General features: G+C 37.7%; 5 protein-coding genes across 5 annotated transcripts; 4 read left to right on the top strand and 1 right to left on the bottom strand.

Annotated features, from left to right (window-relative positions):
- Nucleotides 1-6662: 6662 nt before the first annotated feature.
- On the bottom strand, nucleotides 6663-16270 carry LOC117669070 (vomeronasal type-2 receptor 26-like). Its single transcript, XM_034423191.3, has 6 exons — nucleotides 16116-16270; nucleotides 11465-11756; nucleotides 10441-11301; nucleotides 9977-10204; nucleotides 8363-8489; nucleotides 6663-7586 (listed from the first exon to the last, which is right to left on the bottom strand). The coding sequence occupies exons 1-6, from the start codon at nucleotides 16268-16270 to the stop codon at nucleotides 6682-6684; spliced, it is 2568 nt and encodes an 855-aa protein (XP_034279082.2). The 3' UTR covers nucleotides 6663-6681.
- Nucleotides 16271-18855: 2585 nt separating this feature from the next.
- Nucleotides 18856-26342, top strand: LOC148113966 (extracellular calcium-sensing receptor-like). Its single transcript, XM_087893567.1, has 6 exons — nucleotides 18856-18947; nucleotides 19896-20051; nucleotides 20743-21034; nucleotides 23208-24062; nucleotides 24718-24867; nucleotides 26250-26342. Exons 1-6 carry the CDS (start codon nucleotides 18856-18858, stop codon nucleotides 26340-26342), a joined length of 1638 nt encoding a protein of 545 aa, XP_087749693.1.
- Nucleotides 26343-29377: 3035 nt separating this feature from the next.
- Nucleotides 29378-30794, top strand: LOC148113965 (vomeronasal type-2 receptor 26-like). The gene is made up of 2 exons (XM_087893566.1): nucleotides 29378-29450; nucleotides 29893-30794. The coding sequence occupies exons 1-2, from the start codon at nucleotides 29378-29380 to the stop codon at nucleotides 30792-30794; spliced, it is 975 nt and encodes a 324-aa protein (XP_087749692.1).
- A 5126-nt stretch (nucleotides 30795-35920) lies between these two features.
- LOC132712176 (vomeronasal type-2 receptor 26-like) lies at nucleotides 35921-40180 on the top strand. Its single transcript, XM_087893565.1, has 3 exons — nucleotides 35921-35928; nucleotides 37025-37316; nucleotides 39218-40180. The coding sequence occupies exons 1-3, from the start codon at nucleotides 35921-35923 to the stop codon at nucleotides 40178-40180; spliced, it is 1263 nt and encodes a 420-aa protein (XP_087749691.1).
- An 824-nt stretch (nucleotides 40181-41004) lies between these two features.
- On the top strand, nucleotides 41005-69623 carry LOC117657469 (vomeronasal type-2 receptor 26-like). The gene is made up of 5 exons (XM_087894501.1): nucleotides 41005-41203; nucleotides 42944-43133; nucleotides 45168-45294; nucleotides 68300-68426; nucleotides 68544-69623. Exons 2-5 carry the CDS (start codon nucleotides 43096-43098, stop codon nucleotides 69443-69445), a joined length of 1194 nt encoding a protein of 397 aa, XP_087750627.1. The 5' UTR covers nucleotides 41005-41203; nucleotides 42944-43095; the 3' UTR covers nucleotides 69446-69623.
- Nucleotides 69624-72089: the final 2466 nt, after the last annotated feature.

The following is a 72089-nucleotide window of genomic DNA, read 5'->3' as shown; positions in this document are numbered from 1 at the left end:
GCTGGTGATACATCATGCAGAAAGAGTACTTCTGGTTATGTTTTTCTATTGAATGATTGTCCAGTTTACTGGTATACTGGTAAACAAGAACTAGTAGCCACTTCTACTACAGAAGCGGAATATGTTTGTTTGTCCAAGGCTGCAAATAACCTTGTATGGTTCAACGATCTGATCACTGATGTTTGGAAGAAACCCACTTTACCATTTATTATGCATGAAGACAATAAAGCGGCCATTGAAATATCCAGATCCGATGCAATTGGACAAAGGTCCAGGCATATTGATATAAAGTTTAAGCATGTGAGACAACTGTCTCAAGACGGATTCATTAAAGCAATACATTGCGATACTTCTGAACAATTAGCTGACATATTAACAAAACCCTTACCTTCTAAACAACACAAATATTTAACTTCTAAATTATATGTATTATATTGTCCTGAATCAGAATGTAATTGGTGTTGTGTAACGAACCGGCATTTAGAGGGGGATTTGTCAGATGTAAATGCCTTATTCTCCAATGTGTAAATAATGTATATATGGAACATCAGAGGTTAACTTATTCTTTGGACTTTAATGTATTCATAACTTACCACTCCCATTCCTAGCTCCACCCCTTGTATATATAAGGAGCCACCCTCACCATTCTCGTCGCTTCTACCTTGAATATTCAGTGAATATAGAATGCCTATCATAATTAAAAAGAAATATATTTAAAGCTCTAACTCCTATTATCTTTATTGAGTCTGATCCTGAAAATATTGCAACAGTTTTATTTTGTTTTTCTCTTTAATGAAGTTATGTTCTGTGCCAAAATTCACATACTATTTTTTTGACTTAGTTGGCCTACTTGTCTAATATATTTCCTCACCCACACCTCTCCCAGAGCAAGCCAAATTAGCTATTATATCACTAGCATGGCAATTCTCTTTTCCAGCATATTTTCAGCTAAAAGAACAATCACTCCCTTGTCTTTTGAAACTATGTAGGAAAGAAATTTAGCATAAAAGAAAACATTCAGGGAAGCTAAATAGCAGTTTTGGTTCAACTTCTGGTATTCTCTTCTCTCCTCTCCTCTCCTCTCCTCTCCTTTCCTCTCCTCTTTTCTCTCTCCGTTCCTCCTTCCCCAACTTTTAAAATAAAGAACCTATAGATAACTATGAATACTTCCGCTAGAAAGTATAATTGGACAATTATTCCCAGATAAGATAGACAACACTAGATGGCAAATAAGTTTATCCAATTTAATTCCTATATGTAGACCATGAACACAGAGTATTCTTTCAGAACAGGCCTTTATTATAACCATGACCTTATTTTCATCTGTGAACACTTGAAAAGTAATTTCTGCCTTTTAATTTAAAAATGCTTAAATACTTGGGAAATGGAAATCAGTAATAGAAGTTCAGGCCCTGGAAAAAAGGCTGAAAACCCAGAGACCTGGATAGGTACCTATCCCTCCATCCGCCCCATCATCCAGGCACAACTAATGAAACTTCTTGGATGAGAAGCAAAACATCATCTTCTTTCTCCTTAAAAAACAGTCCAGTTGCCTTTTGAAGAAAAAAAAGTACCTTTGAGACAACTTTGACCGGGATTACTGAAGATCTCCATAAACAGTAGACTGGGAATTCTAATCCTGCCTTGGACATGAAAGCTGATTGGATGGCCTTGGGCCTATTACTCTTTCTTAGCCCAACCCAACCCACCTCACAGAATTGTTATTGTGGAACATAAGAAAAAGAGGAAGTATTATGTATATTTGCCACCTTGAGTTACTTACAAAGTAATAGAGATGGGATAATAAAAATAAAAAAAAATATCTGTTTTGTTATTCAGAGAGAAAATAGCAACTGAGGAGGGGATGTTTGAATACAAAATGGGAGGGAAATAAAAATGGAAGTATGGGAACAGATGTCACTTACATATATCCTCTGTTGCTTCCAGAGGAACTATAGATATATGCAAAGTTTTATCTAACTAACAAGTATCTATGCGGAGGGTACTTTGAAAGTGATCAATTCAGAATATTGATATGAAACATGAACCTATGTGAAATGTCTCTTCCCTAAAATTCACTACCTGATTAATCCACTATGGATCCAGTCCTCAAAATATATTTTGTTTTATGTATAAGTAGTTCTTGACTGACAACAGTTCATTTAGTGAACATTTGAAGTTACAACAGCACTGAAAAAAGTGACTTATTTTTCACATTTATGGCCATTGTAGCATCCCCATGGTCACATGATGAAAATTCAGATGCTTGTCAACTGACTCATATTTATGGCAGTTGCAGTAACCTGGAATCATATGATCACCTTCTAACATGCAAAGCTAATTGGGACGCAAAGATTCACTTAACAGCTATGTTACTAATTTAACAACTGCAGTGAGTCACTTAATAACTGTGGCAAGAAAGGTTGTAAAATGGAGCAAAATTCATTTAGCAAAAGTCTCGCATAGCAACAAAATTTTGGGCTCAATTGAAGTCGTAAGTCAAAGGCTACCTGTATGCTACACTTTGATATATCTATAGTATAACTTCAGGGTTCCAAGTAACACCCCCAACAAAAGAAGTGGTTAGGAAATTAAAATTTTTTGGAATGTTTAATATAATTGTATGATTTATATTGTTAAAATATATCCATCTAAGCCTCTTGCGCGAGCTGCACTGGCTCCTGGTGGTCTTCTGGGTGCGCTTCAAGGTGTTGGTTACCACCTTTAAAGCGCTCCATGGCTTAGGACCTGGTTACTTACAGGACCGCATTCTGCCACCGTTTTCCTCCCACCGACCGACACGCTCCCACAGAGAGGGCCTCTTCAGGGTGCCGTCAGCCGAACAATGTCGACTGGCGACCCCCAGGAGAGAGCCTTCTCTGTGGGGGCTCCTGCCCTATGGAATGAATTGCCCTCAGACATATGAAGGATCCCCAACCTCCGCGCCTTCCGTCATGCTCTGAAGACCCTATTATTTCAGCAAGCCGGTCTGACGGGATAAATGATTTTAAATTGGGTTTTAAAAGTGGTTTAAAATGGTTTTAATTGGAAGTTTTAATTTTGGCCAAAGATTGAATTGGTTTAATATGTTTTTTAAATTTTGTCTTGTATGTTGTTTTACCATGGCTGTTCACTGCCCTGAGTCCTTCGGGAGAAGGGCGGTATACAAATATAATAAAAACTAAAACTAAATGAAAGAGAAAATGGATTGATAATTGGTTAGGATATAAGATTTAAGTAACGGTTTTTGGGGATAATGGCATAGTTATATAGATAGATTTGACAAAAATACTTGTTTTAAAATATTTAGTTGTATTAATTGAAAAATAAGATTTGTTAATGATTTGCTTTAATATGTGACCAGAGCAAAAGCTTCCTTTTGAAAAGATGTGTTTTATGTTTTTGTTTTAAAAATAAAAAAAAATTATATATATAAAAAGAAGTGGTTAGGATTCGGTGCTCTCACTGTCATGGCCAGGGTTCATTTCCTGGTCAGAATGCTTTCAGATGCTTTAGCGATGTGAGCAAAAGTATCTATGAGTTTCACTTTCATTTCCTAAGACGTTATCTCCTGATTTCTTTGTTCTAGCCTTCCTTTCTATGGGCATTGGGAGTCCAGCTGATGGACAGGATGCTGAGAACTGCTTTTATTTATGCTTTTGTTTATTTATTTGCTGAAACTTCAATGCTGCTCAGTTTCCATAAGTTTCTGGCAACTTATACCCCACCACCTAAAATTGGGTAAAGAAACCAACAAAAACCAAATCATGTCCTAAGATACCAAAAGTGGACCAATCAAGAGGTTGCTGGGAAAGGCAAACCAACTGCTTTATTGTCCTACCTAGTCAACGTGTTTTCCCATTGCTAACAGCAAGAGGGAGAATGACCAACTTAAACTGAATCCCTGAAGTGGAGGGCAACATTTTCTTGCCCCCACCTGCATCCTTAAGACAAGTTATGTAGATTTATGCATCCTTTAACTGTAAAACAAGAGTGATCTGAGGTCAGATTGTTGGGAAGACGGTTGAAGGAGACCTCTTCCTTCCCAGTGATTATATAAGGAATGGGAAACAAACAAGAATGCCAGGAGGTAAGGCTGGGGTGATTGATCTCTGAAAATAGATTGGTAAAGTATCCACTGAATATGCACCCTCCTCAAAAATGTATCATTTCCTGAAGCTCTTTCCTCTGTAGGTTTCTCTGAGTTTTAGATCAATTCCTGGCAAATAGATGGGGAAGGAATAGTGCAGAATTTATTTTCCTGACTCTAAAATCACCACAGATGGGGATTGCTGCCAAGAAATTAAAAGACGCTTGCTCCTGGGGAGGAAAACTATGGCAAATTTAGACAGCATACTAAAAAGCAGAGACATCACCCTGTCAACAAAAGTGTGTATAGTCAAGGCTATGGTTTTCCCAGTTGCAATGTATGGCTATGAAAGTTGGACCATAAGAAAGGCTGAATGCCAAAGAATTGAGGCCTTTGAACTATGGTGCTGGAGAAGCCTCCTGCGAGTTCCTTGGACTGCAAGGTGATCAAACTGGTCAGTCAACCCTGACTGCTCTTTAGAAGGCCAGATCCTGAAAATGAAATTCAAATACTTTGGCCACCTAATGAGAAGAAAAGACTCACTGGATAAGAGCCTAATGCTGGGAAAGATTGAGGGCAAAAGAAGAAGGGGATGACAGAGAATGAGGTGGCTGGATGAAGTCACCAAAGCAGTAGGCATGAGCTTAAATGGACTCCAGAGGATGGTAGAGGACAGGAAGGCCTAGAAGAACATTGTCCATGGAGTCGTGATGGGTCGGACACGACTTCGCAACTAACAACAAAAAAGTTATAGGAGCCGCAATGGCATAGTGGTTAGAATGTAGTATTTCAGGCTAACTCTGCCCACAGACAGCAGTTCGATCCTGACTGACTCAAGGTTAACTTAAGCCTTCCATTCTTTCAAGATTAGTAAAATGAGGACCCAGATTGTTAGAGGGGGCAATATGCTGACTCTGTAAACCTCTTAGAGAGGGCTGTAAAGCCCCCCTTTTTTCTATGAACCTGTAATCCCTTTTTTATCAAGGTGGGTCAGGGTGACTGAATGGAGCTGAGCATTTACTGGGCAGATACCCTTCCTGATGCCTATATGGAGTTCACAGCATATATTTTCTCTTTGCACCCTGTTAGAGAAACAGCTGTCTCTGTCCAGGATTGAAGTTTCAACCTCCCGAATGTGAGGAAAGCATCTTCACCTCTAGGCCACTGCACCAGTCATAATGTAAAGCACTATGAAGCAGTATATAAATCTAAGTACTATTGCTAGTACTAAATAGATTTAAGAATGAATGTTCACTATTTATGTTCCAAGGAACAATAGATTTGGGATTACATGTAAAAGTAGAAGTAGATGAAGATGAAGAAAGAAATAGAGATATATACATTAAGAATTAAGAATAGACAAATTGCATGCAAAAGATATGGAATTGGATCCCCTATATGCTATTTGCTCTATGATTTTAAGGAATACATTTAAAGACATAATGTTGTAGGTTTATTTTTAAAAAGGATTTCAATCTTACTTGCTTAGGAGTTCCAAAGTTGAATAATGCATGGTTATATTCAGTGTATGGGGGAAGGACAGAGATCAATAGGAAATCATATCCCAATATAAAACTTGTCTTATTTTTCAGGTTCTGCATCCCAAACTTGTTCAAACAGGAAATCTGAAGTCTCTTGTGAAGACATGTCTTCACTCTGTCTGTGTCCCTTTGGTCAATTTGAAAGAGAAGAGGTGTTGCCTGTGGCATGATCAAAACAGTAATCTCAGGTTTCAAAACAAACAATTGTAATGTAGAAAAGAGCTTGTGAGACAGATGAAGAGATGCTGCCTAAGTAATGATCAGATAAGAAACAACATAGCTAGCAGCTGGATAGTTGGAAGGACAAGAGGCTCAGAACTCTCTAGTTTTTGGGGGGATAGCAGGGAGATGGCAGGAGAAATTGATACTTGAAAATACTTATTTATCTTCCCTGTATATGCCTCAATCCTGTACTAACATATCTTTATCCAAGACCTATCATGTTAAAGAATGCTTTTGTACATGAAATTTCCTTTGACTGTTATATTCAAACAACATGCTTATACCAATTACAAAATTAAAAGGAAATGTGTAATTATCCGTGAGGATAATGTGTAATTATCCGTGAGGTTTCCTTGCTTATTCTTTTTAGTGGGATCCATTGTTTTGATCACCAGATCTTTCTTTTATAAATGTGTACTTAATGTTCTATTACTGGGGGCTATCAAATAATTCTATAACTGACATTCTGTCTCCAAACCCTTTTGATTTCAATATAAAATAAAAATTATACAGTGTTTGAGCCATTGATCCCTTAATTATTGCATATTTGATCTTGATCTCAGATAGCTAGTAACTAGTTATTAATAAGAGTGAAAGAGATCAAAGAGATAAAGCTACCATCAGCAATAAAATCTCAAGATTGGATGACTTAAAATTACATTTTATCAGCCGTACATATTTTGTAGAAAGAGATATTGCTGGAAGGAAGATGATTGAAATCACCATCCACAGTGGAAAGCAAAAACAAAAATTAAACTTTTTATTATTACATTAACAACACACAATTGCTTCATTTTAAATAATAGCAAAGGGCACTCTCATTTAAACTCATTCCTTTTTTCTATTCATTAGTTGTTCCCTGTTGTTAAGGTTGGGCTTGAACACAATAATGTAACATTTGGGGAAAAAGATGCAGCCCAGCAAACCAGCACTAGAGGTTAAGATGGAGAAGATCTCCACAGCCACCATGTACTTTCCTTTAGTGCTCAGATAAGTTGGAACAAAGGATATCCAAACACTGCAGAAGACCAACATGCTGAAAGTAATGAACTTGGCTTCATTGAAAGTATCAGGTAACTTCCTAGCCAAGAAAGCAACAATGAAACTAATAAAGGCCAAGAAGCCCATATAAATTAGGACAGAATAGAACATAATCTCAGATCCCTGATTACATTGCAGAATACTTTCTTCAACCATCGAGTGCATGTCTAAATCTGGGAATGGGGGAGATATTGCCAGCCACAACACACAAATGACTGTTTCAATAAGAGAGCAGGAAATGACCATGGAGTTGGCAAGTTTCTTTCCCACAAACATTCTCATTCTGGAACCTGGTTTGGTGGCCAAGAAAGCCAGAACCACTGTGACAGTTTTTGCCAACACTGAAGAAACAGCCATGGAGAAGGAGATGCCAAAAGCAGCTTGTTGGAGAAGACATATCACTTTCTTGGGCCGACCAATAAATAAGAATGTAGAAAGGAAGCAGAGCAGAAGGGAGATGAGGAGAATGTAGGTCAGGTCTCGGTTATTGGCTATAATAATGGGAGTGTTGTGGTTTTTCATAAAGATTACAAGCACCATCACTGATATGAAGGAAAAGAAAAATGCAAAGAAAGCTAAACTGATCCCCAAAGGTTCTCCATAAGACAAAAATATGATAATTTTAGGATTGCAAGTATTCCGATTTCTGCTTGGATAGCTTCCATCTTTACAAGCATGGCATTCATTACTATCTGAAAAAAATGAAGAGGCAGACAATGAGGTCTTCATCATAGGAACCTTTCCAAAACACACTGTACATTTCAGCAATACACAACTAGATACTGTATGTGGCGTGGGATGTAGGGCAACCATCATATATAGTGTATATTCCTTATGCATTTACATATATAATAAATAATATGTAGTAATTATTCACATTTGTATATATAGAACAGTTATATAGATATATTCATAATAATAATATAGCTTATCAGAGAGATTTAACTGAAGAGTCAGTCTAAATCTATTCTCAAACCCTCATTCAATATGGTCACAATACGTGATTCAGATTTCACATATCAAACTGAATGTTGCCCAGATTGACAAGAATCACATTGGATATGATGTTTTCTGGGCATTCACTGAAAAATGTGCTACAGGGCTCAGTTCCTTCTGTAAGGCAACCAGGGAAAGGAACTAACATGGAGCATGGAGGCTATTGGAAGACAATCGAAAGAATAAATTTGGTCAAAGAAAGAAAAATATTTAATTTTGGAGTCCTTTCCATTTCCACCACTCAAAACCACTGAACTGAGGATTTTAAAATTAAATGTACCAGCTTTGGAAAGAAAGACATCTGGATTTAAAATTAATGAATAGATACTGAAGTCCAAGGTGTGCAATTTTGAAATAGATTCCATTGCTGAATTGAAGCAATTGAAAAACAAAATTCAGGTTTATTTAGAATTCTCCTTAAGATTAGATTGCCAGCAGTTTCCTTGATGAATCCAACCAGCACATTTCTTACCTTCCTTGTCTGAAATCTTCCCCTCAGGGCAAGGGGCACAATCATAACAGCAAAAAGGTTCCCCTTCCTTCACCTTCTTGCTAGAACCAGGACGACAACTGTCACTGCATGCTGAAAGAGGCTGGGTCTAATTTATAAATGAGAAAAAACAATGGCAATCTTGAGTGTTTTAATATATCTTTTGAGATATTTTTTATTAATGTTCTCAATTGCAAGCACTTTAATAGGTGCTAGTATTTTTATTTATTGAAAAATTAATAATGTTCACAGAATTTTAGAAACCTTTTTTTCATTTAGGAAGTGCAATGGTCAATTCATTGGTGAAGACTGAAAAACTACATTTTTATTCTGCTATCAGTAAATAGAATAAAAATAAGTTTTACAACACGGTTTTAAAGTTATATGTTTGTATTTACAGGAAGTGAGGAAGAAACTTGAGAAGCCTTTTCTTACTTGAACTATTATAATTACTATTTGTTCACAACAGTGTGAATTCACAATTACCAATTCTTTAGGTGGTGTTGGCCTTAAAATACTTGTTTTATGTCATCAACTTGAATGATGTTTAGGTATTTGTAGTAATCGTCTTTGTCCAGATTCTTGATGTCATTTCCACAGGGCATCTTTATTCCTTTAGTTTTCAATATTTACCCTCTTGAGGATGAGGGTAGCACACTTGCCCAGTACAACCCATATTGCAATATCTTGGGTGAATATATGGAAGTTTTCAGCAGGAATTACATTTCAAATGGTGTTTCTTCATAAGGTTCGGATGATTGCTGTAAAGGAGATGGGCTAGCCTGGGAAAGGTTTTCCATGTTTGATGACCATGGTTTGATTAGTTCAATGTCATTGATGGAAGTTCAGTGACAAACAATAGTGCTGATTGTTAATCTCCTTGAAAGCCTCTTCTCTTAATATTAACCCATATAAACTCAATCTATCACCATTGATCTATAATTCAGAATAGAATAGAATAGAATAGAATAGAATAGAATAGAATAGAATAGAATAGAATAGAATAGAATAGAATAGAATAGAATAGAATAGAATTCTTTATTTGTCCAAGTGTGATTGGATACATAAGCAATTTGTTTTCGGTGCATAAGGTCTCAGTGTACATGTAAGTAACACATGATAAATCATGATCATAATCATAAAATATAAACATCATAAAAGTTTTGTCACATAGTCAGGTAAATATTGAAACATTATTATTATTAAGGTTTATTGCACAGTTAATCAGATGTTCAGATTGGATATGGCATTTTTGTCCACCTATCAAGTCCTTCCCAAGGATCTAGGAAAGGAAGATGTGGATATTTTATGGTGTTACCGATATTGTCACAAGTAAGGTTGTTCCAAGTAAAGTTATCTTTTACAACTGACTAATGTAATTTTGTCAATGCCGATGGTGTTCAAGAGGAAGTCCAGGTGCTTTGGGATTGCACCAAGGTGCCTCTCACTATTGGTACTATCACTGCTTTCCTTTGCTTTGATCATGTGCAGGTCTCTGTATTTTATTGTTTTTTAGGGTTATTGGCATGTGATCAAAGATTTCATGTCTGGTGAAGAAATAGAAGCTTTTCAAAATGCTTTGACTTTGAATCTTACCTGGTTAAACCAGCTGTGCCATGTTATGATATCATCATTAATGGTGAAACTTTGACCGGTGGGAACTCCAGAATCTACCTTCCCAACTTTCACTCTGACAAAGGATTGGTTAGAAAAAACAATCCAGTTCACTACATCCAGACTAGTTAGTAGTTCTCCATTGGAATCAAGAGAAATTGTATCTTCAGCACTGTTATTAAATGAAAGACTTTTCAAGAAGTGATACACCTAGAATAAAAATGGAAAGGCAGAGTTTTAAAAAGATACATTTGAATGTTTGTGGAAAATGTCTAGTAGGCCAAGGAGGAATATGGAACCTATAGCTCAATTGAAATAAAATTTCCTGTTGACAGGAAAAAGGAATGAAAGATGGTTTAGAATATGTTACCAAAGGATGCTCTTGCTATTTACAAGAGCGTTCATTGTAAATTAACTGATTACCTGAGGATATTCTTGCCATTTACCTGCCAGCCAACTTGATTGAGAAGGTGCAAACGCCCTTCATCTATTGTTTTTCTATGTCTGAATCTAGATATCAACATGGCATGTAAAGCATAGGCCACTGCATAGACAGAATTATAGATGCTGTAACTGTGACCAATCATGCTCGTTTCAAAAACAATTTTAGGAAGTTTTTCAATATTCTCTCCCCCATTGCAGAAATTTCCAACCACCTCGTCAAGTAGTGAAGTTTGAAATATACAATTGAAGGCCTGTTGCCAGAAGTCTATGATAAAGCCATCTGCTTTTGGACTAAGAGGATTTCGGCTTTCAAGAAAAGGTTTGAATCCTGGGAGGTTGTTGCTGTGAATTGTGAAAGACAGAGCACCATGGATTATTTGTGTATCCCAGTCTTTTTGATACACAGTTGATGCAAGTTCTGCTTGAGAATTCAATATCCATACTTTTCCTTTTGCTGCATCTCTATCATGTTCTTTGTTTGAAAGATATGGTAACCATCTCAGGAATACCAAGGCATTGGACTCACCATAGATAATCATAACATTGCTTTTAGTTGTCACGATTTTATCATGTAATTTTGCACCTTGTTTAAATACAGAAATAAGTCCATTAACTGAGTGTAGATAAGCAATTCTTTCTATGAATGTAAAGCAAATACAATGCTTAGAAAATAATGGAATGATCCTATCTAGAACTCGTTCTCCATTATCATTGTCCATCACAGTAATGCCAATCCATGTCCAGTTGAAATGGAGGAGTAAAGATAGAATTCCATCACACTGAAGTCTTTCTGTTGGGCTCATTTGGAAGAAGGAAAGACCTGGAGTTTTGTAATTCATGACTGGAGCGGAGCCATAGATGAGCTGAAGCAGATTTAAGGGGAAAAGAGACAGACAGAGAAAAAGACAGAAGGGAGAAAAAAAATCTGTTTTACAGATTTTTTAAAAAAATATTGAAGATCCAGAGAAGTAAAAAATGACGTTGTGCTCCAATACATATACATAGTCTGAAGCTGATATACTCTACCTGTGGAATCTTGTAAATATCCAAGAGATTTGCAATGTCAATGGAGGTTTTGGAGTCTAGTCCCCCAATCACTGCTTTCAGATTATTCTGGATGACACAGATGTAATTAGGAACAAAACCCTTCAAGTTGTAAAGCAGTAACATTGTGGCATGGTAAGTCTTCTGTGCACTGAAGTGACTGTCATAAATGTGGAAACCCAAGGTGACATTTGGTAAGAGATAAGGATTTTCATTAATCTCTTTCACTGCAAATACCAAGGCCAGGATGTGTTGGTAATTCTTCAGCACTAAACTACAATATAAAATAGACTCTGTGAAAATATGCATAGCTTCCCTGAAAGGAACTCAAAGGCACCAAAACAAGCACAGTTCTTCCTCTTCCTTATAATTGCATTTTTATATTCTTCATTTCTCCTTTATGATTATTGGTTTACTTACTCAGAAAATTATATCAATATAAAAATCTGTATTTAGGGTTGCCAGGTCTGCTTCCAAAAAATAGCGGACAAGCGGGGGGGGGGGGTTAGTAGTAAAAAAAAATAATACAATTAAATTATATATTTTCTTACATTTTAACACGTATTAAAATAATCACTTCAAAACTTTACTTAAAATTCAAAACATCAAATATATTATAATAATATGTAAAATATTAAATTACATTTTACTTTGCTGTCATGTGTATTTTTTATTTGACTGCGCAGCTTTGATCAATTCTTTGTGTTTAAGGAATAATTCTTTAATTTCAGTACAACATTGAGAAATATTAAAAAATATACAAAGTTCACTTCGAACTGATGGTACAAGCAGTTGGTTACATTGGTCAGTCCACAAATTTCCCATGACGCTGAAAATTCGTTCAATGTTTGCATTTGATACCAGAATTGATGCACAATACTGGAACAGTTTCAGTAAACTCGGAGCTGGCTCTTTCTTGAAAAAGTACGTCCACTTATCAAGGGATTAATCGCCCTGCAGATGAACATAAACTTCTTCTAAGGCAGAAATTTCATCGAAGAGAGTGTTGGGTGGAAGTTCTTCTTGCCAAGGTGATAATAACCAGATGTTCGTCATTTCTTTTAAAGTTGGAGGATTATTGCGATCAATTAGATTGAAACAATTTAGCATCTCATATACTGAATCGGTGAAATTATACCACTTTTCTAGGTACGCAATGGCTCTTTGATACACGTTGATGGCTTCTTTCTTGAACTTTTGCACAACATTCTCAGGCAAATGTTTTTTACGTAAGGCAAATAAAACTTTCATTCCAAAAAACTGCTCATTGTATTTTTTTTGCAAAGAATCACGCAGCTTACACATGATAATGTGAAGATCACATGCAAGAATTTTCTTGTTTTCCAGCTTCAGTAGGGTGTCTTGCATTATTGACATGAAGAAGTGCGTGAAATATAAATACAATTCTGAAATTGTATTCGTCCTTTGCAAGTTCATTTTCCTGATCCGAAATAAGGTTCCAGATAACCTTATGGCACTCATCAGATCCAAGAGAAATAAAATATGATTTTAGAGGTATCCAGTTTAAAAGAAGTCTTTCGACCGCTTTAAACAAACTTAACCAACATATTGGAACATGGCACAAAACTTCATGGAATTCTGACTCGCAAAACTCAAAAAATGATTTCAACTCTTCTCGTTTCTTCGCAGAATTCGAAAATTCGGCAAAAACCTTCATCACTACATTTTTGATATCAAAAGATAACTGCTTTAATGTATTTTTTGCACTGTTGTGTAAAATGTGATTATTGCAATGAGCAGCTACAATATTGTCATTTTCCAGCAATAATTTTTGGTAAACAGATTTGTTCACTCCATAATTGACCGATGCATTATCTGCTGAGTAAGCTGAAACATTATTTATTTCCAATTCGTTATCATTAAGAACTCGACACAGCTGATTTTTTATTGATGTAGAATCTTCGAAAGAATCCTCATAAAAGTCTAAAATTTTCACACACAGTCCTTCTTCACGAGTAAAATATTGTGCAACAACAGGATACATTTTGCGATTTCCCTTGTTTGATGTGTCAGTGGAGAGAGAAAATGGAATTCCAGTTTTAAGATCATTGAGAACCAACTCAATAGAAAAAGGATACAAAACCTCATTGACAATAGCTGATGATTTGGTTCTTCCACAAGACATCTTTTTTACAATTTCTGAATCATCAAAAATTTGCTTCATTAACTTAATACCGCAGTCTTGAGCCAGGAAAGAAATATGGTGTTTGATCCCATGGTAAGTTTCAGCCATTTCAGCTACAGTCACTTTCTCACTGAAAGAGGAGTCTTTAACAATGAAAAACGAATTGATTCGCTTGTTGCTGGAAGCTGTTTTCTCCTTATCTAAATGATTTTTTGTGCTTGCATGCTGTGTGATAGCTTTTATACCATTATATTCAATTGTGAACGATTTCTGACACAATTTACAGTAGGCCATCATATTTGTTCTGTCGATTTCGTTGTTGGTAATCCATGCAAAAGTAGCTTCCTAGTCTTTGGTGTATTTGCACACTCCTCTCTTTCATTTTAAAGAATTCAAAATCTTGCCGCTGTCACTCTCATCACTCGACGCCATTTTAGGTCAGTCGACACAAGCTACAATACATTTTAAAAATGTGAACTGTACATAATTTTATAATATATTTTTATTTTAATCTCATCATTAATTTTTTCAGAGAATCGAGTTCAATGGATATTCGATCTTTGTCTCATTCTAACTTATGAAAAAAAAAGACAAAACGCAATTCTCCTATCCTTATTCTCTTAGACTGTACAGCTTTAGATTACGTACCATTTCATCATAAAGCTTTTGAATAAAAAAAATGTCCACTATTTTGTGAAAAAAAATAGTGAACTTAATGTGAAAAAAGCGGACTGTCCGCTCAAATAGTGGACACCTGGCAAGGGTATCTGTATTAATTCTCTTTCAATATAATAAAGAAGTAGTCTTATACATAATTTTTTATTAAATAATATATAAAACATAGGATTATATATAAATATATTTATTTATTTTATATATATTTATAATATAAAAAACATAGGATTTTAGGAGGTAAAATGGTATCTCTGAAGAAATAAATATAAGTTTAGAAGAAAAGAATCTGTAAAGAAGAGAAGCAAGTTTTGTCCCACCTAAAAATCTAGAATTCAGGAATGCATGCTAATACTCTGTCTGAATATGCAGAAATCCTTCAGGAGAAAACAACCATATGCTGAATTGGAAAAGTTGATTTTCCAATTCGTAGACTTTATAGACACAATAAATTTTTATCAATCTTCAGTATTCTCTTTTTTGATGATCTATTTACCTGGTAAATTTGCAAGCTTTACAATAATATATGGTTGTACAAGTCAAGGGGCTGACTTTACATCGCTTTGGTCTTTCACAAAGCATTTTCTATAATATGAGTTTACTGAAGTAAGTTTTTTATTTTCTTAACTTTTGATTTTCCCACAGTATTTCTTTTAGTATTTTAAGAAATCAGCAAGCAGTTTCTAAGAAACAAACATGAATGTACAACAAAATTAATTTTCAAAACAAAGAATCAAAACATGGTTTGTCTTAGATTCAAAATAAACATTTTTCTACTTTTTCTTATCAATATGTAAAAAAAAAACCCTATAAGTAACATTACAAAAAGACCTTAATTCTAAATAACCAGTCTAAGATTTAAAATTTTATTGTACAACAAATGCTTTCATGTATGTGTACTGAGTTTTTTTATTAACATTCACTAAAATTAATTTATTCTTTCTTTTAATGTTATATTTTAATTGAGTTATAAATTTAAGAATCCTGTTTATTGTTTTAAATGTATATTAACAGTATGTCTGTAAGATGCCTAGAGTTACCTCTGGTGAGATGGGTCACGTGCATATTTATTAATAAATAAATATATAATAAAATAAATAAATATTCATTCTATATGAAAAAACTAAAATATTTCAGTTAACTTTGATGTTCTAAAGTTTAATTAATACTTATATACATTTTTGTTAATTTTATTATACATATTCTAAATATTAGATAATAATTCTCAATCAATATTAAAAATATTACTACATCAAAATAATATAATGTACAGGCAGTCCTTGACTTATGATCACAATTGAACCCAAAATTTTGTTGTTAAGTGAAATATTTGTTAAGTGAGTTTTGCCCCATTTTATGACCTTTCTTGCCACATGTTAAGTGAATCACTGCATTTGATAAATTACTAACCAGGTTGTTAAGAGAATTTGGTTACCCCATTGTCTTTGCTTGTCAAAAAGTCTCAAAAAATGATCACATAACTTTGGGACGCTGCAATGGTCATAAATACGAACCAGTTGCCAAGCATCTGAATTTTGATCACATGATCATGGGGATGCTACAAGGTCATAATTCTGAAAAATTGTCATAAGTCACTTTTTTTCAGTGCCATTGTAACTTTGAATGATCATAGATGAACTGTTGTAAGTTGAGGACTATCTGTGTTAAGATTTACAGCACATAATAAATTCTTTAAGAAGGATTCAATATATGATTCCATGAGAATTTTCTATAATAAGCTAATTAAACTTATTACATTGCTGGTTTAGGACTTCCAAATCTTCCCAGAAAATATATGAAAGTAAAAGTTCTTACATAAGATCTTCAAGCAATGATGGTGGTGGCTCTTCCGTGAAACTTAAACCATTGTTCAAGAAAATGGCTAGAGTTGCTATGCCACCAATTATAACATCTCCTGATTCACAATATGTATGCTGAGGTTTATTAGGAGTATAAATTTTACATTTCATATTATAAGCGTTGCATGCTTTAAAAGAGAATAGTGCTATGAACAAAAGTATTACCAACTCCATTTTCAATCCAGGTCAAATCTTTCACTGAGATTCTTATTCATCTGACAGAATTTTAATTTACAGATTTTAATCCCAATTGGACCTCTTGTGATTTAAAGAAAATCCCTGCTCTTAGGAATGAGCATTCAAAAAAAGAAAGACCTATTCCAGATCAAGCTAAAAAAATCTAAATCTGTGTTTATTCTTTCTTCACTTCAAATAGATGCATGTATTTTCTCCTTCTTTTGTACTTGGAAACTGAAAATCCAAGGGAGATGGAACCAAAAGGGATATTAATTACAAGTCTTGGAATAATTAAAGAGTATGCTATTGAGCACTTCAATCTCCACAGTATGTGAGGAAAACATGTTGTTTTCAACTTTTAATGAACTCCAACTTTGTAAAAAAAAGAATTGTATATTAGAAATATCCAACAGCAAAAAAAAAAAAAAAAAAAAAGATGCTGGAAATATCTAGGCCATCCTTAACCAGCATGGCATCTTCCAAGTACATAGACTCCAAGCTTGCAAAATTTCCAGTCATTTACAAATAATCGGAGAAAATTATTCTAATATTACTTGTCTGCATGTGGTCAAATCCAATACTGCATTTTTGGCTTCCATGCACAGTATGTGCCAAAAGGAGGCTTGGGAAGGTAAGTAGAACAGTGAGGGGGAGAACAGTTGTGGCGCACAGTTTAGCTTCTCTAGAAAGCAGGAAATCCTGCTTTCTAGCAAAGCTAAACTGCGCGGCACAGGTGATTGTTGGATCGTAGCTTTTTTAAACTACTGCTTCGACCAAACCGGTACCTAACTACCGGTGCTCCTGAAGCGGTAGCTTTTTAAATGCACAGTGCATGTTTGGTGCATATTGTGCATCCGCATGCAGCCTGCATTTGGTGTACACGGCGCATGCAGCATGGATTATGCATGCAGCGTGCATGGGCAGCCAGCAAACCAGTAGCAAACCGATTCAAATTTCACCCTGATCAGAACTCCCTCACTCTGTGTTTTGGCCTATTGTACAATTTACTGTTCCAACTACTAAATTCAATATCCTAACAGATATATTTGCCACTTTGAACAGATATGTTTGTCATCTCTTCTAACAATTACTGGGGAGGACTGTGACTAGAGCAGGTCTGTAGCTGATATATGAAAAAGTGTTGCCTTATACACCAGGAATTTATGGTTGTTTAGTTGTTTGGGTTTTTTTAAAAAAAAATATATTTTGTGAACCAACCAGGGTTGTGGTTCATAATATTTTCTACAGCTGTCATGTGTTATTAAGAACAGGGACTGAAATTAATTCTCCCATAAAGCAGAAATACATGGTGGCAGCCTTTAGGTTTGGTTGTATTTTTTTCGCCAATTGTTCTGTCCTTTTGTTGAAGCCCAACATGAACAATAGGGAACAACTAATGAAGGGAAAGAAATTGTTATATTAACAAATTATTTTCTTGTACATTATGATGAGGCAGTTGAGAACCTTCAGGAGGGTTCTTTCAACACTTAGCAGCACATATGAAAGTTTTCTATCAGTAAGGTCGCATAGTTGCTTTGGAAAACATATGCACATTGCTTTCTGTTTGCTTGTGCATGATTAGGACCTTCATCTTGCTTTGCAAAATGCAGAGAAAAGTGAGTGTTCTTGCACAAAGATAATGTGAAAGTCTTCAGAAGCTTGGGAACTCTCAGTAGTTTATGGATCTACATATACTGAAAATAATAACAAGCTCTATCAAAACAAAGTTAATGGGAAAAATAATATTGGGTAAAAAAAAACATTTACTATCCCCCTATCCAGATTTATCTGCAATCTTGAATTTGATATTATCTGTTGATATCAGATTTTTATGGCTGAAATAGTTACCTATTACATATGTATGTCTGTAGCCCAATATCAATCATATTCACTTTGTGCCATTAAAGAAACTGAATCTTAAAAACCTAGATTACATTTATTTCCCCAGAATTTAGTGGGTTAATAGATCAATTGACAAGGTGAACAAAAGTGTGTGGCTGATGCAACCTGGAATTCCTTTCTCAAAGGGATGTGATAGTTAAGTAAATGTTGAATGATAAAACTGAAATTCTAATTTTTCTAAATACGTTTTATGCTGTGATAATCTCAAAGGATATTTCTGTCAATGAAAATTGAAATATATTAATATACTTGAAATAATTTAATAAAGTACTGTTTTACTTCCTTCTTTTATTTGAGCTGAGTTTTTCTGTCCTTTTGTACGTAATTTGTTTTATCTTATTATATGTGTATGTAAATATGTATAACTCAGCTCTCAGCAAAGCAGTCTTATAGCTATCTGTGTTGATAAATTGGCCTGTTTTTGTTTTCTACTTAACTAATTATAAATAATTTACATGGTATTGTCATCAATCTACAATCCTGAAACAACCGATTCATGTGAGAGACAAAGAGTAGTTGAAAGTAGAGCCTGATCTTGTAACTAAGATCTTTGTTCACCTCACAAGAAAACATGCATCGTTCCTTCAAAATACTTTAATGCCCATTCCAAGACTGACATGACGGATTCTAAAAATATTTTTAAAAATGATCTTCTGACAGGATCATTGGTAACTATGCAGAAGTTGCTCACTTATGCCTTTCAGATGCTGTAACTTTAATTTTAATATTAAATAGTCCTATCTTTTATCAATAATTTCATGTCTCCACTTGTTTTAATAAAACCCATATGTTCCTTATTGATATTATAGAGTTCCTTATTGAACTCTAAGAATACATGAAAGAAAAGAAATTGTTTATATTAATAAATATCAAACAATGCTCTGTACAATGACAAAGCTGGCCAGTATTGAAAGCAGCACAACATCTCATTCAAAGATGACCAGAAGACTTGAATTTTAGGGAACAGGGACTTTGGGTCTGTGTGAAAGCAGAGACCATCAGATCTGTAGTTCATTCATATGATATATATGCTATGATACTATCTAAATATTAGAATCACATTCATGATCATGCAGGATAGCAATATTACAGTAACATCCTCCTAGAACAACATGTTGTTCAACAGAACAACAAATTCTGCATCCAACCTCTCTAGAGAGCACAAACTTGAGGGAAGATTGCCTTTGGTATTTTTTAAAAAAATAATCTCATTCATTTTCAGTGTTTTCTTTTCAAAAGAGATAGAAACATTTTTTTTTCTATCAATCAAAACATCTTTCCTCCAATTCTATTGGGATCCATAAAGTAATTGCATACCTATCTAATTTTGAAAGAATGGTAGTTAGTTCGTTTATGTTCAACCCGATACAAAATTTCAGTGTCCAAAAATAAAACATGAATAATATTATAAATATTGCAACTTTTTTCATGTTAGGGAGAATAAAAACCACTACAATTATACAACATAGTTTGTGGAGGCTTCTTACTCTTTTCCAAGGTTTGTTCTATAATCACCTTTTGTTACTAGAATACTAATATCATCAAAGAAGCAAGAATAATTTAGATGTAAGGGAAAGATTTGGCTTTCTCCAACAATGTTAGCTTTAATAGTTGTCTCACTAGCATTATTTAATCCCCTACTTTCTAATTCACATAGTATCAAATGTAGAGTTCAAAGTCCTCATGGTCCATATCATACGTACTATCAGTCAGGAGATGTCATTGTGGGTGGCATTGTCACTCTAGCTGCTTTCCTGCATGCTACTCTAGAGTTTAGCAAAGTCCCACCACCACCATTGCCTGAAGAGCTTATGTAAGGATTTTATGCTTAGTTCTATGTATTCTAACTATATAAGCTGCTATTAGATCATAACTCAATTAGTCTACTCTGTTTAGTTGTATCAAAGCATTGGATATTTTTAAATTTTTACTATTTCTATTTACTATTTACCAGTTAACCAAAGTTTAATTATAAGTCTGGGCCAGAATATTAAGGAAAAAACTCCATTGAAATCTTTATTTTTCTATATAGATATGCCTGGCAAAGTTTAATAGTCTGCATTTTTTCTGAGAATTTTACACATTCTTCCTTGTGGTTTTCTTAATTTTGATTTATATACCATTGAGATAATTGTAATAAAATGTGGAATTTGTTCATACTTTAATGATGTTTATAGCTGTTCCTAAGATACATTATAAATATATTATTCTACATCTAAGAACCGCAGAGTGATTTCTAAAAATAAAGGAAGAACACAAATACATGGATGACGTAGATATTTTAAAAGTTGATGTTTTGCATAAATAAGTAGACATGTACAAAGTACTATTTCTAAGTTTCCATATATATGAAATAATTACTTTATGAAAGCTTCACTGCTTTAGTTTCACATACATATTAATAACAATAAATATTCTAAGACATGAATTGCAATAATTAGTACTTTTATATTTTAAAAAATCTTTTAAATATTTATTCAACATTGAACTTTTTTCTATTTCAGATTAGTACCTAAATATTACCAAAATATTGTGGCCCTGGCATTTGCAGTCCAGGAGATGAATCAAAACTCAGAGATCTTATCCAATGTCACTCTTGGTTTCAACATCTATGACAGTCACTGCAGTGCACGGAAAACATACCATGCCACAATGTTACTGATTTACAACCTGAAGAGCTTTTTTCTTAATTACATCTGTGTTATCCAGAGTCATCTGACTTCAATCATTGGAGGACTAGATGCCAAAACTTCCACTGACATTGCAAATCTCTTGGATATCTATAAGATCCCACAGGTAAAATTCAAAGTTATCAGAAGATACCTGACTTTTTAGAACTTCTAGATTTCATTTGGTAGATTAGAGGTAGAAATTGGGATTCTTCTAAATAACAGCATACCTTGTGTACTTCTTCTCTGTTAAAATCTTTTTACCTAACTTTTGTAAAAAGAAGGACAATGACAAGCTAGAGAATCTTAACCGTAGAAAAGAAACTATAGTATGAATGAAAAATATGCAATCTGATTAAATGACCTGGAGGTATTTCCACAGTCATGTTAAAACTCTATATCTTAAATACCAAAAAGTCTTCTAGCATAGTCTAGTCTCTCAAAGATATTGTCACATTAAATTTGGTTAAGTACATTACATTATTTTAGAGATGAGTAAACAAATTAGATACAGAAGAGGTTACAGAAAAGGTGAATAGGGAAAAAGTCCAGTATACATCAACTACAGTTCCTGCAGAAAATAAATATTTTATTGATTAAATGTATTTTTATGCAACCATAATCAAAACTAATCTTGGAGGCATATGTAGAAAGTGTTCAATACAAACCATGCACTATATAAGTAGTAAAAGTACAAGTAATGCACCAATGGAAAGAAGAAACGATAAAGGAAAATGGAAATATGAAATCAAGCAATGGAAAGGCTCCAATAAAGGACAATATTTGTAGCTAATGGTTGAAATGATGAGTCCTTGGTGCTCTCTGAGCTTGCTTGTTTTCTTGCAGATATTTCATTACCCTAACTAGGTAACAAAATGCTTGCAACAAAATACCTTATGCCACCAGACTCGAAATTTTGGGCTTAGACAATTTAGAACTGCATTGTCTTCAGTCTGACCTAAGTATAGTACATAAAATCATCTGCTACAATGTTCTATCAGCCAATAAGTACTTCAGCTTCAACCAAAACAATACAAGAGCACACAATAGATACAAACTCATGGTAAACCGATCCAAACTAGACTGCAGAAAATGCGACTTCAGTAACAGAGTTGTCAACGCCTGGAATGCACTACCTGACTCTGTGGTTTCTTCCTCAAATCCCCAAATCCCCAAAACTTTAACCTTAGACTGTCTACTGTAAACCTCATCCCATTCCTAAGAGATCTGTAAGGGGTGTGCATAAGCACACCAGCATGCTTATCGTCCCTGTCCTAATGTTTTCTTTTATTTGTATCCTTTTCATGTATTTATAATTATATTTACACTTATATCTGTCATAAAATACATGTTTGATGAAAATAAATAAATAAAAAAAATAAAAATAAAACTTATCAGTGCTAGTAAGGAATGCTGTTTGCTAGTTTATAATCTGATGACTTGCCGGTCTGTATGGGTGGGGGAGGTCTTAGAGATTCTTTGATTGGGCTGTTTACTGATAGCTCTTGACTGGGGTATTGCTTACTTGATTGTTGATCTGAAGTTAACCTTGGAGTTAACAGATTAGCTCCTTACTAGCACTACTAATGTTAGGCTATCGAAAACAATTCAAAGTCTAAGAGCTTTTGAGAAACCTGCAAAGATTTCTGCAGGAACAAGGGCCACTTTAAGATTCAATTCAACTCACTATTCACCCTATTTAGAGTCCTTCATGGATGCAAATGTGCAAATCAAATTCACAATAACAAAAAGGGAAGGGATCTTTTCTGGACAACGGTAATTCTTACAACTACCCTTAGTTGCACACACACACACACAAAATTCCCTCACATATTTCTGGCATACGAACAATATAACAGTCAGAATATCATCTAACTCACATTTCCTGAAGTACTTCTCTTAAAGCCTAAATCTAATAAACATAGGTACCTATAATAAAATATCATTCATTCAATCAATCAATCAATCAATTCATAGCACTACACTGCATTTAAAATTGCTCAGAATATGTTTATTTGTGAATTGGGTGTATCTAGTCTCTTCAAAGAGGCAATCAGAATTTTCTCTTAATTTTCTCCATTTTTTTCTATTAATAAGGATTGCCTCCTCCTCCTATCTCTCTTTGCTTTATCTCTCTTTTCTATCCTTTCATTCTAACTAAAGCAATGCTATGTTTTGCTCATTTACATAAGCAATTCTATTGCTATATGAATATATGACATGTTTTTAAAAAACTTGACAATAACAATTAAATGTGACTCTCTCTCCATCTCTTTTCTTTGTTCTTAATCTTAATGTAGATCGTCTATGGCTCTAGTCCCATCATGAATTATAAGACACCAAGTCTTTTTTTCTTCCAGATGAGCCCACTGGAAAGACTTCAATATGAAGGGATTCTATCTCTGCTTCTCCATTTCAGGTGGACATGGATTGGGATAGTTGTGATGGCCAATGATAATGGAGAAAGGGTTATAGAAAAGATTGTTCCATTATTGTCCCAACACAACATCTGTTTTTCATATATAGAGAGACTCAGTGAATTAACAACTCCTAATGAAATTTATGACTTGTTAAATGAAGGTGCAGAAGTACATGATAAAATTATGGATAGTAATGCTAATGTTCTGATATTTTATGGAGAATCTGATATTATGGTAAGAGTTAGATGGCTAGCATATTTATCAAGAAAAAAAATAACAGATATTGTCAAAGGTAAAGTGTGGATATTAACAGCACAAATGGAGCTCAACTCACACGTATATCAGAGAAATTGGGATACTGACATGATGAATGATGCTCTGTCCTTCACAATCCATGTCAGTGACCCACCAGGATTCCAGTCATTTACTGAAAGTAGAAATCCTTCCATGACGGAAGATGGATTTATCAAAGATTATTGGCAGCAATCCTTTGTTTGTTCATTTAAAACTTCAAATGTAGTTGAGGTAGCTGGTGATATTTGCACAGGAGAAGAGAAATTAGAAGATCTTCCTGTAACTTTTTTTGAAAAGAGAATGACTGGTCACAGCTACAGTATTTATAATTCTGTCTATGCAGTAGCCCATGCATTGCATGCCCTGATTTCATCCAGATCTGCCCAGTGGTCAGGGGCAAATAATGGACGGTTGATGATTCAGAATCAAGATTCATGGCAGGTAATGGACTGAGCATTATCTTTATTTGAATATAAGAATATAAGCCCCATAACATCAATTATAGGAACTCATTTTGATCTCCTTTCCCATTTCTGGAAAGGACATACGAGTCTCTGATTTGATTAGTCACATATCATCCTTCTTGATTAACCTGTCACATCCTAGACATAAACTGTTTCAACTCCTGTCCTCAGGATGCTTCAGTTCAAAACAACTAGACATAGATACATTTTCCCCTCATCCCATCACTCTGCTGAACACCTAATTCACACAGTACTGTCTTGTCTATGTATATTTATCTATATGGTATGACAACATTATTGTTACCTTTTTCATCTTTCCTACTACCCTCTCTTATTAATATCATTATTGTGATAATTGTTACTCTGTTGTTTTGCATGTATACTGAGAGTTTCTGCAACAGACAACTTCCTTATGTGTCTAATCACATTTAACCAAATAAAGTATTCTATTCTGTTCTGTTCTGTTCTGTTCTATTCTATTCTATTCTATTCTATTCTATTCTATTCTATTCTATTCTATTCTATTCTATTCTATTCCATGACTTCCACTGCACCAAATTCTTCTTAGATCCCCCCCCCCAAAAAATTAAACCCCACTTTCTAATTGTTTTAATCTTTTCTTTTCCATCTAGCTGCACTCCTTTTTAAAAGGCCTCTCATTTAATAACAGTGCCGGGGATCTGGTTTCTATTGACTACAATGGAGAATTGCTAGCTGGATATGATATACTGAACTGGATTGTTTCTTCCAATGAAACCTTCATTAGAGTTAAAGTCGGGAGGGTAAACCCTGCAGTTTTTTCAGACCAAATATTCACCATAAATGAAGATGTCATAACCTGGCACAGTTGGTTTAACCAGGTGGAATTCTACTTCTGTGAAATTTATACCAAGCCTACTTTGTAGCTAGATGCATAAAATGAATAATTCAGACCTGATGAAATAAGATCTTATACTATAATACAACTAATAATGTCTACAATGCAGGGGTGAAATGCTCCCTTTTCGGACTGGATCGCCCGACCAATAGCAATGGAGGCGGGTGGTTCAGAGAACCGGTAGCAAAAATCCCTGCCCACCCCGCATGCCCAGCTGAGCTGCACAATCATTGGAGGCTTTTTTTCTTTTAAAAGCCTCTGCCGATCAGGCAACTCAGCTGGGATCATCAGAGCCTTTTGAAAGAATTTTTTTACAACCTCTTCGCTGAAGAGGTTGTAGAAAAAATGGTTTTAAAAGGGAAAAAAAATTGGCCACGTCCACCCAGTCACATTAACTCCCCCACCAAGCCATGCCCATAGAACTGGTAATAACAAATTTTAAATTTCACCACAATGTTGCTGCTTCATCTGGGCTTTTTATGAATTCATTAGTTAGAATGATGAAAGAAAATATTTGATAAGATATATGTGAAACTGCCTTTGCCTAATCAGATTGGCCTACCTCATTTGTGCTGGCAGAATGGGCCCACTGCTGATCCCATCAGCCAAGGAATCTCAGCTAGTGGGACTCATCAGAAGAGTTTTTTTCTGCCACAGCTCCTGATCTTTAGAACATCTTGCCATAGGATATAAGATCTGCCCTCTCTCTTTTAGCCTTTAGGAAAAGCCTTAAAATCTGATTGTGCTGGCTGGCATGGACTCCTGAAGGAGAAGCTATTGGCTGTAGGTGGTTGTTGCACTAACAGAGAAGGTACCCCCACCTCCCACTTCCAATCCCTTGTGGTGTTTTTTTTCTGTAATTTTTTGTTTTAATTTCTGTAATTTTAATCTGTTTTTATATTTATAATTGTAACTTGTTTGTGTTTTGTTGTTGTTGTTGTTGTTGTTGTTTTTGCTGCTGCTGCTGCTGTTGTAAGCCATTCAGAGTCTAATGGATAGACAAACAGATTGATATTTCATATTCTTAAAAAAAAACCCTACAACTCAATTTTCTTTAGTTATAAATTTCAATTGTGTTGTTCATGCTGACTTACAACAATTCATCATTATTATGATAGTTGATTTAAGAGGAAAGCCATACAGTTTAAGTTTTGCTTTTTAAATATTGTATTGCATAATTGTGGGTCTGTTGTACCTCCTCTTCTTCAAATTTTAAATTATAGAATGAATGAACATAGTGATTTGATTAATCTTATTTTAATCTGGGTGTTTGTTTTTCTATTTCAGTATCTTACTTTACAAAAAATTCTTTTTGGATCAACTCTTACGATTAAATTTCAACTGTACAAAGTTTATGATGATCTTACCCCAAATTTCTGAACTAAATTGTTAGACAGAAATTGAGCAATGAGTCCTGCTTTAATTATTTTTGGATGGATATTAGTTAATTCAAAAGGGAATTTGATGGCTCATTTTTTTCCTACAACCTAGAAGGCTGAAACAAGCAGCCTATCTCTATTTGAGATTATACAATTCAGATCTAAGAAAAGTCTAAAAGAAAAATGCTGTACATTTTCAACATTCTGCCTGGAGACAAATCTGCCCAAACTTAAAAATGTAATGTATGAGATTGTTTAATGTGTATAAACTTGAATTTCATTCATCAGTGCTTGGCCCCACTGATTCTGATTGATTCCTTTCTTGCAGCCAGGAAATTAGGTCTCAGCAAAATATGGTACAACATGGTCTGATCCCAAGAAGGCTTTGAATATGGGATATGATCACATAAAAGATATCCTGAAATGGAGATTCATTTATATACTTAAGTAGGTAGATCAATGCAGAATTTCTGCAGGTGTCCTAGCTAGTTTCATGTGCTTCCATTAGCAATCCATAAAGTAGATATGAAATCTCCCATAGTTAAAAACACATCAAATCACAAAAATAGCACTCCATCACTGGTTTTTGCAAAAAGCCAAAACCACATCAACCAATACCAAAACTATTAGTTCAATACTTAGAGAGAATCATGGTTAGGATTATTAAAGTCATGAGGCTAGGATACATACAGTACCAAAATAAGACATTAAAAAAAATGAAACCTAAATGAAGATTTCAGGAAAAAAACAATTACTGCTCCTGGACAACTCTACAATAACTCTTAAATAAATGCTACATGGAAAGAATCAGATAAATGCTTGAAAATTGTAAAACTAGTTAGTAGCAATGAATCAAGATATGATGTAATAACCCTTCAACAAAGTGCTTCCTCAAACATTCAAAGAACTACAAACTGGCATTATTGGATCCCCATATCACTCTAAAAGAAAGAATGCATACGAGAAAAAAGATGGGCATTAACTGTAGAGAAAAAACAAATTAGCAATAAATGAGAAGTTTGGTAAAGTTAACATGAAAAGCTGTGAAAGCATCAAGTCACAGTCCGTGAAGCCAGTCATGACCAAGTAGCTCTCTGAGAATATTGAATAACAGAGCTGGAAGTGACCTTGGAGGTCTTATAGTCCAACCCCCTGCTCAACACCATGGCAGAGAAATGGTCTAATCGCTTCTTAAAAACCTCCAGTGATGGAGCACCCACAACTTCTGGAAGCAAGATGTTCCTTTTATTAATTGCACTCATTATCAGGAAATTTCTCCTTAATTCTAGGTAATTAAGAAATCTATCAATCTATCTCTTGGTTCTTGTCCTGCCCTCAGGTGCTTTGAAGAATAGGTCAAAGTTTAATTGGAATGATGTGACACTGTAAGTGCAAGGATTGGCCATAAGTCACTTTAAAAAAATGAAAGCAAATATAAGTGTCACTATCTCAGGATAATGTTGCAGGATTCAGTCTGGATTTTGTCTTTGTAGCTTTCAAACTGATGCTGGAGCCCATCTTCAGGGAACGTTTTTTTTAGCAGACTGTGTGAGAGAGAGAACTTCTCTCTAGCAGAGTTATTTTGTCAGCATCATCATAACTTCAAACAGTAAAACAAATGCTTATAGGTCAAGGACGCTAATAGTGCTTATATTTTTCTTACTGTAACAGTAGGTATAAGGCTGAAGTTTTCTACAATGAGTTAAACATTATTTTTATGTAACCAAAAATGGTTAATGAAGCAAATTCAAGAATGAATGCTGCAATTCCTCTTTAAAAAATAGTTGCAAAATGGAATACTATAGATTGTCACAATACCAGTTCTGTATATCAAAAGCTGGAAAGCTGATGCATGTTTCCATAGAGAATACTGTGGTAGTAGGCCAGTGTCTTCATATGTAGAATATAGCATTTAAACAATTTTATAGAAAGCAATTATACTTGGAAGAATTAGCGGTAAAAGGAAACCAGGCTGCCAAACAGCATGGTGACTAGTCGCCAATATAACTGACATCTGCCAGAACATAGAACAACTCAAAGAAATAGTACAACATCAGAAGATGTGGAGAGATCTAGCCCATAGAATCAATTAGATTCAGACACAACTATGCTGCCCTACTCTCTCACACAATCACGTAATTGTAGTTTAGTGAGTTTATTAATATTCTGCAGCAATTCTCTTCACCAAAAACCCAGAACTGTTCCAATTAAGTCCAGCCACAAGCAGTCCACAGAACACTGAATAGTCCATAAAGCACTTGAAATTTGGTCAAACAAAATGACTTCACCAGACAAACTTAAATCCATCAGGCAAAACTTAAATCCACACACAAGAGAGCTCACAAGGCAAGAAAAGTCCAGTGTCTCTAAGACACGAATCAATTCCACACATGGTGTCAATCCAGAGTGAAACAGGAAACATGATGACCAAAACAAAACAAGATATGTTGTTCCCAGCCTTTGTCTGTCTGCCATGATAAATAGCCGGCTTCCAGTGCAGCCTGTCAAGATAGGTAAAGCTTTCTCTTCTTGAGTAGTCTGGCTGACCTCCGCTGCTCCTGCCTATTCTCTGCTGTACATGTTCTCAGATCAGGTACAGAAGGCAGTTCCTCCTCTTCTTTGCTGGCTGTCTGCCACTGCAAACTTTCCCCAGCTGAAGCCTCTTCCAAATCTCTTCTGGATGGCCATTCAGAACCATCAATCAACTCAGTTCCTGATGTTCCAGGAATGGGCTCATCCTGCCCCGAGATGACACCTGAGGAGGAATCTGGAGAGTCATCCAAGGAAGACATCACAAAAATGGAATGAATAACATCATTATCACGATCATCATCAATTAACTTTATTGTAATTCATTTGTTTGATTGTTAAGAGTTTTTGAATTGGGTAGCATACAAATTTAATAACTTATTATTAATTATATCCTAACTCAGACTATATCATCATTGTTCTTGTCTGTCTGTTTGTTTGTTTTTACTTCAGTCCCAGCCTGTTTCTATATGCACCGGGAGTTGCCAACCTGGTTCCAGCAAGAAAATGAAGGAAGGGCAGCCCTTTTGTTGCTATGACTGCATTCCATGTCCAGATGGGAAGATTTCAGAAAAGGAGGGTAAGAAATGTTATATTGGGATTTATCTCACACAGTGAGGTAGCAGTTTCCAAATGCAACATTGTACACCTGAAATCTCCTTTTGCCCACAATTATGTCCAATATTTTGAATGGGATTGACATACTGTAATATTAGGACTTGCTGAAGACAAATCAGGTGACCATTATTATCCTACCTAGTTTAAATCCATAGAATATATGGGGAATTATATAAAAAATTAAAATTTTAAAAATCTTTTACATATCATTTTGAAATTAAAATACAACATCACCACATTAAACAGATTGTTTAAAAAGTTAGAGCATTCTTGAAATCTATAGACTAATATTTAAGTGTTTAATGAACTGGAAATAAAAATGTTCTAAACAATGTAAAGAATATTATAAAGATATACTTAACTCTACATTCTGCAGAAGATCTCCAAATCATTTTATTTTTCAGACACAAATGATTGTTACTTGTGTCCAGAAGGAAGCTATCCAAGCAACAATCAGGATTCCTGTATTCCTAAAACTTTGACATTTTTGTCTTACAAGGAACCTTTGGGAATCAGTTTAGTTTTCTTTGTTCTTTTGTTTTCCTTGCTCTCGGTGACAGTGCTTGTAATATTTGTGAAGAACCACAACACTCCAATCATCATTGCCAATAACCGAGACCTCACCTACATTCTCCTCATCTCCCTCCTGCTCTGCTTCCTTTCTTCATTCCTATTCATTGGTCATCCTGAGGAGATAGTTTGTCTCTTGCAACAAAAGACTTTTGGGGTTGTCTTTGCAGTGGCTGTTTCTTCTGTATTAGCAAAAACCGTCACAGTGGTTCTGGCTTTCCAGGTTACTAAGCCAGGATCCAAGATGAGAATGTTTGTGGGAAAGAGACTGTCCAACTCCATTGTCATTTCCTGTTCTCTTATCCAAATAAGTATTTGCATAACATGGCTAACAACTTCTCCCCCCTTCCCAGACACAGATACGGATTCAGTAGTTGAAGAAATTATTCTTCAGTGCAATCAAGGCTCTGTGACTATGTTCTACAGTGTCCTAAGCTATTTGGGCTTCTTGGCTGTTATTAGTTTCATAGTTGCCTTTGTGGCCAGGAAATTACCGGATACTTTCAATGAAGCCAAGTTCATCACTTTCAGCATGTTGGTCTTCTGCAGTGTTTGGATATCCTTTGTTCCAACTTATTTGAGCACCAAGGGGAAGTACATGGTGGCGGTGGAGATATTTTCCATCTTGGCCTCTAGTGCTGGTTTGCTGGGCTGCATCTTTCTTCCTAAATGTTATATAATTGCTTTAAGGCCTAATTTGAATACCAAAGAACACCTAATGAGGAGGAAAAAATGATGATTTTATCAAGTGATGCCCTTTTCCATACTTTACAAGGTAGCATTTTTTAAAATAAAGCTGTTCACAAGAAATTCTTTAAAACACTTATAATGTATAGACAAAGCTCCTCTTTTGAAATTGTAAAAGCAGCCTCTTTTTTCATCAACTTATGTCTGCTTTGCAGAATACCCCTGACCTGCTCATTTTACATATCTATGTATAACACTAGTCTTAAATTTGTGATAAAGAATATGGTGTAATGTGTAATTCCACAAAGATAAATAGTCTGCACCTGACAGCTTCTGAAACTATCTTATTCATCCTGAAAAATATAAAGATATTTAGCATTAGCAATAGCACTTGGATTTATATAGTGCTACCCAGCATTCTCTAAGTAGTTTACAATGTCAGCATATTGCCCCCAACAATCTAGGTCCCCATTTTACTTATTTTAGAATGATGAGGGCTGAATCCATCCTGAGCTGGTCGGGATTGAATCCTGGCTATGGTCAGAGTTAACCTTGCAGAGTTAACCTGCAATACTGTATTCAACCACTGAGCCACCATGGCTCCTTAATGACAACTAAGGTCATTTGGGGGTAAAAAAGAATTGTTTCTTGTCCCCAAAGTTTTATCTGCAAGTTTTTGAGAATATCTGATAATACCATGTTTCAATAGACAACAATATATGTAGTTCAAGGTTGAACTATGAAATCCTTGGTGCTCTCTGAACTTGGTTGTTTGTACTGATATTGTTACCTTGTTGGTTAATAAAATGTCTGCAACCAATCTCAGAGAGCATCAAGGACTGAAAAATATTCTATATTCATGGCTCTAATTGTGACAGTTCTTTTTATATACAGTTATAGAGAATCTAATATTTTCTTCATCTTTTGATATCAGGAAAAACACTTAAAACTGAACCCTGAGAAAATGGATTTTCAATTTTGGCAAAAATGCAGTCATTTTAAATAATAACTTTCAATTTAGGCGCCCAAATAAGATGAATTTTGCAATTACACTATCAGTCTAAAGTGTCAGCTAAAGTAAATATTGAATCCTAAGTCAGAAAATGTGGAAAATTAAAATGTCATTTTCCTAATAGCAATTTAAAAATGGAAAGTTTCAAAAAAATGTTTCTGACAGTGAAAAATATCAATATACTTGAAATAATGTAAGGAAATGTTGTATTATTTCATTATAGTTTAATTTGGTCTGTGTCTTTGCATTCCAAGTCTTATTTTGTTCTATCTACACACAGAGAAACTTTTTTTTCTCTCAAGCTTATTCTTTAACCTCAGTACGACTAATAAAAAAAAACTTACACTTTTTCCTAGCATCATTTTAAAAAGGTTTGTGGGAAAATGTAAAAGGGTTGTGGGTGGAAGATAAAAGCTCCCCTACTATATAAAGGATTTTCAAACACCAATTTAATCAGTCAACTAGTGAACATAGCCTGTTAGTACTATAACAGACTATGTTCATGTGCTGGCCTGTTTCAGCTGCATTTTCTCATTAACTAACTATAACTAAGGAAGGAAAGGGAAAGAAGTCCTTGCAAATTTACTCTATTAGTCATTGCTGAGTATATGGGGCAGTGCTCATCTCCATTTTGAGGCTGTGAGCCAGCCTCACAGCCTCAAAATGTCTGAAGACATTTCCATGGTTATGTGGCCAGCATGAAGTTGTGAAACACTGTTTCATCCACACCAAAATGGTACCCTATTTAGCTACTCCCATTTGCATGGTTTTGAACTGCTAGGTAGGCAGGAGCTAGGTGAAGACAGGTGCTCATCCCCATTGCACAATGCTCCAGTCTCGAACCTAGGCCTTCCAGGTTACAGGTCCATATCTTAACCACTGAGCCATTGTGCCACCCTATTACTATAACTAAATTATAGGTATAACTAACTGTAGTTTATATAAACTATAACTAAATTACATAAATATTGTCAAGAAGACACAATCCTAAAGCAACTAAAGCCTATCAGGGATCAAGAGTGTCCTTACCAATCCTTCTGTCACCTCACCAAAGTCAGCATTGCAAGACTGGAAAAAAAATCCCATCATCCAGTAAGAGGTCATTATAGTATTAGTCATTCCAAACCTGGCATATTACCCTCAAGAAGACTCTTCTGAGGAAGGTCAGTTTCATATCCTCTTTAACCATCTCCCAGTTGGTGAAGAACTCTTCTGAAGTTTTCAATGTCTGGCCTTTTAAACATTATAAATAGTTACACTTTTTCTCAATGATTTCATGTCTTCTTTTTCCTGTTTGTGTGTTCCTGTGTTTTATGCTAATTCCAAACTTTCTATCCCAGAAAACTAAATGAAATAATGACTTGTTTGTTTGTTTGTTTGTTTGATTGATTGATTGATTTGATGTAAAGGTAAAGGTTCCCCTCACACATATGTGCTAGTCCCCGACTCTAGGGGGCAGTGCTCATCTCCATTTCAAAGCCAAAGAGCCAGCACTGTCCAAAGACATCTCCGTGGTCATGTGGCCAGCATGACTAAACACCAAAGGCGCATGGAACACTGTTATCTTCCCACCAAAGGTGGTCCTTATTTTTCTACTTGAATTTTTAGATGCTTTCGAACTGCTAGGTTGGCAGAAGCTGGGACAAGTAATGAGAGCTCGCCCCATTATGTGGCACTAGGGATTCAAACTGCTGAACTACTGACCTTTTGATCAACAAGCTCAGCATCTTAGCCACTGAGCCATCACATCTCTTCATTGATGTACATATTTTTATGTAGGCTATAGCATTTTCTGCTCTTTCAATAAAACCTAGGTCCATCATTCCCTATTTTTGCTCTGCGTCCAATAATAAGGGATATGATTTCATAAATACCTTTTGGTAAAGATCTCAAAGATGTTTAGCTGAAACTAGGCTACAATTAAGAATACACCAGTTTGCCAAGTATGCTCATCAATGCCAGTGTCATTGCATTATTTCCAATGTGCATTCTCCATTGAATCCCTATATATATTTTATTTTCATCCCTTCTTCTCCAATAAATGTAAATACAAACATTAATTCCATTCTTGTTATTTATCCAGTACTGGTGTGAGCATTTGAAACATCAGGGGACTAGCTGAGAGGAAAACAAAGGTTGGAGTGTTTTTGTTTTTTTTAATTTTCTTCTCCCTTCTGTTACATAGTGGAAGGATATAAAGTGAATATATTAGAATATATTTCTATTATATATCAGTATTCTGTGAGGATGCTACCATCTTCTCCTCTCCTCTCCTCCTCTCCCTTCCCCTCCCTCCCTTCCTCTCCTCTCCTTTTTCTCATTATATTAAATCAGTATTCAAGTAAAATTCTCACTTTGAATGACAGCTCAAATACATTCACCCCAGTATGAATATGATATTACTCTGATTTATATTCATATGCAGAGATATAGAACTACTTTTCTAACAAGAATGATGAACTGGCATTTACAGTACAATTATATTTCCAACCTGGTGTCCTCTACACAAGTCAGTACATCAACTTCCAGAACTCCAGGCTATCATTATCATTGTGGTTTCAACATACCAGAAGAGTGTATATAAAGAAATAGGCTAATGAATACACTTAAATTAACACTTAGCCTGTTGTGTTAAAGGAAAGTTCACTCTGCTTATTTTACAGCTTAAAGGCTGCTTAGTCGATAATGTCTTGCATTATTATGGTCAAATGCAGGTATAAGTGTTCAAAGTAAATAATAAATATGAAAGATAGGGCACCTGGTTCATCCAGCTGAATGATTTCTACTTTTTTTCTACTGATACCTTTATAATAGAATTAATGAATTAAACTATATTCATATGTCAGCTTCTATTTTATATGCTACAGCTAAGTTCTCCCAAAACCTCACAAAAAGTAAATTTGCATAAAGCAAGACACTGAAGCAGCTGGAAGGTTTCAAACTGGACAAAAGAGGTGGACAAAAGTGGTGCAGATAATGGCCTTGATCCTTTCTCCATGCATTGTGCTAAAGGTTCTAAGGTTAGCTGAATTCATAATATGCAAAGGCAAGCATGATTTGGGCACTAGTAAAGTAAGATCCAAGCTCATATGGAGAACATGACTTCCATTCAGGGCAACAAAGCAGAGTCTGTCTTCAGTCATCTTTCCTTAACACATTAAGATAATAAAAAGTAACAAATGGGATGGCATGAATAGCTTTGTTTTCCTCCAGTCCTTAGCATCAATCCCCGAAAACATCATTTATTTATTTATAAAATTTGTATGGCTGCCTATCTAAAGATACCCTGGACACAGTTTACACTTTACAGCAACAATGAAACTGTCCAGAGTTACCCTGGACAGGGAATAAATTGAATAAGTAAATTGAATGAATGAATGAATGAATGAATGAATGAATGAATGAATGAATGAATGCTATTAAACAATCATAAAACAGTAAAAAAAAAAAAACCTTGCACCTTGAATGTTCCCTTGAGATGCACTACAGCAAGCTCCAGTTGCCCTCATTCAATAGTTTCTATGTATATAATCCATATTTTCTTTTTATAGAATTTGTACTTTCTAGTTATAGCAGGGATCCCCAATCTCTGGGCTGTGGCCTGCTATCAGAGCCTGACCCATTGGGAACCAGGCTGCCAAAGCAGCAAGTGAATACCCAAACCTTCATTTGATCATACACGGGATTTAGGCTGCGTGCATGAAACATTATCCCCCTTGCGCTAAAGCCACTGCTGCCAGTCCGCAGAACCAAAAAAGGTTGGGGACTCCTGATCTATAGAATCTTTTCTCAGCATTTTGCTAAATTCTATTTCATCATCTTTCTAAGATAAAGCCATTTCTTTTTTCTTTGCAGATATGAATGTCTGTCAGAAACATTTAAATAGAAATTGTCCAAGTGAGACAATATTAGACATATCCCTCTTTGCTAACCTATAGGGAATTCTATTTCATCAGCAAATCCTTTGGGAACGGACATATGACTTAATAATAGCCTTTCTGTTTCGAAGCTAAAGATTTGCATTTTATTCTGCTCCTTCACCATGGAATTCATTGCTCACTAACAAAACTCACACTAAGATTGTTGCTTTCTTCTTTTTCTCTCTTGAGATATATATGCATAAACTCTGATGCCATTTAGAGCCACAGAGAAGAGACAAGATTATGGACAGGTAAGAATCCATAATTCTAATGCTAGGCAGTCCAAGGTTCAGACTTCACCAAGAGATTGAGGCACCATTCAAGTCGGGCAGTATTAACCACAGATAGGGTAATGGCTGGGCCTTAGAAGAAGAGAGAATCTTGCCATTTGCCTTTGTACAGAGGATGGCATTCTTATTAGTTTTCCTGCTAATACTACTTCCTCCCATGGTGTGCAAGAGTGACAGGTGCAGCATCTTTAATCCACACACTCCATTTCACAAATACCATTATCTGGGAGACCTTATGATTGGTGGCATTGTTTCACAGGCTGCAATTGTCTTCAAACAAATCAGCTTAACTGAACCTCCCCCATCAGCAGTGCCTGGAGATTTTATGTAAGGAGCTGTACTTTTAATTATCTTTTAGATAATTAAATAGTCATCGAAATAGTAATATCTAGCCCTGATATCTTATAACATAAACCTATTACATCTGCTAACGCTAAGGAGATACTGAGAAATATAGTTTGGAAAGTATTCACACATTTCAATCATTCCCAAATCTTAGGTTCTTTCTATTTATGACTCTCTTTATCAGTTTTCTGAAAATGTGTGGGAATTGAAGCAAGAGATAGAAGATGGCATCTACTTAGATAGTAGAAGTCTAATTTAAACCTCTTCTTTTTCTTCCTGTAATATTTCCTTAATTGAGTTCATTTATATAATTAGTACAAATATGAATGCTTTTATCCCATCCTTCTGTCTGTTAACAAAAAAGCCTAGCTATTTGCAGAATGTTAAATAGCTATACCTTTAAAAACCAATTATTCTGAATTTTAAGTATTTTCCAGATTCCTTCAGTTCCTTATTTTAAATATAATTCAGTTCATTTATATAATCAGTGCAAATAATTATAAAAACATTCACATATACGAATGATTTTATCCTTCTGTCTGTTACCTAATAAAATGTCATGGATGATGTCCATATATATATATGTATTTATATATACATGAGTGTGTATCTGGGAAAAAGTTATACATTGCTGTCAATTTGTGCAGAGAATGAAGCATTCTGAAGCAAAACATTGGAGTTATTTAGCTCTATTCATATTGTCTCATTATAGCCCTGTTGCTAAGAATTACCAACACATCCTGGCTATGGCATTTGCTATAAAGGAAATAAATGAAAACCCTCAAATCTTATCCAATCTCACCTTGGGCTTCCACATTTATGACAGCTATGACAATGCTCAAAGGACTTATCAGGCTACGATGCTGTTCCTCTCATCAGTGGAGAGACTGATTCCCAACTACAGCTGCAACATCCATAATAATTTAGTATCTGTTGTTGGAGGATTGGATGCTGAAATCTCTCTTCACATCTCCACCATCTTGGATATCTATAAAATTCCACAGGTATTTTCTTCTTGTTGTGCCATATCTGTTATCGGATGTTGACGATCCTGTTGGCAATCCTATTTTTTTATTATGTGCATGAAATTTAACATACATGAATCCTGTAACCTTTCAGTTAGATAGTTTTAATTGCTACAGAACAAAATATTGTTGAATAATTTCTTAACATCCCTTTCAAGGCAGGGCTACAAAAAAAAGACAAGACTAATGACTGGCAGAAAGGTCTTTCCTCAAACTAAAAAATATATAGATTCAAGGATTGTTTTAAAAGTTTGCTCTTATTAAAGGTGGAATCAAAATTATTGGGTGTTTTAAATTTGTCTCGGCCAAATTGTTTAATTCGGTTTTATTCTGTTTTTAAATTTTGTATTTATGTGTTTTATTCTGTGGCTGTTCACTGCCCTGAGTCCTTCAGGGATTAGGAGCGGTATACAAATTCAATAAACTATAAACTATAACTAAACTATAACTGTCACCCTCTAATCTCCCATTCACACACACTCACCTTTTACATGCTTCATTATTAAGGCTTAAAATGAACTCTTATATTCAATTTCTACATTATTAAAAATATCTGACCATGTGCTTTGGGCTTATTATAAATAAATAGTCTAAATTGCATCCTTACCTGGCATATTGGTTCCACACGACACCTTACATTTGTGGACTGCAAGGTAAGCAGAACAAGAATGTGACAGAAAGGAAATATTGGCTTTCTTGGGAACAAAATGCAGGAAATTTGGAATCAACAGGACCAGATCTGTTAATACACAGATCAGGAAGGTTGAAAAGAATATTTTACAAGTGAGACAAAGCAACTAAGTCTTAAAAAGAAGTAGCAACCAAAATTTAATTTGGGTAAAAGGCAGAACAGAACCTCACACAAAAAATTGCACATCAGATAAAAAAATTATTTATTTATTTATTTTATTATACTTATATGCCGCCCCTCTTCCAAAGGGCTCGGGGCGGCTCACAGAAAATTAAAACAAAATAGTCAAATTAAAATCTCCCAATTAAAATCACCCATCAAATCAGCAAATTTGTTGGAAAAGCCATGTCTTAAGGCCATGGCGGAAAGAGCGGAGGTCGGGGGCCATCCGGAGCCCTGTGGGTAACCCATTCCAGAGGATCAGTGCGCCCACAGAGAATGCCCTCATCCTGGGTGTGACCAGCCGACATTGTCTGGCCGATGAGAGTAGAATGCATATTTCTTTATCTGTCAGTGAATATTTCTAAATTGTAACAAAATAAGGAAGAAGGATCCATGTTCTTTAATGGATCAGTGGCTCAAAAATATATAGAATCTCTTTAAATCATTTTTAATTCCAGTAAAACATTTCAGAATTGCCTAATGCAATTTAACATCATTGTGACAAGTTTGATAGGATGTTCCAATAAATTCTAAATTTAAGGCACCACCATAGGATTTATGACAAAACACTGCATACATTAAATACAGCAGGAACTGAAATAGGATTCAACTAAACATGTTGAAAGGGAGGTGCATAAGCACACCAGCCTGCCTACAGTCCCTATCCTACTGTTTCCATTTATTCGTACTCATTTCTTATGTTTATACTTATACCTGTTTATACTTACATGTTTACACATTATGTTTATACTTATATTGTTTTCTCATACATTCTTGACAAATAAATATCTTTTCTTTTATGTACACTGAGAGCATATGCACCAAGACAAATTCCCTGTGTGTCCAATCACACTTGGCCAATAAAAAATTCTATTCTATTCTATTCTAAAAATAAAATAAATAAATACATAAATAAATAAATGTTGAAGGTTGCTTTATGTAAGTATTGGTAGGATTCTTAATTTATTTTATCTACATTGTAAAGGTTCTATGCATGCTGCTGTTGTTTTTCCCTACTTCCCTCTAGCTTATTTATGGCTCAGCTCCATTGATGAATGAAAAATCTCCAGAACTCACTTTTTACCAGATGGTTCCTCCAGATCCACTTCAGTATGCAGGGATTGTCTCACTGCTCCTACATTTTAGGTGGACGTGGATTGGGATTCTTACCATGGATGATGATCAAAGCGAAAAATTTGTACAAACTGTGATTCCAGTTTTTTCCAAAAGAGGGATTTGCTACTCTTTCATTGAAAAAATTGGCAAATTTAGTGATATAAATGGACTTTATGATATGCTTCAGAAAGGAGTAAAAATCTATGATCAAGTCATGGGTGGTAAAGCCAATGCATTTGTGATCTATGGGGAGTCCTTCACCATGATATTTTTGAGATGGTTGCAATATATACCAAGTATAGAAAAGACAAGTGCTAAAGCAAAAGGTATTGTGTGGATAATGACAGCCCAGATAGAGCTGACTGCCTCAGCATTTCAACGTTCCTGGAGTACAGAAATAATCCATGGTGCCCTTTCCTTCTCAATACCCTCTGCTTATCTACCAGAGTTTCAGTTGTTTGTTGCAAAGCAAAACCCCATCTTCAGTAGAAAGGAAAATGGATTTATCAGTCAGTTTTGGCAAGATGCCTTCAACTGTGTATTCTCAGATGAGGTTGTGAGTGATGTGCCTGAAGACATTTGTACTGGGACAGAGAATCTGAAGAACCTTCCTGCACCTATTTTTGAAATAGACATGACTGGCCATAGCTACAGTATCTACAATGGTATTTATGTAATAGCTCATGCTTTCCATGCCATATCCACATCTAGATATAAACATAGAGCAATGAGGGTCGGAAGAGGAGGAAAAAAACATAAACAGGATATCCTACAGGTATTACAGGTAATCAATATCCTCATTTCCCAGAGCACCATGCATCTAGGTATGTTGGTAAGCCTGCATCTGAATTTCATCTGCTCTCCCATCTCCTGAATATGAAATAACAGCTCATAGCTTTGTCACAATATTTCCTTTCCATTGTGACTATCTGAATTTATTTATTATTTATTTATATTCATTTTATTTATTTATTTTGTCAAGCATGTATAAGATAACAGATATAAGTATGAACACGATTATGAATACATGAAATGGATACAAATAAATGGGGATAGTAGGACAGGGATGGTAGGCATGTTGGTGTGCTTATGCATGCCCCTTACAGACCTCTTAGGATTGGGGTGAGGTCAACAGTTTGGGGATGAAACCAAAGAGTCAGGAACTGGATTCCAGGCATTGACCACTCTGTTGCTGAAATCATATTTTCTGCAATTGAGTTTGGAGCGGTTTACCTTAAGTTGTATCTATTGTGTCCTCATGTATTGTTGTGGTTGAAGCTGAAGTAGTCATTGGCAGTTAAGACATTGTAGCAGATAATTTTGTGTACTACGCTTAGGTCAGACTGAAGGCGACTAAATTGTCTAAGCCCAAAATTTCAAGCCTGGTGGTATAAGTTATTCTGTTGTGAGAAGAGGAGTGGAGTACTCTTCTCGTGAAATATCTCTGTACGCACTCAATTGTATTAATGTCCAATATGCAGTGTGTGACTGCATTTGAGAATTGGTCTAGCAAATGTTTTGTATGTTCGTTAGCAGTACAATATTACTAGAGAAGAAGCTACACAAGATTGGGTTAACAATTCTTAATGCCTTTTTGACAATGTTGTTACAGTGGACTCTAGCACTTAGATCATTAGAGATGAGTACTCCAAGATCCTTGACAGAGTGAAGATTGTCTATGAGGTCATATCTGCCCAGTGTTCTGATTTTTTTTGCCAAGGTGTAAGACAGAGCATTTGTTATTATGGGTAATTTGTTTTTGTTTTGTTTTTTGTTTTGGGGTTATTAGTGGTACGCATAGTTTAATGACTCTTCTGATTTTGAGCAAAAAAATGTTATAATGATCTTCGGCAGTATTACAGCCAGTGAATAGAATTTGCCAATCAAGAGATGAGAGGTCGGTATCTATGAGATCATAGGCTTTTTTAAAGTTATAGTTGGGGGTCCCATCATTATGATGATCTTTGTAAGGACATATATTGAGACTAAAGCCAATCATGCTGTGGTCACTGTTGGAAAAGTGTTCTTTTATTTGTAGGCCACAAATTGAGTTTAAACTGTTGCATAAGGTGAGGTCAAGGCAATTGTTGAGTCTAGTGTTGTTAGTTACTAGTTGATCCAGTCCCAGATTAGTAACAGCATTTTACGGGGTTGCATTTATGGGTTCAGTTGTAGATTCATTTAGGGTCCAATTAATAAGAGGTAAATTGAGGTCACCAAGAAAGATAAGAGGATGGGGGCAGGAGGCTGCCCACATTAGTAGTGAAGTTAAGTTGCTCGCATGTACGAGATCATAATCAAGAGTGCTGTAACATAGTAAGAAGTGAAATGTAGTATTTAAGGGCAGCTCACAGATTATGGTCTCAGGAAGAGCGAGCTCATAAAACTTAGCTCATGGTCTTACTTATCCATACTGCAATGAGCCCGCTCCTGTGAACTCTGCTTAGAACTTAAAAGATGTCAAGACCAAGGGGGAACTGACTTATACATTGACTACCACACTGTCTGTATCAAAAGTAAGTCCCTCAACTCACATCCCAACAACCAACCCATCATCCAAAACTAGGCACGCATGCCCCTAAATTTCTCAATACCCACCATTACAGACTTTAAATGCTAGCAACTTAACGCAAGAAGCCTCGTAAACAAAATGCCTGAAATCCTCCTCTTACTAAATATGGCTATATTCAACATTATATTTGTCTGTGAGACATGGCTGTCTCACAGAAACACATCCCTCCCTGACTCCATTACCACAGTAAGAGGCTATCATGTTTAGCAGTCCAATCATGAAATCCATAGAGGAGGTGTGTTCTATAAAAAGTTCCTAAATCTAAAAAATATTCAAGTTACATAGAAGCTCGCTCTTCCTGAGACCATCAAAGTTTTATGAGTGAATGTTTTACTTTGAATTCTATTGAATCCCTCTGTATGAAGTTTTGGATGTTGAAGTTTATATTTGTGAGCATAAATTAGAAAACCCACACCCTTTCCTTCTGAATGTCTCATGGAACTGTGATTGTCTATCTATGCCTGTTTGTCTTTCTGTCTGTCTGTCTCTCTGACTCTGTGTGTGTGTGTGTGAGAGAGAGAGAGAGAGAGACAGACAGACAGACAGAAAGAGAGAGAGAGAGATGGTAGCAGTTCTCCAATATTTGAGGGGCTCCTACAAAGATGAGGGGGTCAAACTATTTTTCAAAACACCAATAGGCAAAATGAAAAACAATGGATGGAAACTAATCAAGGAGACAAGCAACCCAGAACTAAGGAGGACTCAAGGAGAGCAATCAACCAATGGAACAACTTGCTGTCAAGTTGTAGGTGTTCTATCATTGGAGACTTTAAAAAAGAGCCTGGAAAATCATTTATCTGAAATGGTATAGGGTCTCCTGCTTGCCTAGAAGACCTGCAAGGTCCTTTCCAACTCTATTGTTCTATATGTGTGTTATTCAATTACAATAAATGTAAAAGATATGAACAAAGAATGCAGCTATATATCTTTTTTTTTTCTGTTATCAAAACTACCATTATGGGAATGAGTAATTTAACCTTCCAAAAACTCTTGCATTTTTCTTTATTTGGTTTATTTATTTGCTCAGCTTCATTACTTTCTAAGAGGAGTCTCTTTTAACAATAGTGCTGGGGACCAGATCTCCTTTGACCAAAATGGCATAGTAAGAGCTGGATTTGATATTATCAACTGGATTGCTTTCCCAAACAAATCATTTCTTCGTGTAAAAGTTGGGAAGGTGGATCAACTAGCTCCTCCAGATCAAGGTTTAATTATCAATGATGACCTCATTACATGGCACATTTTGTTCAACCAGGTAAGGTCCAGTTATCCCACCTGGTTCTGAATTAATTCTGACTTTTATTTATTTTCTAGACTATGCTAGAAGTGTATGAAATATGGAGTTTAATAAATATTATGTCAATTCATAAGATGAGATCCTACTCATGTCAGCCAGGATCACATGAGCAAAATGTGGGCACTTGACACTTAATATTTATTTGTTTGTTTATGTATTTGATTTCTTTATTTGATTTCTTTATTCATTTGATTTTCTAGTATGTATGATGGTTATAGGATCTGATATGGTATTTATGATGGTTACAGGATTTTAAGATTATGTGATAACCATTTGCGACCTTCCCAACCAGTTTCCAAACAGCAAAGTCAAATAGGAAAGCTGGATTAATATACTAACCACTTGATTTATTTAACAACTGAAGTGATTCACTTAACAACAGTAGCAAAAAAAACTGACATGATTCAATCTTAACAACTGCTTTACTTAGAAATAGAAATTTTGTTCTCAATTGTGGTTGTAAACCAAGAACTAGTAGCATGCAGCATTGGTCAAACCAGAGTTTTTGTTTGATTACAAGTAAAATTAGTCATGACATGCTGATAAACTGATGGTGAACTAGTGAAATTTATATAGTGAAATTTATATATCTAAATTCTTTGCAGGATGGATTCTAAATGAGAGCTCACATAGAACAAGTGACTGTCTAAATAAGAAATAATTGCATCACTCTTGTTGCCTTTACTGACCATATAAATCTAGGAATTGTAATACTTCTTTCATTATTCCTAACCTAGATCATACTGGCCAAGGAAGTTGGATGCGGATTAGAACCCCAATGAAGTAATAACAGCAAGTGGCTACTCTTAGTCATAGTCCAATTTTAAATGAAATTACCAGATTAAAAAGATTGAACAGTTTAGGACATAATAAATAATACTAGATGCATGTGGCTTGAATTAGACGAGCTTGCTGTTAAAGGCACCATCTTTTACCATATTTATTACACAAACCCTAAATACTCTAGTGAGGTCTAACAAATACCATATTTCAATGTTGATACCCAGATCTTCATAGTAGCACAGTTGACTTCAGAAGTGATCACTGGGGGAATATTAAAATAAGAAGACACCCATTAGTATCACTTACAACATTTAAGGTATCAATTCATATTATGAGATCCTACTCATGTCAGCTTAGATGGCTACCTCTTCAAATTATGTCTGGAACAGAAGTACATTATTTAATATTACATCTATTGCTGCAAATTGGTGTGAAATGCACTTGGTGTCAAGTTTCCAAAAGATGCCCTAATTAATTCATGAGCCATGATCCAAACTTCAAAGGAAATATAGTGATTTATTAGGAGCAACATTCCGGCAATACTCGGATGCAGTTAGGACTGATCCCACGTAGATTTACGTTCCCCTATGACCCTGTCTCTCCCCTCCCCTCTGGCCATGTCATAAATCACATTCTCCAATTAACCACTTTGGCTGGCTGTGAAACCTAACACCGTCCTTCTGATTGCAGTCAAAAAAATGTATGGAATTCACTTCAGTTCTCCCTCCCTCCTGCTCATGGCAACTTGAAAGCTTTGCAAGTTGACACTTGGTTTGTTCTACACCTTCCCAGCCAGTTTCCAAACAGCAAAGTCAAATGGGAAAGCTGGATTAATGTAACAACCATTTGATTTACTTAACAACTGAAGTGATTCACTTAACAACTGTAGCAAAAACATTTGACATGATTCAATCTTAACAACTATTTTATTCAGAAACAGAAATTTTGTCCTCAATTGTGGTTGTAAGCCAAGGACTACTAGCATGCAGCATTGGTCAAATCAGAGTTTTAGCTTGATATAAGTAGAGTTAGTAATGACATGCCTTTTCTGCTTTGAACAAATTAATGGGGAGAGGGGTTTCTTCAAAATATATTAATGGATGAAGAAAAGCAAAAGTGTTATGGACCAGAAAGAGATTAATGTGTGCATTAAATGTTGACAAAAATGGATGCCTTCTTCAGACTATTGTTATCTTCTTTCATTCCTAGGTGCAGCCTATTTCTATCTGTAGTGAGAGCTGTTATCCAGGTTTCAGCAAGAAAGTTAAGGAAGGGCAGCCATTTTGCTGCTATGATTGCATCCCATGCCCAGAAGGGAGCATTTCAACTGAGAATGGTAAAAATATTTGATCTGGATTACTGTATTTTTTGGAGTATAAGACGCTCCTTTTTTCTCCCCAAAAGAGGATGAAAATCTGGGTATGTCTTATACTCCAAATGTAGCCATGCCCAGCTTCTCAAACAGAGGTTTCAGAGGTTGAAAAAAGCATCAGAAAAGAAGCTTCAAAAAAGAAGCCCCCAAACAGGGCTTCAGAAAAGAAGCCCCCCAAACAGAACTTCAGAGGCTTTTTTTCTGAAACTCTGTTTCAGAAGCTTTCAAAGGAAGAAAAAAAAAAAAAGCAAGGCACAGAGCTCACAACCAAGAAACCTGTTGCTAAAATTCATCTCTGGGAACAGCTGATTATGGATATTCCAGGATGCAGATCCACCTGCCAATCAGCATTTTTCTTATTTTCCTCCCCAAAAACTGAGGTACATCTTATATTCTGGTACGTCTTATACTCCGAAAAATACGGTACCTGAAATAAATTTGCATAAAATTGAAGTACATGTAGTCTTCAACTTATGATCACAACTTAAAAGTCCTCAATTTATGATCCCAAAATTATCCATTGCTAAGCGAGACAATTGTTAAATGAGTTTTATCCAATTTGACGACCTTTCTTGCCATAATTGTTAAAAATGAATCTCTGCAGTTGAGTCAGTAACAAGATTGTTAAGTATATCTGACTTCTCCATTGACTTTGCTTTTCAGAAGCTTACAAAAGCTGATCACATGATCTCGGAACACTGCAACTGTCATGAATGCATGTCAGTTGCCAAGCATTTGAATTTTGATCATGTGACCACAGGGATGCTGCAATAGTTGTGTGAAAAAAGGTCATAAATTAATTTTTCAATCCTGTTATAACTTTGAATGGTCATCAAACAAGTGATTGATATATTCCATCCAATGGAAGTTCAAACATAGTTTGCTCATGAATCATCAGTAACTATTTCCTGCTTTAAAGAATCCATCTGTCTTTTTTGTAGATAACATCTGTCATTGAGGAATTTATGAAATATACTTGCATACTGTATATGCTCCTCTCTGTGAACACTGTTTAGGTCATTTTTTGGTCTTTCTTCTTGACAGTTAAGAATGGGGTGCTTTGTGGCAGGTATTTGTCTGTTTGAATTCTAAAGCCCCAGACTCTAGCATCTTTATTTTCTAATACTACTAATGTCTGTGTTGTTATTCCCACCAGTTCTTGTTTGCAGGCAAAAAGTATTTCCTGGAAATATTCCTGTTGTGATACTTTCATGTGTTTTTTCAAGTTGTTCCTTTTTTGTCACGATAGAGCAGGGATCAGCAACCTGCTGCTGCTTTTTGGGCTCTCTGCTGTGGCTCCCTGTCAGTGGCTCCCACCACTGGCTGGCCCCACCCCTCACCCTCCCCTCCCAGTCACTCCTCGACTGGTCTGAAAAGGTAAGGGCGACGGTGGGGGATGGAGAGCAGTCAGGGCAGAGACAGGGAGATACAGAGAGAGGGAGAGAGAAAGAGACATAGAGAAATACAGAGAGAGGGGGAGGGAGAGGGAGGAAGGGGAGAGAAAGAAAGATGTCAAAAGGATTTTGTGGTTCCTGGTGCTTTTTAACAACTGGTTTTCTGCCCTAATGACCACTGGGTAGGTGTGGCTAGGGGGGTCATGTGACTGGTGGAACTGAGTGACATCAAGTTGGCCACACCCACCCAGGTTTTGTGGTTCCCTGTGTTTTCTTTTCTGTGGGAAAAGGGTCCAAATGGCTCTTTGAGTATTTAAGATTGCAGACCCCTGGGATAGAGGTATTATTTACATAGTGGACCCATATTTTGGCTTGTTTGCATGGGAATTTCTAGATATTGCATTATAATCTCTGCTATATGTCTTGAGAGTGGTGATCTCATGTAAATTCCTCCAATTTGTTGACATATATTTCCATCAAACTGAAAGTAGGTGGTGAGGCAAAGGTTGATGAAATCCATGATTCTGGGTAGTTACATCTTAGTGTATTTGGTGCATTTGGACACATGAAACTATTAACACTTTCAAAGGAATGCATCCCACAAGGGAAGAAGAAAGCAACAATATACTCCCCTTCCAGGATATCGTCATCAGCAGACGGAGTGTCAGGAAATTAGAAACACAAGTCTATCATAAAACCAGCTACACTAATCAAATGCTGCACTACTAAAAATCACAACCCAAAACTACCACAAGACAAGCTGTGTAAGAACACTATTTAGATGAGCAAACACACTGTAGCAACCCTAAACATCAGAAAGAATAAACAGAGCATGTCTACATCTTTCAACAAGATGTAGACCCATGCAACTTTATCAAAAGCTGCCTGACCATTAACTCACTACAACACAACCAATACAATCTGTGAAAAAGGTAGCACTGCCATACATGAAAACATTTCAGAAACAACCAACAAAGTATTTCAACCACATGGCATCACAGTAGTACACAAACAAACTAAAGCCCTCCAAAACATCTTAAGTAAACCAAAAGATCCAATAGACTAAGAAAAGAAAACATGATCTATATACAACATACAGTGTAATACAATCTTATGTAGGATAGACAGGAAGAAGACTAACAGAGCATATCCATGAACACCAAATAGAAATCAGAAGACCTAATGAAAATCCCTTAATTGCATAACACAAGGACAGATTTCACTGTAGTTTGAACTAGGAAACTGTGAACATCCTAGAGCAAGCTAAGTCCAAAAATGATAGAGAATTGCTGGAACTCTGACATTCAGACAAATCAGCCATTAACAGGCACATAGAGATAAACATCTATGTATCATTTCAAAAGGAATAATCAAAAAGCTAAAAGACCATACTATCTCTGTGCTATCAATCAACACCCTGAAAAGATTAACACCAACATTAATACTACACCAACAATTAAGCACTAAACAATACCCCAATTAAGGAACCAACAACTCTGGCAATCAAACACTAATCTACAGCACTGTAGTATTGCTGCTGTTAACTACTGGTAATGAAATGTCTGCAAGAAAACAACCAAGTTCAGAGAGCACCCTGCAGTTCAACCCTGAGCTAAAAATATTCTCTTCTGTCAGTATCATTAATTTTCTGGACTCCCTATTGAGAGCTTCTAGTTCAAATTTAATTTAGACATGCCCAGCTGTATATCTAATATCTGGAATTGCCAAGGTGTTAATTGACTTGATGATTTTTCTTTCATTGAATTTGAACACCGTTTCACTGTTCCGATGTTGTTGTAATATGTCTATGCTTCTACTCTTCGTGTAGTTGTTGTGGTTGGTTGCAAAGTCATGTCCGATCCATTGCGACCCCATAGACAGGCTTTCCTGTCCTCTACCATCCTCTGGAGTCCATTTAAGCTCAAGCCTACTGCTTCAGTGACTCCTTTCAGCCACCTCTTCCTCTGTCGTCCCCTTCTTCTTTTGCCCTCAGTCTTTCCCAGCATTAGGCTCTTCTCAGATTCTTAATTTTAAATAAAAATTAAACGATAAAAAGGTAATTAAGTTGTTCAAAATTTATCAAAAATCAGTGAGTTTGGAGTCTTTCTATAAACCTATTTTTTCATTTTAAAGTTGGTTTATTACTATGTTAAGATACCATTCATATTAATCACATACTTGCAAAATAAACATAAAATCTTTTCTTCTTATTTTAGATAAAAACGAATGCTTTAGATGCAAAGATGACTATTATCCCAACACAAGAAAAGACTTCTGTGTTCCAAAAATTGTCAGTTTCTTGACTTACAAAGAACCTTTAGGGTTGAGTTTAGCCTGTCTTGCACACTCTTTTTCCCTAGTCACAGTTCTGGTGTTAGGAATATTTGTGAAGAACCATAACACTCCCATCGTCATAGCCAACAACCGGGATCTGACCTACATTCTCCTCATCTCTCTCCTGCTCTGCTTCCTTTCTGCACTTCTATTCATTGGCCAGCCTGGAAAAGTGACCTGTCTTTTGCAACAAACTACATTTGGAATGGTCTTCTCAGTGGCTGTTTCTTCTATCTTGGCAAAAACTATCACAGTGATTCTAGCATTTATGGCCACCAAACCAGGTTCCAGAATGAGGAAGTGGGTGGGGAAGAAATTAACCAGTTCCATTGTTGTTGCTTGCTCCCTCGTCCAAGCAAGCATCTGTACTTTATGGCTATCAATTGCTCCCCCCTTCCCAGCTATTGATATGGTCTCAGTGCCTAAAGAAATTGTACTACAATGTAATGAAGGCTCTATGATCATGTTTTATTGTGTCCTTGGCTATATGGGATTCCTGGCTCTTATCAGCTTCACCACAGCTTTCCTTGCTAGGAAGTTACCAGACAGTTTCAATGAAGCCAAGTTCATCACCTTCAGCATGTTGGTCTTTTGCAGTGTTTGGTTGTCCTTTGTCCCAGCATATTTGAGCTCCAAGGGGAAATACATGGTGGCTGTGGAGATCTTTTCCATCTTAGCCTCCGGTGCTGGGCTTCTAATTTGCATTTTCCCCCCAAAATGTTATGTCATTGTGTTGCGACCAGAACTGAATAACAGGGAACAATTAATTAGAAGAAAAGAATGTTAAAAATCATTTGTTATATTCTTGATCAGTCATCTGGGGACAGATTCTGTTTCTGTATTCATAATGGAAGATTTTGGAAAATAGTACTTTTAGCTACTTATCTAAATATGTTTTGCCAACTCTATCTCTATTTCTTCACTGACACTTTGATTTCTATGTCTATGTTATTAAACTTAAGCTGTGGAGCAGCTCTCTAAAATGATCTAGGAATGGACCAAGATTAGAGAGAAAATACCTCTTCCAATTTTGTCTCTGTCTGTTCAGCTTTCTCTTCTAATTTCTGAATGTATTGTTCATTTTTAGCCATTGCTTGTTGAAAATTCTCTATTTCATCCTCTGCTTTTCTTATTCTTTCCTTGATATCTTCATGCATGGTTTGAATCATGGCTAGGATCACGCTCATTTTCTCTTGCTGCAATATAGCATCCAATGACCTTTGACCTGCTGGGCTAGATGCTGATGCTGATAATGCTGAAGATGGTGCAGATGTAGTTTTCTTCATTTTGAAATATTTTAACAAATTTAAGTGTAATTGTAATCCACACACAAAAAAAGAGAAAGTAAAACTATTAATTGTAATCCAAGGGGAAAGCAAAAATATAAATTGTAATCCAAAACTTGTTAAACTTTTGACTCCTTTATTCTTCCAAAGGTATTCTTTTCTTCTCTTGTTAAATTTATAATCCACATAGGCCACCCACATGGGAACTCTTTCTACGCCGAGTCTTTTACGACACCGATGTGCCAGTTTCTTTGACCTCAGGCTCTTTCCCTAACCACCTTCCCAGATGGCTTCCTGTGGAACCATCCACGATTGCCAAACTAATCAGACAACTCAAACTTCGAAAAGCTTCCGGCCCGGATCTCATCCCAGCCGAAGCCATTCTAGCCCATAAGGACTGGTGGACCCCGGTTCTCACCGAGGTATTTAATGCGATCAACCAAATGGGCCTCATCCCCAAGCTCTGGAAGGATGCCATAATTATCCCAATACATAAGAAAGGTGCCCATTCCGATCCCGGCAACTTCCGTAACATCAGTCTTCTTTCAATTTTGGGGAAACTCTGTGTCCGTTATCTCCTGTCCAAACTGGAGTGCTGGGCTGAAGAGGCCGACCTGCTCATATATGAGCAGGCGGGGTTCCATGCAGACCATTCTACAATTGACCATGCCCTGATCCTTCATCATCTTGCCGTAAAATATTCCACCCCCAGGAAGGGTCGTCTCTGCGTTGCCTTTATAGACCTAAAGGCTGCCTTCGACAGCATCCCTAGAACTAAGCTGTGGGCCAAACTTTCCGCCTGGGGTATTGACAAAAGATTACTTTGGTTTATCTCCCAACTGCACGATGGAACAGAAGCAAAAGTACGCCTTACCCCGCAGGGGGATCTCTCTAACGCTATCCCCGCTAACAAAGGGGTTAGGCAGGGATGTATTCTGGCACCATTTCTCTTCAACTTTTATATCAGTGATTGGAGAAAGGCATTTTCAGACCACATGGTCTACATCCATGCCCCTATATTAGCTGATTATAGATGTCCGCTCCTGCTCTACGCTGACGATGCCACAATACTTTCATTTTCCTGGGTGGGCCTACTCAGAGCCTTAAAAATCCATTCTGCCTATTGCTCTGCTAACCAATTGTCTATAAACCACTCTAAATCTAAAATCATGATTTTTGCAAGAAGCAGGAAAATCTATCAATGGAACCTTGATGGCATCCCAGTGGAACAGGTCCACAGATTCCAATATCTAGGTATCCTCTTTCAATCCAATACCAAGTGGCCTGCGCAAGTTAAGTCCCTCTGTAATAAGGCTAAGATCTCCACCCATGCCCTCCTGCACATTTTTCATACTGAGGGAGCTCATCACATCCCCTCAGCATTAAAAGTCTACAGGGCAAAGGTGATAGCTGCTATCATCTATGGCGCCTCTCTCTGGGTCCAATCCAACATTTCTTCTCTTGAGTCTGTTCACAGCCAGTTCCTACGCCATCTGATGGGAGTCCCTCCTGCGTAAGTAACACCGCAATTCGTTTGGAACTGGGCATATCCTCACTTGCAACAATCTTGTGGAAACGTGCAATTGGCTATTGGTTGTCCCTGTGGACCAGACTCCCAGGCTATTACCTAGGCCAATGCCTATGGCGGGACCCTTTTCATAGTCCCTGGGCCCATAATATCCATACAAAACTTTTGAAGATCGGAATTTCCCCCATTTAAGCTTTTATTCTAGGCCCTGATGCTGCCAAATCATTGATCTTTCAACGGCTGGACGACATTGATAGACAACTAAATCTGGCACACAGATCGGGAACATGCTCACCATTTTCCCTTGGTATTGTTCCCTCATCTCACCCTCTGCCTTACCTCTCCGCGTTACACTCTATCAAACACAGGCTCGCATTTATGAAGGCACGATTTAATGTGATCCCCTCGAATATCCTCGACAGTAGGCTTTCGGGGGTGGTGGTAAAATCCATCCATTGTACATGTGATGGCCGATCCCCAGAATCCCTGTTCCATATTACATTCATATGTCCCCACTACTGGGATATAAGATCAAGACTCATTTCTCCTATTTCCCAGAGATTCCCTGGTTCACCTGATATGTTCAGCCTTTATTTCCTACTCCAGGACGCAGACCCCAATATAACTCTAAAGGTGGCAAAAAAATTTGCTGCAGTCGTGGCTGGAAAAAAACGGGAAAAGAGACAGGTAAGCCCGACGGCAGAGGATCACTAGTATTGACAGTACAGATTGTATTTGAGGCAGTAGATAGTGTACTGTCCCATGATCTATCCATATTTGTAAAATATGCTTCCTTTGTCTATTTTAATTTGGTCTCTGACCGCAATAAAAGCTTACTTACTTACATAGGCCACCATGCCCCCAAATTCAAAATTCAACTGCAAACTGTCTTATATCTTTTGAGGGAGAGTTCACAAAGCCAAACATAAAAAAAGAAGGAAAATATTTTGTTGTTCTCAGCTTCTGTTTGCTTTATCTGTTTAGCTTCTGCTTGAGTTCCAAGAGCCACACCATTTTAAAAAGTCTCAGAGTTTCACTCTCTCAGCTATCTAACATAAACAGCTTGTTGATACAAATATTCTTTGCTTTAACAGCCAGTCTGTCAGCCTTGGAAGCCATATTAGGCTGGAAGCTTCAATACTGCCATCTCCTCATGTGTGGGAAAGTTGGAGGGGGGATTTAGGAGAGGAGAATTAGTAGACATAATAGCATTCTTCCTATCGGTCAAGGTCAGGGGCTGGGTCAAGGTGGAATGGATGTTGATTGGAGCATGTGATCGAAAGTGGAGAAGGGGGATGGTTTTGGGAGCTTTGACTTACTGAAAGAAAGACCTGGCTTTTCAGATTTGGGATTTCCCAGATGTGCCAGTTTACCTATTCTAGTAAAGAGAACTTTGGAGAATGCCTGCTTCCACATCTTTACTGGGAGTTGGGGATTTTCTGGAATGCTGACATTATCCCGAATCTCACTAAAACTTAACAGCACCCAATAAGGGGGCTGTCAGGGGTACTGAGCCCCAGCATCGACCTAAAACTCCAGGTGATGCAAAGACTCAGTGAAGATGGAGGAGAAAGGAGAAGGAGGGAGGCCTGCCAGGGCCCCGGATGCTCGAGGAATTGCCAATCCCTTGCATGCTCTTTCTGAAGAGATGGGACGAGCCATGGAGACTGCAGAGGAAGCCCTTCAACTTAGGGTTTGGCCCAAGGCATCAGATTCCTGGGAGAGTCTTCAGCGGATGGAAGTGGGGAGCTTCGCCCCCCCCCTTCCCAACCCCTGGAGGTGAGCTGGAGGCTAGCGAAATCAATATTTGCCCTCCCTGATCTGGGACATGGAGGGGGGATTCGTAGGACGCAGACCCCCCCTTTCCCATCCAGAGGCCAAACAACAGGATTAGTGCAACATTCCAATCCTGCTGCAGTGGGGCATCAGGCTCAGCTGGCATACGGAAGGCAAAACCCCCCTTTTTGGGCCTCTCGCCAGCCTGCATTAGCATTATCTCCTGCAGAGAGCATACCGCCCGAATAGGTTTTCTTCCCTGGCCAGGGGTGGATCCAATGCCAGGGGTATTCTGCCCCACCTGTTCTAAGCTTCAAGGGATCCCCCTGGCCCCCTCCTATGGCCAAACGATCCTGGCACCGCAGGCGGGGATTAATCCAGCAGCAGGCTAGACTGCCCCCACCTCCAGCCCAGCAAACTTTACACCAGCCTGTTGGAATGCAACAACCAGGAGCAGCCCCGCAGTAGGTTCTACCCCAACCAGCTGCAGCCGCTGCCCCCCCACCTGCGAGGCCAGCACCACCCCGCTTCAGAGCAACCTTTGACAGGATGTCAGCCAAGCTGGCTTATTTCTTCAGCAGGGTCTGGGCTCCCGTGGATCAATATCGTGAGCAATACGAATCAGAACAAGACTTAGTGTCGGCAATCTCAGATGGAATGTGTTCAGGATATTGTTGTGTTACCAACCAGCAGAGTAAGTGCACAGAGAAACGGTACTGAGAGCAATGAATACAATACATACAAACTGGTTTAACAAAGCTTTTACTTTGTAGTGAAAAACAATTGCATAGTCTTTTAGTCAATCCAAGTCTTTAGCCATTCAAATCAGTCCGAAGTTACAGATATCTTCTTACCAGACAAACAGCAGTAATTCACACTGGTAACAAATAACGATGGTAGCATATCCATCCACATCTTCACACACGACAGTAACAGTTCCAACCAACAAGCCAAGCAGCAAGTCAAGCAATGATGAGATCAGGTCCAACAATGACTATAGCTCAGCTTCCTTCTTATATACAGTTTACACTAGTAATTATCCACTTAAGATAAGTGAAGTCAGCAGTGCAATGACTCAACATTACAATTATGATAATTGCAGTCAGCAGTTAGTCAGCAGTCATTAGTCATTACAATGACTCAGCAGTACAATTACTCAGCATTACATCTTAGAGTTACTGAATACATTTAAAGTTATAGCACACATATATTGCCTGGACAACTTGTTAGGCTTACACCATATCCTAACAGAATGAATGAGGGGGAGGCTTCTGAATGGATAGCCCAGTTGCATAATGAGGGTGCTGCTGAACTAAATGATGCTGATGGATTTATCGTACTGCTGCGGTCCCGATTTGCGGACCCTGACTGCGTAAATGAAAATGAAGCCACGCTAAAGGTCATGAAGAAAGGTAATCGGCCTATAAAAGACTTTGTATTGGACTTTAGACGAGTCGCAGGGAATCTAGGCCATTGGCCTAACCGCATATTCCTGCACTACTTTAAAGAAGCTATTGACTCAGAAGTCAGAAAAGCCTGTGGGATCCAGGGAGTGCCTGAGCATCTCCATGACTGGTATACCATGTCCATTGCTCTAGACAGAGAAATCCAACCCCCCCCAGCCAAACCCCAGCACAGCAGCCGCCTCGAAATACGTTATCTACAAACCCCACTTCAAAAACTACAAATCTCACCCCTCCTCAACCAGGGTGGACACTTAAATGCTATCGCTGTGGACAGATAGGACATCGAGCTTCTCAGTGCCTGGCGCCTGCCCCAGTTCCACAACGACAACCCACCACAGCTGCACGAGTGAGGATGGCTCCAAAGAAAACCCCAAACCCCAGCCAATTTGCTAAACAAGCCATGGAGATTCCCCTCCCCATTGAAGAGAGGGGAGACCTTCCAGCTACAGAAGCACCTCCAGCCCAGCCCAGCGGGGATGAAGACCCAATGGTGAGTGCGCCCATCACCCCTTTCTCAATTAAAGTAAAACTAGTCCTGCCAGAAACAGGGAAAGAAACAGAACTCCCAGGAGTAGTAGATACCAGCTGTACCAGATGTTTAATCGGCCTTAAAATTGTAGAACAGTTGGGCATCAAAACAACACCCTTAAAACAACCAATCAAATTTTACCAGGTGGATGGCACGCTAATTGGGGGAGTCCCTTCCACTCACGTTACTGAACTGCTTAAATTAGAGATGGGGAAACATCATGAACTTATACGATTTATAGTAACCCCAAAGATGTCAGAATCTATCATACTAAGCCTGGCTTGCCTAGATAAATGGGGCCCCACCATTACTGGGAAGATGGATACCGAAAAATAAGGATAGGGTTGGCCCAACACTCCTGCCTTTCCCCACAAATACCAATCTACCCTCAGACCTTTGCCAGATGCTCCACCCCCTCTTTTAGTAATACAAGGGGAAACTCATTATGAGGTGAAGAAAATCCTGGACTCTAGACTCTACAAGGGTCAATTACAATATTTGGTGTACTAGAAAGGTTACCCTTTGACTGAAGCTACTTGGGTCAAGAGTTGGGATGCGAAGGCTGATGCGCTGGTGAAACAGTTTCATGACAAATTTCCTGACAAACCGAAGGTCCTCCTGGGGGCGGGGGGTTAAAGGGATTGGTGCTAAGTGTAACCCCTTCTTTTGTGTTTTGTTTTTTATTTTCAGGATGTTGTTCTTTCTGCAGGGGGGGATGCCTGTCAGCCTTGGAAGCCATATTAGGCCGGAAGCTTCAATGCTGCCACCTCCTCATGTGTGGGAAAGTTGGAGGGGGGATTTAGGAGAGGGGAATTATTTATTATTTATTTATTTATTTATTTATTTCAATTTCTATACCGCCCTTCTCCTAGTGGACTCAGGGCGGTGAACAGCCAGAACTAAAAAAAATGCCGATACAAAATTTAAAATTGTTAAAAGAATTACATAACTGGCCCAATTTAAAACAATTCAATTAAAATCCCATGACAATTTAAAACTAAAAATCTAAAAAGACTAAAAAGGGGGGAGGGGGTTCACGCCAGCCCTGCTTGATGGAAAAGAAAAGTTTTCAGGGCATGGCGAAAGACCCGGAGATCCGATATCCTTCGTATCTCTGGGGGCAAATCATTCCAGAGGGCAGGAGCTGCTACAGAGAAGGCCCTCCCCCTGGGGGTCGCCAGCCGACATTGCCTGGCTGATGGCACCCTGAGGAGTCCCTCTCTGTGGGCGCGTACTGGTCGGTGGGAGGCTATCGGCAGCAGAAGGCGGTCCTACAAATACCCAGGTCCTATGCCATGGAGCGCTTTAAAGGTGGTAACCACCCAGTTGAAGCGCACCCGGAAGACAACTGGAAGCCAATGCAGCTCACGCAGGAGAGGTGTCACATGGGAGCGCCCCCTCACTCCCATATTCCCCCGCGCGGCCGCATTCTGCACCAGTTGGAACCTCCGGGTGCTCCTCAAGGGGAGCCCCATGTAGAGAGCATTTCAGTAGTCCAGGCGGGAAGTGACGAGTGTCTGAGTGACTGTGCGTAAGGAGTCCTGATCCAGAAAGGGACACAACTGGCGAATCAGGTGAACCTGATAAAAAGCCCCCCTGGCCACGGCCGTCATATGCTCTTCTAAAGTAGACATTAGTAAACATAATAGCATTCTTCCTATCGGTCAAGGCCAGGGGCTGAGTCAAGGTGGAACGGATGTTGATTGGAGCATGTGATTGAAAGTGGAGAAGGGGGATGGTTTTGGGATCTTTGACTTATTGAAGGAAAGCCCAGGCTTTTCAGATTTGGGATTTCCCAGATGTGCCAGTTTACCTATTCTAGTAAAGAGAACTCTGGAGAATGCCTGCTTCTACGTCTTTACTCGGAGTTGGGGGTTTTCTGGAACACTGACACAGTCTTTATCTTCTTCAGCCTTTCAAGGTTATATTCCTTATTTCCTTTTGCTTGTAGGTATCACTGTTGCTCTGTTTCTCTCCCTTTTCTTCCTTTTATTTTATGTTATATTTTTGTATCCAAATTTTCCAAAAAAAGGTTATCTAAATCCAAATTGTAATCTACAAAATTTTCCAGGTTAGTCAATATTATATTTGAGGTCCCCAGTCTGGTTACTGAGTTTCCAAATTCTTTCACTCTTTTAAAAAGTTCAGTTAACTTTCTTCCAGTTTAGAAAATGGCTCTCAAGCTTGCTTGCTGCTTTTCTTGGGAGATGGAAAAAAAATAATTCCACCTCCTCCTTTAGGGTCCCACTTTCTTCCAGGCTAATTTCCAGGGGGCTTGTTTCTCAATAAAAGTCAGAAATTAGAAATCTCTCACCCAGATCGTTCACACTGTTCCTCAGTCTTCCATGCTTTCTTTATCAGTGGCTGTCACAGCTTCAGTCAGGATTTTCTTCCTGCCAGATTGAGAGCCTTCTCTGGATCAAACAGGAAAATCTCCGGGCTCCCGGAGATCAGCGGAGTGTGGTCTCTTACTTCATCACCTCTCCAAGGTGATTTAGGTCCATCAGAACCTCCTTGCAGTTTGAATTTCAGCACTATCACATGGACCCCTGTGGAGATGCGTCATATCGCCATAGCCCCACTCTTCAAAAATGTCATTTTCTAACTGCAGTTTAAACATGAAAGTTTCAAAAACTTGCAGCAAACAGCAAACAACCTGGTCAGTTTCAGCATGTTATCACAGTCCCAGCGCGTGTCTCATCAGTGCTCTGCTCCCTTGCACCCACCACCGGTCAACTGAGTTGAGCTGTTGCTGCCACTGGGCAACACTGAAGCCTTTGCTGGCAAGCAGCTGATTGGCCATTGGATCACCCTCCCAGAATACTGCTGTTCAGCTGTTCTAGGTGGAGGGGATCACCGGCGCCATCTATTGCCACCGATCAGTGCCACTGCCATTTACCACCGATCACCACTTCGGCCGATCACTGCCACCTCTGCCGATCACCACCACCGATCACCACTGCTGCCATTCACCATCAATTGCTGCCTCCAGGTTTTGCTATTCACCAGTGGCAATCAGCAGTGAAATGTGGCAGCAATGATTGGCAGCGATTGGTAAGCAGTGGCAAATGGCAGTGGGGACAATAGGGGGTGATAGGCAGCGGCAGTGATCCTCACCACCTAGAACAGCTGATTGATGATATTCCGGGAAGCTGATCCAACCGCCAATCCACTACTCAGCAGTGAAGGTTACAGCATTCCCCGGTGGCAAGGAACCAACCCTCTACCACCCCCAATACAATATTTGTTCTATAATATGCATAGACATTTCCACCCACTTTGTGGGGGAGGGGGAATTGCATCTTATAGTGTAAAAAATATGGTATATAAAGATGTAGGCTAATGAATACACTTAAATTGACCTGTAGTGTTAGAGGAAAGTTCACTCTGCCACCATGGCTTATTGCAAGTTAAAGGTTGCTTGGTCGATATTGTCTTGCATTATTATGGTCAAATGCATTTATATCAATTATATCAGCAATGTCCTAGAATGAGAACAACGAAATATTTACCAAAACTCAGAATTCTATTTCATCATCTTTCTGAGATGAAGCCATTTCTTTTGTCTTTGCAGACATGAATGACTGTCAGAAACTTATAAATGGAAATTGAGTGAGACAATATTAGACATATCCCTCTTTGGTAACTTATAGGGAATTCTATTTCATCAGCAAATCCTTTGGGAACGGACATATGACTTAATAATAGCCTTTCTGTTTTGAAGCTAAAGATTTGCATTTTATTCTGCTCCTTCACCATGGAATTCATTGCTCACTAACAAAACTCACACTAAGATTGTTGCTTTCTTCTTTTTCTCTCTTGAGATATATATGCATAAACTCTGATGCCATTTAGAGCCACAGAGAAGAGACAAGATTATGGACAGGTAAGAATCCATAATTCTAATGCTAGGCAGTCCAAGGTTCAGACTTCACCAAGAGATTGAGGCACCATTCAAGTCGGGCAGTATTAACCACAGATAGGGTAATGGCTGGGCCTTAGAAGAAGAGAGAATCTTGCCATTTGCCTTTGTACAGAGGATGGCATTCTTATTAGTTTTCCTGCTAATACTACTTCCTCCCATGGTGTGCAAGAGTGACAGGTGCAGCATCTTTAATCCACACACTCCATTTCACAAATACCATTATCTGGGAGACCTTATGATTGGTGGCATTGTTTCACAGGCTGCAATTGTCTTCAAACAAATCAGCTTAACTGAACCTCCCCCATCAGCAGTGCCTGGAGATTTTATGTAAGGAGCTGTACTTTTAATTATCTTTTAGATAATTAAATAGTCATCGAAATAGTAATATCTAGCCCTGATATCTTATAACATAAACCTATTACACCTGCTAACACTAAGGAGATACTGAGAAATATAGTATGGAAAATATTCACACATTTCAATCAACATATCCAAACCTTAGGTTTCTTCTATTTGTGACTCTCTTTACCAGTTTTCTGAAAATGTGTGGGAATTGAAGCAAGGGATAGAAAATGGTATCTACTTAGATAGTAGACATCTAATTTAAACCTCTTCTTTTTCTTCCTGTAATATTTCCTTATTTTAAATATAATTGAGTTCATTTATATAATCAGTGCAAATAATTATAAAAGTATTCACATATACAAATGCTTTTATCCCCATCCTTCTGTCTGTTACCTAATAAAGTTTCATGGATGATGTCCATATATATATGTATTTACAGGTGAAACTCGAAAAATTTAGATTAAATTAGAATATTGTGAAAAGGTTCAATATTCTAGGCTCAAAGTGTCCCACTCTAATCAGCTAATTAAGCCATAACATCTGCAAAGGGTTCCTGAGCCTTTAAATGGTCTCTCAGTCTGGTTCAGTAGGAATCACAATCATGGGAAAGACTGCTGACCTGACAGTTGTGCAGAAAACCATCATTGAGACCCTCCATAAGGAGGGAAAGCCTCAGAAGGTAATTGCAAAAGAAGTTGGATGTTCTCGAAGTGCTGTATCAAAGCACATTAATAGAAAATTATGTGGGAGGGAAAAGTGTGGAAGAAAAAGGTGCATAAGCAGCAGGGATGACCACAGCCTGGAGAGGATTGTCAGGAAAAGGCCATTCAAAACTGTTGGAGACTTTCACAAGAAGTGGACTGAGGCTGGAGTCAGTACATCAAGAGCCATCACACACAGAGGGATCCTGGACATGGGCTTCAAATGTCGTATTCCTCTTGTCAAGCCGCTCCTGAACAACAAACAACATCAAAAGCGTCTTACCTGGGCTAAAGAAAAAAAGAACTGGTCTGTTGCTCAGTGGTCCAAAGTCCTCTTTTCTGATGAGAGAACTTTTGCATCTCATTTGGAAACCAAGGACCCAGAGTCTGGAGGAAGAATAGAGAGGCATACACTGCAAGATGCTTGAAGTCCAGTGTGAAGTTTCCAGTCTGTGTTGATTTGGGGAGCCATGTCATCTGCTGGTGTTGGTCCACTGTGCTTCATTAAGTCCAGGGTCAACGCAGCCGTCTACCAGGAGATTTTGGAGCACTTCATGCTTCCTTCCACAGACGACTTCATTTTCCAGCAGGACTTGGGATCTGCCCACACTGCCAAAAGTACCACAACCTGGTTCAATGATCATGGAATGACTGTGCTTGATTGGCCAGCAAACTTGCCTGACCTGAACCCCATAGAGAAGCTGTGGGGCATTGCCAAGAGAAAGATGAGAGACATGAGACCGAACAATGCAGAAGAGCTGAAGGCCGCTATTGAAGCATCCTGGTCTTCCATAACACCTCAGCAGTGCCATAGGCTGATAGCATCCATGCCATGCCACATTGAGGCAGTAATTGATGCAAAAGGGGCCCAAACCAAGTACTGAGCACATTTGCATGCTTATACTTTTCAGAGGTCCAATATTGTTCTATGTACAATCCTTGTTTTATTGATTTCATGTAATATTCTAATTTTCTGAGATTGTGAATTTGGGGTTTTCCTAAACTGTAAGCCATAATCATCAATATTATGATAAATCAAGGCTTGAACTATCTTGCTTTGCATGTAATGAGTCTATCTCATATATTAGTTTCACCTTTGAAGTTGCATTATTGAAATAAATGAACTTTTGTACGATATTCTAATGTTTTGAGTTTCACCTGTATATTTACCTGGGAAAAAGTTATACATTGCTGTCAATTTGTGCAGAGAATGAAGCATTCTGAAGCAAAACATTGGAGTTATTTAGCTCTATTCATATTGTCTTATTGTAGCCCCGTTGCTAAGAATTACCAACACATCCTGGCTATGGCATTTGCTATAAAGGAAATAAATGAAAACCCTCAAATCTTACCAAATCTCACCTTGGGCTTCCACATTTATGACAGCTATGACAATGCTCAAAGGACTTATCAGGCTACGATGCTGTTTCTCTCATCAGTGGAGAGACTGATTCCCAACTACAGCTGCAACATCCATAATAATTTAGTCTCTGTTGTTGGAGGATTGGATGCTGAAATCTCTCTTCACATCTCCACCATCTTGGATATCTATAAAATTCCACAGGTATTTTCTTCTTCTTGTGCCATATCTGTTATTGGATGTCGGCGATCCTGTTGGCGATCCTATTTTTTTATTATGTGCATGAAAGTTAACATACATGAATCCTGTAACCTTTCAGTTAGATAGTTTTGATTGGTACAGAACAAAATATTGCTGAATAATTTCTTAACATCCCTTTCAAGGCAGGGCTACAAAAAAAAAAAAAGATGAGACCAATGACTGGAAGAATGGCTCTCCTCAAACTTAAAAATATATAGATTCAAGGATCGTTTTAAATGTTTGCTCTTATTAAAGATGTCACCCCCTAATCTCCCATTCACACACAGCTCACCTTTTGCATGCTTCATTATTATTTAGGCTTGAAATGAACTCTTATATTCAATTTCTACAACATTATTTTAAAAAATCTAACCATGTGCTTTGAGCTTATTATATTAATAAACAGTCTAAATTACATCCTTACAGGACATATTGTCCTTACAGCATAGTTCTAATTGTCTAAACCCAAAATTTCAAGCCTGGTATAAGGTATTCTGTTGTGAGCAGAGGGGTGGAGGACTCTTCTCATGAAATATCTCTGGACTCACTCAATTGTGTTAATGTCTGATATGCAGTGTAGTTCCAGAGGATGAACTGTATTCGAGCATTGGTCTAGCAAAGGTTTTGTATGCCCTAGTTTATAATACAATATTACCAAAGAAGAAGCTTCTCAAGAGTAGGTTAACAACTCTTAATGCCTTTTTGACAATGCTGTTACAGTGAACTCTGGCACTTAGATCATTAGAGATGAGTATTCCAAGGTCCTCGACAGAGTGAGAGTCGTCTACGAGGTCGTATCCGCCCAGCTTTTCCAGTATTTGGTGTTCTGATGTTTTTTGCCAATGTGTAAGACAGAGCATTTGTAGGTTGAGATCTGGAGTTGCCAATTGTTTGACCATTCTGACACATAATCATTCTATGTTATTATATTACATTCTACAAGTCAGACAAAGCAAATAAGACATAAAATGAAGCAACCAAAATATTGATGGTTTTACTTTGGGTAAAAGCCAAAACAGAACATCACACAAAGAATTGCACATCAGCTAAAAAATGAAAGTAGAATGCATCTTTCTTTATCCGGCAGTGAATATCTCCAAATTTTAGCAAAATAAGGAAGAAGGATCCATGTTCTTTCATGGATCAGGGGCTCAAAAATATACAGAATCTCTCTAAATCATTTTTAATTCCAATAAAACATTTCAGAATTGCAATTTAACATCATTGTGATAAGTTTGAAAAGTTGTTCCAATAAATTCTAAATTTAAGGCACCACCATAGGATTTATGACAAAACAATGCATATACTAAATCCAGCTTGAACTGAAATAGGATTTCAACTAAACATGTTGAAGGTTGCTTTATGTAAGTACTGGTAGGATTCTTCATATATTTTATATACGTTGTAAGGGTTCTATGCATGCTGCTGTTGTTTTTCCCTACTTCTCTCTAGCTTATTTATGGCTCAGCTCCATTGATGAATGAAAAATCTCCAGAACTCACTTTTTACCAGATGGTTCCTCCAGATCCACTTCAGTATGCAGGGATTGTCTCACTGCTCCTACATTTTAGGTGGACGTGGATTGGGATCCTTACCATGGATGATGATCAAAGCGAAAAATTTGTACAAACTGTGATTCCAGTTTTTTCCAAAAGAGGGATTTGCTACTCTTTCATTGAAAAACTTGACAAATTTAGTGATATAGATAGACTTTATGATATGCTTCAGAAAGGAGTAAAAATCTATGATCAAGTCATGGGTGGTAAAGCCAATGCATTTGTGATCTATGGGGAGTCCTTCACCATGATATTTTTGAGATGGTTGCAATATATACCAAGTATAGAAAAGGCAAGTGCTAAAGCAAAAGGTATTGTGTGGATAATGACAGCCCAGATAGAGCTGACTGCCTCAGCATTTCAACGTTCCTGGAGTACAGAAATAATCCATGGTGCCCTTTGCTTCTCAATGCCCTCTGCTTATCTACCAGAGTTTCAGTCGTTTGTTGCAAAACAAAACCCCATCTTCAGTAGAAAGGAAAATGGATTTATCAGTCAGTTTTGGCAAGATGCTTTCAACTGTGTATTCTCAGATGAGGTTGTGAGTGATGTTCCTGAAGACATTTGTACTGGGACAGAGAATCTGAAGAACCTTCCTGCACCTATTTTTGAAATAGACATGACTGGCCATAGCTACAGTATCTACAATGGTATTTATGCAATAGCTCATGCTTTCCATGCCATATCCACATCTAGATATAAACATAGAGTGATGGGGGTCGTAAGAGAAGGAAAAAACCATAAACAGGATATCCTACAGGTATTACAGGTAATCAATATCCTCATTTGCCAGAGCACCATGCATCTAGGTATGCTGGTAAGCCTGCATCTGCATTTCAACTGCTTTCCCATCTCCTGAATATGAAATAACAGCTCATATTTTTGTCACAATATTTCCTTTCCGTTGTGACTATCTGAATGTTTTACTTTGAATTCTATTCAGAGTTCCTCTTTATGAAGTTTAGTATGTTGAAGTTTATATTTGTGAGCATAACATTAGAAAACCCACTCTCTTTCCTTCTGAATCTCTTATGAAACTGTGTTTGTCTGTCTCTCTGACTCTGTGTGTGTGTGTGTGTGTGTGTGTGTGTGTGTGTGTGTGTGTGTTTGAGAGAGAGAGAGAGAGAGAGAGAGAGAGAGAGAGAGAGAGAGAGAGAGAGAGAGAGAGAGAGAGAGAGAGATGATACCAGTGCTCCAATGTTTGAGGGGCTCCTACAAAGATGAGAGGGTCAACTTTCCAAAGCACAAATAGGCAAAATGAGAAACAATGGATGGAAATTAACCAAAGAGACAAGCAACCTAGAACTGGGGAGGACTCAAGGAGAGCAATCAACCAATGGAACAACTTGCTGTCAAGTTGTAGGTGTTACATCAGTTGAGGCTTTAAAAAAGAGCCTGGAAAGTCATTTATCTAAAATGGCATAGGTCTCTTGCTTGTCTAGAAGACCTGCAAGGTTCTTTCCAACTCTATTGTTCTATACTGTATGTGTTTTGTTAGGATATGGTTTGAGCCTAACAAGTTGTCCAGACAATATATGTGTTCTGTGACTTTAATATGAATATGTATTGTGTGACTTTAAAGTTTTACTGCTGCTTCATTGTAATGCTGAGTCATGCTGTAATTAGATAATCGCTAGTTGTAAACGTATTTAAGAAAGGTACTGTAATTATTCAGTTGATGGTATGCTACCATAGTGTGAGGAGTTGCTATCATTGTGCTATCATCGTTTGATGGATCTGCTACCATCGTGGTTTGTGAACCAGAGTGAGTTTGTTATTCTAATCAACTACTGTTTGTGTGGTAAGAAGATTTTTGTATCACTGGACTGATTTAACTGGCAAAGACTTGGATTGATTTAAAAGACTATGAGATTGTTTTTTCACTATAAAGTAAACTTTTGATAAACCAGTTTGCACATCTCTTATTCATTGCCCTCAGCAATGTTTCTCTGTGCTCTACACTCTGCTGGTTGGTAACACAACAACAATATCCTTAACATGTTTGATTGAATTACAATAAATGTAAAAGATATGAACAAAGAATGCAGTTGTATATCTTTTTCTTCTGCTATGAAAACTACCATCATGGGAATGAGTAATTTAACCTTCCAAAAACTCTTGCATTTTTCTTTATTTGGTTTATTTATTTGTTCAGCTTCATTACTTTCTAAGAGGAGTCTCTTTTAACAATAGTGCTGGGGACCAGATCTCCTTTGACCAAAATGGCATAGTAAGAGCAGGATTTGATATTATCAACTGGATTGCTTTCCCAAACAAATCATTTCTTCGTGTAAAAGTTGGGAAGGTGGATCACTTAGCTCCTCCAGATCAAGGTTTAACTATCAATGATGACCTCATTACATGGCACATTATGTTCAATCAGGTAAGGTCCAGTTATCCCATCTGGTTCTAAATTAATTCTGACTTTTATTTATTTTCTAGACCCGTGATGGCGAACCTATGGCACGGGTGCCACAGATGGCACACGGAGCCATATTGGTGGCTACACGAGTGTTGCCCTAGCTCAGCTCCAGCGCTCATGCGTGCACTGGCCAACTGATTTTCAGGCCTTCTGGTCCCACCAGAAGTCAGGAAACTGGCTGTTTCTGCCCTCCGCAAGGCCTCCGGGGGCATGAGGAAGGCTGTTTTTGCCCTCCCCAAGCTCCTAGAAAGCCTCTGGGGCCTGGGGACGGGGAAAAATGGGCCTACCAGGCCCACCGTGCCATTGCGTGCCAAAAGCAGGGTGAAGTGTGGGGGGGTCACGTGCGCATGCGTGGGAGGGTGGATGCATTGAATTATGGATGTGGGCACACGCACTCGCGACCCCCCACGCTCCCCCCCACTTTTGGCATGTGACGGCAAAAAGGTTAGCCATCACTGTTCTAGACCATACTAGATGTGTATAAAATATGGAGTTTAATAAATTTTATGTCAATTCATATGATGAGATCCTACTCATGTCAGCAAGAATCACATGAGCAAAATGTGGGCACTTGACACTTAATATTTATTTGTTTGTTTATGTATTTGATTTCTTTATTCATTTGATTTTCTAGTATGTATGATGGTTATAGGATCTGATATGGTATTTATGATGGTTACAGGATCTTGAGATTATGTGATAACCATTTGCGACCTACTCAGTCAGTTTCCAAACAGCAAAGTCAAATAGGAAAGCTGGATTAATATAATAACCACTTGATTTATTTAACAACTGAAGTGATTCACTTAACAACAGTAGCAAAAAAAATTGACATGATTCAATCTTAACAACTGTTTTACTTAGAAATAGAAATTTTGTTCTCAATTGTGGTTGTAAGCCAAGGACTAGCAGCATTGGTCAAACCAGAGTTTTTGTTTGATTACAAGTAAAATTAGTCATGACATGCTGATAAACTGATGGTGAACTAGTGAAATTTATATAGTGAAATTTATATATCTAAATTCTTTTCAGGATGTGGATTCTAAATGAGAGCTCACATAAATCAAGTGACTGCCTAAATAAGAAATAATTGTGTCACTCTTGTTGCCTTTACTGATCATATAAATATAGGAATTGTAATACCTCTTTCATTATTCCTAACCTAGATCATACTGGCCAAGGAAGTTGGATGCGGATTAGAACCCCAATGAAGTAATAACAGCAAGTGGCTACTCATAGTCATAGTCCAATTTTAAATGAAATTACCAGATTAAAAAGATTGAACAGTTTAGGACATAATAAATAATACTAGATGCATGTGGCTTGAATTAGACGAGCTTGCTGTTAAAGGCACCATCTTTTACCATATTTATTACACAAACCCTAAATACTCTAGTGAGATCTAACAAATACCATATTTCAGTGTTGATACCCAGATCTTCATAGTAGCAGAGTTGACTTCAGAAGTGACCACTGGGGGAATATTAAAATAAAAAGTATCATTAGTACCATTAAAATAAGAAGTATCATTAGTACCATTAGTATCACTTATTACATTTAAGGTATCAATTAATATTATGAGATCCTACTCATGTCAGCTTAGATGGCTACCTCTTCAAATTATGTCTGGAACCAAAGTATATTATTTAATATTACATCTATTGCTGCAAATTGGTGTTAAATGCACTTCGTTTGTTCTACACCTTTCCAGGCAGTTTCCAAACAGCAAAGTCAAATGGGAAAGCTGGATTAATGTAACAACCACTTGATTTACTTAACAACTGAAGTGATTCACTTAACAACTGTAGCAAAAAAAATTGACATGATTCAATCTTTAATTTAATCTTAACAACTGTTTTACTCAGAAATAGAAATTTTCTTCTCAATTGTGGTTGTAAGCCAAGGACTATTGGCATGCAGTAGAGTTAGTAATGACATGCCTTTTCTGCTTTAAATAAATTAATGGGGAAGAGGGATTTTTTCAAAATATATTAATGGATGAAGAAAAGCAAAAGTGTTATGGAGCAGAAAGAGATTAATGTGTGCATTAAATGTTGACAAAAATGGATGCCTTCTTCAGACTATTGTTATCTTCTTTCATTCCTAGGTGCAGCCTATTTCTATCTGTAGTGAGAGCTGTTATCCAGGTTTCAGCAAGAAAGTCAAGGAAGGGCAGCCATTTTGCTGCTATGATTGCATCCCATGCCCAGATGGGAGCATTTCAACTGAGAATGGTAAAAATATAATCATTTGATCTGGATTACTCTTATGTTCCTAAGACCCAGCCAGATAAGGGACATATTAATGACACGCTTGCAAAATAAACATAAAATCTTTTCTTCTTTTTTTAGATAAAAACGAATGCTTTAGATGCAAAGATGACTATTATCCCAACATAAGAAAAGACTTCTGTGTTCCAAAAATTTTCAGTTTCTTGACTTACAAAGAACCTTTAGGGTTGAGTTTAGCCTGTCTTGCACACTCTTTTTCCCTAGTCACAGTTCTGGTGTTAGGAATATTTGTGAAGAACCATAACACTCCCATCGTCATAGCCAACAACCGGGATCTGACCTACATTCTCCTCATCTCTCTCCTGCTCTGCTTCCTTTCTGCACTTCTATTCATTGGCCAGCCTGGAAAAGTGACCTGTCTTTTGCAACAAACTACATTTGGAATGGTCTTCTCAGTGGCTGTTTCTTCTATCTTGGCAAAAACTATCACAGTGATTCTAGCATTTATGGCTACCAAACCAGGTTCCAGAATGAGGAAGTGGGTGGGGAAGAAATTAACCAGTTCCATTGTTGTTGCTTGCTCCCTCGTCCAAGCAAGCATCTGTATTTTATGGTTGTCAATGGCTTCCCCCTTCCCAGATGTTGATATGGTCTCAGTGCCTGAAGAAATTGTACTACAATGTAATGAAGGCTCTGTGGTCATGTTTTATTGTGTCCTTGGCTATATGGGATTCCTGGCTCTTATCAGCTTCACCACAGCTTTCTTTGCTAGGAAGTTACCAGACAGTTTCAATGAAGCCAAGTTCATCACCTTCAGCATGTTGGTCTTTTGCAGTGTTTGGTTGTCCTTTGTCCCAGCATATTTGAGCTCCAAGGGGAAATACATGGTGGCTGTGGAGATTTTTTCCATCTTAGCCTCCGGTGCTGGGCTTCTAATTTGCATTTTTTTCCCAAAATGCTATGTCATTGTGTTGCGACCAGAACTGAATAACAGGGAACAATTAATTAGAAGAAAAGAATGATAAAAATCATTTGTTGTATTCTTGATCAGTCTTCTGGGGACAGATTCTGTTTCTGTATTCATAGTAGAAGATTTTGGAAAATAGTACTTTTAGCTACTTGTCTATATACATTTTTCTTCACTGAAACTTTGATTTCTGTGCCTATGTTATTAAACTTAAGCTGTGGACCAGCTCTCTAAAATGATCTAGGAATGAATCAAGATTATTTATTATTTATTTATTTATTAATCATATTTGTATACCGCCCAACTCCCGAAGGACTCAGGGCAGTGAACAGCCAAGATAAAATACAAAGACATACAAAAGTTGAAAAACTATTAAAAACAGATTAAATAATTTAGGCTTAAAAAAAAAAATTAAGACATCCAATTTATCTAAAAAAACATTTTAAAATCCAATTTAAAAGGGAGAGTTAGGCCAGACCAGCCTGTTGGAATAAGAGCGTTTTTAGGGTGCGGCAGAAGAGAGAAAAGACTGATAATGCTCTAATATCTATTAAATTGTAATGCATTTCCTGGTCCCTATTGTAGTATTCTTGGCTATTAATGTTAAGTTGTATAGCTGAGGCAAGGACGAGGCAACTGAGGCATGAATTAACGTTATTTATTAACAGGAACCAACAGCAACAGTAACATAACAGAACTGCTTGTCTGTAGATGACAGCTCTTTTTTATACTCCGAGTTGTCAGCTAACTACCCAATCAGAACAGTCAGAACTCCCACTTGTTTTTAGCCACTCCTCCCAGCCAATCCCTAGTCAGTGTTCTTGTTTTCAAGCCTCGGTGAATCACAACACTCCTTCACCCCTGGATGGAACATACATAGTCTTTTAGGTATTCCGGGCGCTTACGCACTCGTGTCGATCGTCTCAGCGCAGGTGCAGTCGGAGAAGAGGCAGGTTCTGCTCCAGGAGGTGGTGCTGTGGATAGCTCCCCCTGGTTGGTGGAAGGTGTGGCTGCAGGTGGTAAATCCCGAGACGCCTTTTGATTTTCTGGCGCAGAGGGTGGCTGGTCGGCAGCTGGACCTGGCAGGGGAGTAGGCTCCTCATAGAAGGTTTCCCTGTCCGGGACCATTGGGCATGTTGTTTGGCGTACCCTCAGTTGGTCCACGTGTCGGCACCACATTCTGCCATCATTCAACAGTATCCTGTAAGAGCAGGTGCCAGTTACCGCAGTCATTAGTCCTGGTAGCCATCGTGGCTCACCCCTGAAGTTCCGTACGTATACTAAGTCACCCTCTTTTAGTACCCGAAAACCCCCCCTGTTATAACAGTAACCCTCTAGGGCATAGGTGAGGTGTAGACGGTCTAAGACAGTATGTAATCACTGACCCATTAATACTTCAGCGGGGCATAGGTGGGTGGTAGGGCAAGGGGTCGTGTGTTGGGAGGATAAGTAAACGGCCATCTTTTCCTGCCAGTTGGCGGGTGATATCCGGGCGAGCGCTCTTTGGCCAATCTAACAGCCCGTTCAGCCAATCTGTTCCCCGCCGGTTGGTAAGGGGTAACCTGGGCGTGGCAGATCCCTAACCCTGCTAAGAAGGATTGGAACGTAGCGGACATTAGCTGCGGCCCGTTATCGGTTACCACTACATCCAGCAGACCATGGGTGGCAAATAGGCGATGCAGCACCTGGATGGCGGCCTCGGAGGTAGATGTCATCAGTTCCAACTCCACCCACTTGGACAGGGCATCTACCACGATCAGGAAGGTCCGTCTCTTATAGGGGCCGGCAAAATCTAGGTGGATCCTAGACCAGGATCCCCTAGGGGTTTCCCATTCCCTAGGGGGAGCAGAGAGCGCAGCTGGCCGACCATCTGACAATTTTGACACCGTGAAACCCACTCAGAGACATCCTGGTCTAACGCAGGCCACCACACATAGCTGCGGCTAAGTTCTTTCATCCGGACGATGCCTGCGTGTAAACACTCCAGGACCTGGTCCATAACTTGGGGGGAACTACCACCCTATGCCCCCACAGGAGACAACCCAGGTGCACTGACAACTCGTGCTGATGGGCCCGGTAAGGAGTGAATTGCCCAGGCACTTGGCCCCATGACCAACCCCTGCTCACCCAGTTGAGGACTTGTGACAGGACGGGGTCCTGTAGGGAGTGAGCCGCGATGTCAGTGGCGGTCACCGGTACAGCAATTTCATCTAACAAAGGGACAGATGGGGTTGGGGCGGGATCTTGTACCGGAGCAGGCAAAGGGCAGTGGCTCAGGGCATCTACATGGGGAATCAGTTTACCGGGGCGGTAGACTAAGGTATATGTATATGCGGCCAGGAAAGCAACCCACCTGGACATGCTCAGGGAGAGGACTTGTGATGTCTGACGGTGACCTGCCAAAAGACCCAAAAGGGGTTTATGGTCTGTCACCAGTTCAAACTGCCGCCCATAAAGATATTCATGGAACCTTTTAACGGACGCCACGGCAGCCAGGGCTTCCCGATCTAACTGACTGTATCTGCACTCCGCAGAGGACAAAGTCCTCGAATAGAAAGCTATGGGCGCCTCTATTCCATTGGGAAACCTATGGCTCAAAACCATACCAATTCCATAAGGGGAAGCATCGGCTGTCAATGTAAGAGGCAAGGTAGCACTGTATTGGATTAAGACAGCTGATGATGAGAGGAGATCTTTGA

The sequence above is a fragment of the Pantherophis guttatus genome, chromosome 4 (assembly GCF_059756535.1).
Source record: "Pantherophis guttatus breed Tessera chromosome 4, ASM5975653v1, whole genome shotgun sequence".
Taxonomy (NCBI): domain Eukaryota; kingdom Metazoa; phylum Chordata; class Lepidosauria; order Squamata; family Colubridae; genus Pantherophis; species Pantherophis guttatus.
Note: the sequence above shows the minus strand (reverse complement) of the source record. Positions and strands in the feature narration are given on the sequence as shown.

What these genes read in the sequence shown, in the direction of transcription:
- LOC148113966 (XM_087893567.1), top strand. Translation starts at nt 18,856, where the DNA reads ATGACGGATTCTAAAAATATTTTTAAAAATGATCTTCTGACAGGATCA. An exon ending in ACTTATGCCTTTCAGATGCT is followed by an intron (nt 18,948 to 19,895) that starts GTAACTTTAATT and finishes TAATTCACATAG; the next exon opens with TATCAAATGTAGAGTTCAAA. An exon ending in AGAATCAAGATTCATGGCAG is followed by an intron (nt 24,063 to 24,717) that starts GTAATGGACTGA and finishes TTTTCCATCTAG; the next exon opens with CTGCACTCCTTTTTAAAAGG.
- LOC148113965 (XM_087893566.1), top strand. Translation starts at nt 29,378, where the DNA reads ATGAAGGAAGGGCAGCCCTTTTGTTGCTATGACTGCATTCCATGTCCA. An exon ending in GAAGATTTCAGAAAAGGAGG is followed by an intron (nt 29,451 to 29,892) that starts GTAAGAAATGTT and finishes TTTATTTTTCAG; the next exon opens with ACACAAATGATTGTTACTTG.
- LOC132712176 (XM_087893565.1), top strand. An exon ending in ATATCTATAAAATTCCACAG is followed by an intron (nt 37,317 to 39,217) that starts GTATTTTCTTCT and finishes ACTTCCCTCTAG; the next exon opens with CTTATTTATGGCTCAGCTCC.
- LOC117669070 (XM_034423191.3), bottom strand. Translation starts at nt 16,270, where the DNA reads ATGAAATGTAAAATTTATACTCCTAATAAACCTCAGCATACATATTGT. An exon ending in ATATTTACAAGATTCCACAG is followed by an intron (nt 11,302 to 11,464) that starts GTAGAGTATATC and finishes AATCTGCTTCAG; the next exon opens with CTCATCTATGGCTCCGCTCC. An exon ending in GGCACAGCTGGTTTAACCAG is followed by an intron (nt 8,490 to 9,976) that starts GTAAGATTCAAA and finishes TTTATAAATTAG; the next exon opens with ACCCAGCCTCTTTCAGCATG.
- LOC117657469 (XM_087894501.1), top strand. Translation starts at nt 43,096, where the DNA reads ATGATGACCTCATTACATGGCACATTTTGTTCAACCAG. An exon ending in GAGCATTTCAACTGAGAATG is followed by an intron (nt 45,295 to 68,299) that starts GTAAAAATATTT and finishes TTTCATTCCTAG; the next exon opens with GTGCAGCCTATTTCTATCTG. An exon ending in GAGCATTTCAACTGAGAATG is followed by an intron (nt 68,427 to 68,543) that starts GTAAAAATATAA and finishes TTCTTTTTTTAG; the next exon opens with ATAAAAACGAATGCTTTAGA.